Source organism: Chenopodium album, chromosome 10 (assembly GCF_948465745.1).
Source record: "Chenopodium album chromosome 10, dcCheAlbu1.1, whole genome shotgun sequence".
In the NCBI taxonomy this organism is placed as follows: domain Eukaryota; kingdom Viridiplantae; phylum Streptophyta; class Magnoliopsida; order Caryophyllales; family Amaranthaceae; genus Chenopodium; species Chenopodium album.
The window spans coordinates 60,565,177-60,637,265 of NC_137843.1; the positions used below are offsets into that span (position 1 = coordinate 60,565,177).

At 33.3% G+C, this 72,089-nt stretch overlaps 3 protein-coding genes and 3 pseudogenes across 4 annotated transcripts; all 6 read left to right on the forward strand.

The window, feature by feature from the left end:
* Positions 1-1,201: 1,201 nt before the first annotated feature.
* LOC145565624 (zinc finger BED domain-containing protein RICESLEEPER 2-like) lies at positions 1,202-2,729 on the forward strand (annotated as a pseudogene).
* A 10,803-nt stretch (positions 2,730-13,532) lies between these two features.
* LOC145562799 (oxalate--CoA ligase-like) lies at positions 13,533-17,790 on the forward strand. The gene is made up of 4 exons (XM_081623199.1): positions 13,533-13,786; positions 14,413-15,463; positions 16,507-16,610; positions 17,283-17,790. The coding sequence occupies exons 1-4, from the start codon at positions 13,586-13,588 to the stop codon at positions 17,499-17,501; spliced, it is 1,575 nt and encodes a 524-aa protein (XP_081479325.1). The 5' UTR covers positions 13,533-13,585; the 3' UTR covers positions 17,502-17,790.
* A 1,785-nt stretch (positions 17,791-19,575) lies between these two features.
* LOC145565627 (uncharacterized) lies at positions 19,576-32,093 on the forward strand. The gene is made up of 9 exons (XM_081625566.1): positions 19,576-20,031; positions 20,342-20,483; positions 21,776-21,867; positions 21,964-22,054; positions 22,745-22,945; positions 23,049-23,117; positions 29,723-29,826; positions 31,067-31,326; positions 31,637-32,093. Exons 1-9 carry the CDS (start codon positions 19,720-19,722, stop codon positions 31,785-31,787), a joined length of 1,422 nt encoding a protein of 473 aa, XP_081481692.1. The 5' UTR covers positions 19,576-19,719; the 3' UTR covers positions 31,788-32,093.
* A 4,595-nt stretch (positions 32,094-36,688) lies between these two features.
* Positions 36,689-38,825, forward strand: LOC145564425 (O-methyltransferase 13-like; annotated as a pseudogene). The gene is made up of 4 exons (XR_014094825.1): positions 36,689-37,163; positions 37,376-37,689; positions 37,827-37,891; positions 38,355-38,825. The product of XR_014094825.1 is annotated as an O-methyltransferase 13-like (transcript).
* A 16,558-nt stretch (positions 38,826-55,383) lies between these two features.
* On the forward strand, positions 55,384-58,570 carry LOC145565628 (O-methyltransferase 13-like; annotated as a pseudogene).
* Positions 58,571-63,447: 4,877 nt separating this feature from the next.
* On the forward strand, positions 63,448-65,609 carry LOC145565629 (uncharacterized). The gene is made up of 4 exons (XM_081625567.1): positions 63,448-63,595; positions 63,644-64,631; positions 64,688-65,170; positions 65,222-65,609. Exons 1-4 carry the CDS (start codon positions 63,448-63,450, stop codon positions 65,607-65,609), a joined length of 2,007 nt encoding a protein of 668 aa, XP_081481693.1.
* Positions 65,610-72,089: the final 6,480 nt, after the last annotated feature.

A 72,089-nucleotide genomic window follows, 5' to 3' on the forward strand; every position in this document is an offset into this window, starting at 1 on the left:
TCGATTGATCGAAGAGATTTTTCTCTCACCTCTTTGAAAATTCAGGTCAACTTCATACTTCTGAGTTTATACGAAGTACTAATTATTTGCATCAATTTATTATATGATTATGTTTTGATCACTGAAATACTGCTAAAGCAATAATTTTGTTACATTTCGGTTTATTACACCGTATTTTATTTTTTCTTTGTCATTTTTAGTTGAATTCTGACAAATGTCCTAAATTTCTTTGTTGATTGCTTGTTTATGTACTTGATCTGGATTACATTTACACGTATTGTTCGATTAAAAGTTAAAATCTTTTTTATGATTTGTACTCCGTAGTAGTTGTCACTTAGAAACCCTTCTAGAGAAGTGTTAGATCATTTAAATGTTGCTTCTTAAGACTAAATTATTGATTACCTTAGTTGATACTCTGTTAATTAGGGTTTAGTAAAAAAAAAAAAAAAAAATTATAAGGTGCATCGGTATTTTCTGCTTGTTGAGGATTTAGGGCATTTTGTTTTTTAGGATGGATTTTTGTATATAAGGGCTCTTAACCTCTTAGGTTGTGTTCCCCTCAAAAAAAAAAAAAAAAAGCCTCTTAGGTTGTGTATCCTTTACTTGTTTTTTCCTTGTCTGATAATTGCACTTGTCAAGTTAACAAAACTCATTTTAGTCGTGAATTGAAATTGGGTGACCCTTAATTTTTTCCAAACCGGATTTTTTTTTTCCCATGATTTTTTGCCCATATTTGAACGTATGTTGGACATACGTGAAATTATGGTGAACGAAATACATACTTGTGCCTTGTACGTTTTTCAGCACATCCTTGTGCATTTTTTGTGGTAGCATGGTATTATAATTCATCACACTCTTGCGCATTTTGTGTGGTAGCATGGTATTTTAATTTTCATTAGTTTTGTGACTTTGTGTTAAACAATGTCCTAGAAATGCTCTAAGCTACATGATTTGTTCCCTTTGTTAAATTTAGGTTAATGATTTCTAGCGTGTTATGGAACTTTTAGTTGTCTTAGTCTAGCTTCCACAATTTTGTTCATTATACAAGGGTGCGTGGTTTTACTGTTTTAGTCAACTGAATAGTGAATACACGATGAACTAAAATGTTTTATTCGGTTGATCTTGGAAGTTGTAACATTGTTTAATAAAGAATAGCTTAATGAATTGTGTTAATTTCTTTGTTTTATTTTCTTAGGAAATAATGGAAAGACATAAGGTTAACGAATCTGTTGAACAACGAGAAAAATATGCTCAACAGTCCCTTGCAAAGCTGGTATGCTGTCATAAAGTGGCACCTCACTCATTCTGTGATGGATCTCTTACACAATTTGTCCAATCCCTCAATCCAGCGTTTATAGGTTTCAAGTTTGAGACTCTTGAGCGTAACTGCTTGAAATTATATGAGGATGATAATTTATAGGTGAAGGGTGTTTTCTCGAAACTTGGTGGACAGATTAGTCTTTCGGTGGATGTACATGTTCATGAGAAACGATGTGATCATTATCTTTGCTTAAGTGCTCATTTCATTAATGATGATTGGAAATTACGAAATTGGGTGATTAGGTACTGTCCTGTTTATGATGGGACGAGCATGGGCTGGCCATCTGAAGTCATTTTAAAGTCTCTAAAAGAGTATGATATTGATAGCAAAATACTTTTTAACTGTTGGAGGTACTTATGGCTCTGACATGGCTGATATCGTGAAGGAAAATGTTGAAAAGTCGATGAAAGTACCAATGAATGACCAATTGTTTCATGTGAAGTGCAGCTGTGATATAGTAAGTCGGATGGCTCAGGTTGGATTTGAGGAGATCGATACAATCATCGACAAGGTTCAATTGTTGAGTTGGTCTAAATCAGAGCCTGTATGGTATCTCACAACTTCTAAGCTTTCAGACGCCTTAGAGTTGGAGGCAATGGGAGAGTTTTCTTCAGTAGAAGAAAATGGTTTCTATGAAGTGCCATCAAAGGAGGAATGGGAAAAAGTGAGAAGCGTGTGCAACATTGCAGAGAGAATATATGGAATCGTTGAAGGATTATTTGAATATAAGAGGCCAACACCTAATCTGTTTCTACCACATTTTTAGGAGATTCGGGCTTATCTTACTAAAGAGTCAGAAAGTTCAGATGCATTTGTGAGACTTGTGGCGCAGAAAATGCTTGAGATCTTCAATAAGTACTGGGATGATATGTGTTTAGTGCTTTGTCCTGCTGACTCGAGGACAGCTACTTGTTTAGAGAACATTCGCGCAGTGTATGATGGCTATGTGGTGGAATGTGATCAAAAGGAGTATCCATTAAGTGATTGTTCTGATTCTGAAGATGAGGAAGAGGAAATTGAGGAAGGGTCTGAAACACAGGCCAAGAAAAAACGTCGTGACATTCTGGAAAATCTGAGTTTGCTGAAGGAGTACTGTCAGTCAATGCAATCTGTTCATGGTAAGGCGCAAAAGAGTGATTTTGATCTGTATCTAGAGGAGCCTATCTTGCCATGGGTGGGGAATTTCAGCATGCTGCACTGGTGGAAAGATAACGGCTGTAAGTATCCTCAGCTATCAAGGATGGCTCGCGACTTCCTGGCTATTCCTATGTCTGTTGCTACTTCTTATGACGCGTACTATACTGAGCAAAGGGGAGTTGAAAGGACATTGTTATCTTTGAAACCTAAACTGGTGAATGCCTTAAAGTGCACTAGGAGTTGGAAACTCAGTGCTAAAAAGGAAAATTAAGAAGGTACTAGTCCTAAATGAACTTCTGCTTCTGTTTTTGTGGTCTGAAATGATAATGTTTTGTTCTTTATTTTACTTTCATTTCTGTCTCAATTGATTATCCTCTTGAATTATTCGTGTTGTTTGCTTGTTGCAGCTGCTGCTAGTACAACCACCACGAATAATTTGTCATGGCCAAACTATGGGAGTATGCATTGGAGTTCTGATTTTGGAAGTATAAGTACACTCTTTTGCTTGTTAAGTGACTAAACTTCATTTAGCTCGTGTTTTGGAGTTGTTCTTTTAAAAAAGTCACTTGCCATGAATCACTGTGATCAACTTTACCATGACAAATACTGTATTGGTGTTAATTAACTTAATTTCTGGATTACAACTCTAGTTTTATACATTCGATCACTTCATAGTTCAGGGTAATGTTTGCCCGTTTATGTTCAAGCTTACTGTTAGAATTTGCTCAAATTGTTTGCTGTTTTTTAGAGCAGAAATCAGGATGACTTGTTAAAAGGCCTTGGTTATGGTAAGTTGCTAATTATAAAACATACATACCTGAAGAGTGAAGAGTACATATTATCATATTGAGATTATGGTGGGCTTATTAGTTTAATACATATGGGCCTGTTTATATAAAATTTGAGCTGTCCAAGTATCTAATTTGGTTGCTATGACTTTTATTATACGAAGTATATCGTATAACCCATGTTTGATCGCATTAGTACATATTGAATATTTTCTTGGGCCGACTCTTGATCATAAATTCATAAACACTCAAATTCAAGATATGTATCTGTCAAAAAAAAAAAAAAAAAAAAAAAAAAAAAAAAAAAAAAAAAATTCAAGATATGTAGTCATAACATTTGTTTCAATTTTATTAAATTGAAAAGTTTAAGTTTAAATATGCTCCGTAACTTTATGTGATTGTAAACTAATTGTTTGTGTTTTACAAATATAATTTTATGTTTTAATTTTACTTTTTGAGTGAAAAAGGTGATACACAAGATTTCAGGTTTAATTTGCTCTAATTTCCTTTGGGTTCTCTTTCTCTAGTCTCTAGCCTGTTATGAATTTACCTTTACCAATTTTCATTTTGTTAGATTTTTAGTGAAAGATAAGAGGAATTTAAGAAAAGTTAAAATATTTCATAGCTAATTATATGTATCTACCAAATAATCAATTCTTCATGAAACGGTCAAAAATATAAAAATGAAAAATTTAGATGGATGTAGTTAAGCTATTGTGATTTTGTGAATATGATACTTAAAGCTTGTATAAAATCTAGTACTACAAATTGATTACTCTTATTTTCCGGACATCTAGCTAGGTGCAAGAAAACCTATGTTGGAGACTGCAATAAGCAATAATAAGAAATCAAAAGACAAATTAAATACGTTAGATGTTAATTGCTGTAGTCTAAAATGTGGAGAAATAATCAAGTAAAATGGTGAATATAGTCAATTGATTAGCCTCTTTTTATGACATGTTTAGTTGATTTGTCGTTACGTCTTTACACCAAATATTTTTCGCAAGAATTAGCAAGTTTATTGGAATAGTAGTATTATTACTTCGTAGTTCTGAAAACTAGGTGTCATTGTTCTTTGGTCTAAGGCTCTAAGCAACCAAACAACTAAACAAGGCCGTGTTGTAAGGAAAAATCTAATGTCCACATTTTTGTATTTATTTAAGCATTTCGTATTGAATTCTTACAAGATGTGATGTTCAATTTCATACTTCGTACATTGGTTAGCTACAATTAGATAGAAATTGATAGGCTCAAAGAGTATGTCTTATTAAGCACTAAGGAAAAATCTAATGTCAACAAGGCTTGTCATTTTCGTAAACTAAGTAAAGATATAAGATTGTTTCATATTTTATATTTTTTTTATGTAAGAAGGTATAAATGTGAAAGCAGTATTACGGTATTCATTATTGTCAAATAACAATATAACTTTCATAATTAAGTTTTAAATTTCAAAGTACATCCATTATCATCTTATAACATGAAACCGTCTCGTATATGATCAAATTCAAGGATAGGATGGATACATTTAACGTGTCCAACTCTAAGCATGAATTAATGAGGGTAGTGGTAGGGGTAATGGAGAGTTGAGGCAGTAACTACTAAAGAGCGGCCAAAATTGACTATGAACTCAGTGCGCTTGTAAGGAAACAACTTCCCTTCACAAAATCGTGCCACTTAGAAAGAAACCATGCAAGTTGCCTTACAACTTTACTTTTGTGGACAAGATCATCACATGTTTCACTCATACAACAAAAGATAACACAAAGTGTATATGCAATATTACTCTTAAGTTCTAAGATTTATTTTATTTTGTTCATTTGAGCAATATAATACTCTCTTCATCTTTTATACGGATTCACAATTTTTTTTTACAGTAAGTATTACAATGCAAATTAGTTTGTTGATCTAATTCTACTAGTCAATTAAGGTTTGTACATACATACTGAGTACTAATTATAAAAGTTTAGTTGACCTAGTCGTGTATGCGTATACTAAATTAGTTTCACCCATATAATACAACAATATACAGTATCCTTTTGGGCTTTTAACCAAGCATGCTTGGTAAAGGTGGTGGGGAACTCACTTCATGAATTTGAGGTCACAAATTCAAACCCCATCATCTACATGTGCTTGGGAGTTGAGGATTCCCTTACCCTCCTCTCTCTACTCTCAAGCGTTCACCTATGTAGCTTTTACAGTAAGTGAAATTGACCAATTGATGGAGTAATATGTTTTTCAATTAGTTTATTATAGACTAAAAGTGGGATAAGATAGTCAATTCAAAAAGTCAATATACATATACTTCCATAAACATTCACAAGTGAAAATCTAATGGTTTACAATAATATTAATTTAAAAGAAGAAAAAAGATTTATTGGTCATTTTGTCTCCAATATTTAAGCTAATGACAAGCGTGATGTTGATGAATTTCAGCCATTGTACCGGAGTACTAGTTGCTTTCCTCTTTCATTATCATTATTTCTGTTTAAAATTCAAGGGGTGGGTAGCCGGCAATTTGACTGATCATATTTTCACCGTTACTTTCTGGCAATTGTGCGATACAGTACTATTTTTCTCCTAATTCCGCGTTAAACATTCCTTCATTTTCTCCGTTGTTACATTTTCTCCGTTGTTACATTTTCTTTCATAAATACATGTTGCAATTGTGACAACGACCACATTGGAGACTTGGAGTGCATTTTTGGTCTCCTTTTCTCTATTAAATTATTGTATTTTTTACAAAGAATTAAAACCAATGCAATCTTTTTTTTTTTTTTTTATTCCCTATTAATTTGTAGCTTGTACTGAAGTTATCACAAAAATGAAAATCATCACTTATCCAATACGACTTAATTGTCATAACATCATCAATAATAATAAATTAAGTGTTAGATTTCACGGGGTTCATAGATGGTAACTCCATTCTTTTAGTATGATAGAGATAAGGTCAAGTCTTGTATGGCATATTGGCATTATTGCACATTCAATTTGCACCATATTAGATGTGACAACGTTTCACTAATTAGATGGATAAGGTACGGTTAACCTATGATGGACCATTGTTAAAAGTTGGACCTTTTAAAAGAAATATACTCTGTGTAAGCATACACATATAAAATATAGATGAAGTGACTAAAGTTACCTATAATAAGGATGATAACTGAGTTTAAATCGATGCCAATCAAATCCAACTCAATTCAAAGAATAAAAAAAATCATAGTACATGCATGAGTATGAATATATAAGAACAACCTCCATTCCTTTCATTATTTTTATTTTTATTTTTTCTTGAAGAACATTCCTTTCATTAATTAATTGAAAGGAAATGCGTGAAAATTTTAAATTTTCTGATTTTTCTTTTTTTTGAATCCTTTTTTTTATTTTATGTAGTAATATACGACCTCCGATTTTTGTAAATTAGTTGCAACTTTGGGGTATTATTTGAGAAATATAAAAAATTCCAAAGTTGCAACTAAAAAAAATCGGAGGTAGTATGATCATCGTATACTAAGCTAATTCTTTATTAGTCGCATTATATGATCCATGAAGGAGAAAAATGCGGTGAGGCTATAACTTAGCTAATTGGTAGGGTTTTGTTGGAAACCAATTCAATTAAATTACTATTGTGATTAAGTGTTTAATTATAATTATCGTTTTTAGTTTACACATTTCTGTTAGCTCTCTAAAACAATTTAACCTAAGATAACAATTTCCCTTGCCTCCCTCAAACAACAAAGAAGGGGGGGTGGGGGAGAAGGAGGAGGAACCACTTGAGTTTTAGTGATATATTTTCATGGTTAAACACTAAAACCAAACAAATAAATGGAAATAAAAGTAAGAGTTAAATGAATTTTTTTTTCTCCTCCTTGTTTGTTTCTTTTTCATTCCGATTTTTTCTAATATTCTTATACCAAACGTCCTCTAAGAAGTAGTAATAAGTACAATCTTATAGACATATACGTACCTAAATGAATCAAACCTTAGGGGAATTCCACTCCTTAATATTTATAATCCATTAAACTAGTTGATCATTAATAACACTTTGTTATGTCTACTATTTACATTTTTTTTTTTGAAACCATGTCTACTATTTACATCACGTACATGCATGTCATGAATCGATTGCCCTAAAAGATTATTGGTGAATAAAAACTCTTCAATACGTATACCTAAACGAAATTAAACCCTAGATGAATAATTGAATACCACTATTTAATATTTTTAACTTCTTAAATAAACTAATTGATGATCATATGCAAAACTTGGTTATACCTGCTAATTTCATCACGTACATGCATGTCATGAATAGAGTGCTCTAAAAGTTTAGTGAACGAAACTCAATCTCAAATTTACACCCTCCGTCCCTGAATATTTGAGACGTTAGACTTTTTCACTACTCACATATTAGTTTTGATCACAATTTTTTACTGATAAAATATGCTTTTAGATACGTATTAATATAAAATTTTAAAGTATAATTTTTAAAATAATTTTCATTAATATTTACTTATAAGAAAAGTCAAACTACTGTTTTGACATATGTGTAATGTTATTTGTATCCGATTTTCTGAGATGGATGGAGTATAACACTATCTATATAATTGATGAAACTACTTGATAGAAAGGAGTAAAAATGAGAATAGTATAGTAAAGATATTTTCCAACCAACACTTTATGAAGCTAATCAATACCTAAATAATTAATAATATTGTGATCGACATGTCATAGATTTTGGGCCATAAAGCCATTTGCCCTTTTTATTTCAACCATACTTGAAGTGAATAATTATCATTTCGATCTAATCTTAGACATAGAGACCTTGGATTAAATCTAAGCCACGTTTCCATGATTCTCCCAAGCACGTACACATCTTACATCTATTGCATTAAATTAAAATCAGAAAATACCAAAATAAAATATAAAAAAGAAAATAAAGGAAATAAGACTATGGTGGAAGATGTTATGTGGTAATGTAATTTTCAAGGCCAGCGACACTCGTGAGTTCCCCTACACACACCCAATCTCTTCAAATCAATGGCCTCCACGTGGCATACCTCCCCCAATTCTCCCCTCCCCCTTGCAAAACCTATTAAAATTGTTACTTTGGCTTCATCCCCATTATTTTTGTTTTTGTTTTATGTATATTACGTGCTCAATAAAATTATTAAAATGTAATTTTGCGAATAATAGATTCAAATAATGGAAAATAAAATAATATGAAATACGAGTTTATTTACTTTACTCTTTGTCCCTTTTTTTTCATTATATTTTATTAAAAGTTAAATATGAAAAACAAATAAAAATGGAGTGAGTGACTGATAAGTGATAGGTGAGAATTTGTTTATTTCTATACCAACATGGTGAATCAACGCCTAACATAAATCATATGCTAATATGAAATTGCTACCTTTTTTAATTTTGTAGCTTTACTTTTGCTTTTTTTTTTAAAAAAAAAAAAATATTATTTAATTGGGTAATCCTTATCCATATTTAATATTTCAAATTAAATTTCAAACGTGCTAATATGCAAGATAAACATGAATATGTTCTTGGAAAATTGGAGAGGTTCTAAACTTTTAATATATGGAAAAACTTTTTAACTCTTTTATGTAATGAAATTGTCTTTTAAAAATAAAGGATATTACAATTTATTTATTTTTTAACAATAAAAGTAAATAAGTAGTCAAGATATTGTTCTCTCAAAGCTAGTATTTATGATTATTATTTATAAAAGTTTTTTTTAGGGATTATTATTATATTAGTCCTTTTAAAAATGTTTTAAAATAAGAGCCTGTTCATTTCATCTTAATTTCAGTTCAGTTCAGTTCAGTTTAACTCTAATCAGTTCAGTTCAGTTCAGTTTAACTCAGCTCCAATCAGTTCAGTTCAGCTCCTAATTTCCTTCTCTCATAAAATATTCATTGCAGCTCTATTTAGTTCAGTTCATTTCAACTCCAATTAATTCAATTCAGCTCAGCTCAGCTCAATTCAGTAAATGTAATAGGCCTTAAATGTCTTCTAATCAATATTATTAAAGGAAAGTTGGATGAGTGTGAGGCCTCCAATATATAAATACTCTTCTCTTATAGAGTTATACTGTCATGTCATACCCACTAAAAAGGAAACCAATAAGGTAATTACATCTTCAATCGCCATCCAATCAAACAAAAATGGGATGGTGAAATCTCACTTATTAATACGGAGTAGTAAATCACAGTGCCACATCATACACATTAAAATGTAATTATATCTTCAATCGATCTATCGCATCTAATTGCACTAAAAAGGGATGATTAAATCTCATTAATACGAATATAAATGGAAGAATTAATCTCTTTCTATCTAGATTAATACACATTTAATTAAAGTTATTAAGTTTTTCATTATCTTATTTAATTTTATAAGGGTTAATTCCGCATGTCTAAATTATACGCACTTCATCTTATTCAATGTCACATTACTTCTCAAAATCAAAATTTAATATACATGTATATAGTCAAATTACTACTCTGTAACAAGTCTAACAAGATAGAGGAAAAGAGATCTACAGACACAATAATTAATATGTTTAGCAATTTACTTCACAAGGTAATTACTACATCTTCAATCACAATCCGATCAAGGTACAAAATTAAAAGGGATTATTATGTCTTGGTATAAATCATAGATTCATAGTCCCACGTCATACACACTAGAAAGGTAACCAAGATAACTGTATTTTCAAATTACATAAAGCATAGTTGGATGAATGTGAGTGCTTCAAACCTAAACACTCTTCTCTCATATTGCCCAGTCACACCCACAAAAAAGAAAACCAAGGTAATTACATTTTTAATCACCATCTAACTAAAAAGGGGTAATGGAATCTCATTTATTGATAATAAATCATAGGACCATGTCATACACACTCGAATGGTAACCAAGATAATTATATATTTGATCGTCATCCAATCAAACTAAAAACGGATGATTAAGTCTCATTTTTTGACATAAATGGAAAAAATAATCTCCCTCTATCCAGACTAATACACATTTAAGTTATCATTATCTTAGTTTTATAGGGGCTAATCACCACCTCTAAGTTATATACTTACATCATCTTACTTAATGCCACATCATCTTTCTCCGTCAAAATTTAGTATACATATGTATTATGTATAGTCAGATTTTAAAATGAAGAAAACTATTGACACAATGAATAGCATGCTTGAAAATGTACCCCATGCAAGAATGAAAACATCAACCGCTATAAATGTATAAGAAAAACACATACTACATATTGAATATAGCAAATAAGAAAAACTTGAGTATCATTATCAAAGAGAATAAAATTATGTTGTAAAAAGGTAGGCCCTGTTCACTTTACCTTAAAAAAAATAATACTAAGTAAAAATAATATCACTTCAATAAAAATAAGTTCAGTTCAGTAAAAATAATTTCAGTTTAGTAAAATTCAGTTATCTTAAAGAAGAATTTTAATAGAAAATCAGTAAAAATAATTTTAGTTCAACAAAAATAATTTCAGTTCAGTAAAATTAATTTAAGTTCAGTAAAAATAACTTAAGTTCAGCAAATATAATTTTGTTTCAATAAAAATAATTTTAATTCAGCAAAAATAAGATGAAGTGAACGGGGCCGTAATAATAAAATTAAAATATTATAATTTAAGACAAAATCAACAAGTTAAACTTACGAAAATAGATTCTAATTCATTTTATATTTAAAGATATGTACTTTTTTTTTTTTTTGAATAATTTAAAGACATGTACATTACAATAAGGTTAAGTGCAATTTTAAAAACCTACTTAGTATTTTTAATTTTGACCATGTTCATAGTAAAAAAAAACAAAAAGAAAGTCTAGAATAGTTAAATCTTCTGATTCGCATCAAACTTGTAATTGTATCTGTATCTCAAATCTCTTTCAAGTTTCAACTAAAACACCTTATAAGACTTTGAGTTTAAGCAACTTATTTCCCTTAATTTTGTCGGGGATTTATTAGTCGTGGGCCCAATTAGTAAGACTAAATAAAAACTTCTAAACCATATTCCTATATTTCATTTACTTGCGTGCTTCCTCAAATCCAAACTTTTTCCCATCAGGGCCCAAAAAAGGAAAGAAGAATCAACCTTTACGTTATTCGTGACCTCAAATAAAGCCATTTTTTTTAATTTCTTGCTCTTAAATGTGGCTATAACAACATTTTGATTTTGTTACTCCATTAGTTTCTTAACTGCATGCCTATTTTTAACATTTATTACTCATATATTAAGGAGAAATGGGCACGTAATTAAATGACAGAGGGACTATTAATTAAAAGTATGGAGTATTAATTACTAATTCAAAAAATATTAGTGAGTAATAATTTATACTTTTTTTTTTCTTTTTTGTCTCTGAGTAAATGTAAAAAATAAAATAATTGAAATGAGGTAAATAGGTGAGTAAATATAAGAAAAAGTAATACATTATGTGGAGGAGTAGTAAAATAGTAAGAGGAGTTTTCTAGGATTAAAGTAAAACGATTTAAAATAAAAATTGACTCAATTTTTATTAAACAGATGAGTACTTAAAATAAAAATAACTCCATCCTTTATATATTATATATGTTTCTGATTATCAATAAACATAGATTATAGACTTATAATATAATACTTCTATTTTTTTTTTTTTATGATTTGCAACAATTTTTTATTTATTTGTTTATTTATTTATGTTTCCCAAATGCGGAGTAATACACTTTATGGCAATTAATAAAACAGAGGTAGTAATATTACTAAAAAAAAAAAATTTACATAGTAATAAATAATGCATTGAAGTGATTCTAGATGATGCGTTGAAGTGATTCTAGTAAATACTCATATAATAACATAAATTTAAATAAGACATTTACTATTGTCGTTTCATAGTATGTGCAACATTTATTAAAAGTGGATGATACATATTATGTGTAGGGGTGAAAGTTGGGTTTGCGGTTTGGACTATAGCCAAAACCGAATCCAATCCGAATTAATTTGGTTTCAGAAATCTCAATCTGAATCCAAACCGAATTAAGATTCGATCCAATCCAAACCAAACCAAATTAATTCGGTTTTTCAAATTAGAATCCAATCCAAACCATAATTTGTTCCCTTCCTTTGCTACATTCAAATTCGAAACCCGAACTTCACTCAAAAAATTCCTAAAATCACACTCAACATTTTCTTGTTAACTACATTCTTTGTGAGAGAGTAAGATATTGACAAAGGAGAATTGAGAATTAGGGTTTTTCTTTTTTAGTTTATATATGAAAGGGGAAAGTGGTTGGATACTTTGAAAAAGAAAATTGGGCTTAAAGTAATGGGTCAAAGGTTTGTAATTCGGTTTTCGGTTTTTTTAAACCCCAAATCGAATCCAATCCGTAATCCATATTTTTTAATTTTTCCAAACCGATCAAATCCGAATTCAAAAAAAAAATCCAAACCGAATTACTAATTCGGTTTGGTTCGATTTTAATCCGAATTACTTTCACCTTTAATTATGTGCAACAAATGTTTTATTTTCTTTTCAAACTATTATATGAGAGCTGGCAATCCCTGACCCGACCCGATAACATAACCTGAACCCGACCTGAAGTTACTAAGAGAAACTCGAACCCAACCCAAATCGAACCCGAACAACCTGAATTCGACCTGATTTGATCCAATTTTCATATTTCGTAGTAATATTAAGTTTTGCACTATTTCTGATAGTTTCTAAACATAACCCAAAATCGACCCGAATTATGAGTAGAACTCGACCTGTTGACCCGAATTGCCACTCCTCATGTCTCTTTATTTTTCTCGTCATCACATGCATATTTAACTGTCTCCCTCCATTTAACACACATATACAAATTTTTCTTAGGAATCCATGTCAAATTATTTACTCCATACTACACATAATACTCCTTTTAATTTTTTAAGGTTAAAAATGAGATTGTGTGGAGTTTTAGTGAATAAACCGATAAAGATATATAATTTAATTATAAGAAATTTTTAAAAAATAAAACTGTAGCTTATTAAAAAAAAGGAAAAAAAATATAGTAACTCTAGTTTTTTCTTTTTTCTTTTTTTTTTTTTTTTTTGAAAAAAAAAAAGTATGAGACAGAGGAGTAGTAGTATTTTAGAACGTAGCAAATCGAGGCCTCGAGGAAGTAAGCAAATTGTCTTTAACTCTTCTTGTGATGTTGTGACCCCCACACGCACCATCGACCGCCTATATATTCGCTGCATTCTAACCAACTTTTCTCGTATCTTTTCCAATACCATCATCACCCCACCCCAATTCACCATTTTTTTTTTCTCTGTTATCAAATTCCTAAAATGGAAAGTCTAACTCTCACCGGACTTCTTAAGGACGTCGCCGGAAAATTTCCAAACCGGAGAGCAATTTCCGTTTCCGGCAAGTTTGATATCACCCATTCTCGCTTACACCAATTGGTCGAACATGCCGCCTCCCGCCTCCTTGCCGCCGGCGTTGTTCCCGGCGATGTTGTCGCCCTCACCTTTCCTAACACCATTGAGGTATACCATTTTTATTGATTTATTATTCCTTAATTTTTTTATTGGTTGTTAAAAAAATCAGGGTTCTAGTTTCCTTGATTCTCTGTAATTCAATGGTTTTGCCTTTTATCTAATTTTCTTAAAATCAAATGATTTTTATCTTTATTTTTATAAATAAACATACAATATGTGTAATTTAAATTCTTTCGTAATACGGTATTACCAATCCACTTTATGTAACATTAACATAATTTGTTTTACCTTTTATAAGTTTTGCTTTTATAAATTTTCGGGAGTTTTTTTTTTTCTCTTTTCTTGGTAATATTCGCAGTTTAAACGAATTGATTTTCATAAGTAACATTCATTCCGTTCTTTAATATTTGTCCTTAATGTACATTTCCGAAGAATAATACTCAATAATAATACGAAGAGCTCCGTATTTTGAGACTACACATCGAGACAAATAGTAAGATTTTACAGGCGTATGTTTGATTTTATCCATTTTTAATAGGAATAAAGTTAGTAGGGAATAAAGTGAGTATAAAGCAAATTTATAAGAAATTGGAGAACAATTTTCTATGAAAAATGACATTTTTTTTTTTAAAAAAAATATTAACTAATTTAAAATTATGTTAATGAATGGACAGTTTGTGATTATGTTCTTGGCGGTGATACGAGTTCGAGCGACGGCAGCACCATTAAACGCAGCCTACACAACAGACGAGTTCGAGTTCTACCTTTCGGACTCAGAGTCAAAACTACTCCTTACTTCCCCAGAAGGCAACACCGCAGCCGAAAGCGCTGCTGCGAAGCTGAGTATTCCTCATGCTACTGCATCTCTCACCTCATCTGACTCGGAACTTTCTCTTTCATTCACTCACCCTGAATCAAACCCCGACTACTCGGTGTCCTCACTTGTGAACGACCCTTCCGATGTCTCGCTCTTCCTCCACACCTCCGGGACTACCAGCCGTCCCAAGGGGGTGCCACTGAGTCAGCTTAACCTGTTCTCAACTGTTCGGAACATTAAAACTGTCTATAAGATTACTGAGTCTGATTCGACTGTGATTGTTTTGCCGTTGTTTCATGTTCATGGATTGATGGCTGGACTGCTGACCTCACTCGGTGCTGGCGCTGCAGTGACTCTCCCTTCCTCGGGAAGATTCTCTGCATCGTCGTTTTGGGGTGACATGAAGACATACAACGCTACTTGGTATACCGCTGTTCCAACGATTCACCAGATCATCCTTGATCGCCACATGAGTAAGCCCGAGACTGATTACCCGAAGCTCCGGTTTATTCGGAGCTGCAGCGCTTCATTGGCCCCGACAATTCTTAACCGGCTTGAGGAGTCATTCGGTGCGCCTGTTTTGGAAGCGTATGCAATGACTGAGGCAACCCATTTAATGTGTTCTAACCCGTTGCCTGAGGATGGGCCTCATAAGGCGAGCTCGGTTGGGCGACCCGTGGGTCAAGAGATGGCGATTTTGGATGAAAATGGTCAGGTTCAAGGGCCTAGGTCTAAAGGAGAGGTTTGTATTCGGGGCCCGAATGTTACAAAAGGGTATAAGAATAACCCGGAAGCGAATAAGGCGGCTTTTCAATTCGGGTGGTTTCATACCGGTGATGTTGGGTTTTTTGATGAAGATGGGTATTTGCATTTGGTGGGTCGGATCAAGGAGCTCATTAACCGTGGAGGTATACATCATTTATCTCTTATTTTACCTTCTACTTGTTTAAAAGCATTAATCTATTAACTGTGGTTTTTAATTAACAAGGGTGAATTTTATAATTATTATTGAAATTTTGTTTTACGGTTTGTTATAAGAACACACTTTTGAGGAATAGATCAACAAAGTTTCTTATCAAATTAGTTCAAAGTGTAACAAAATAAGAATTGTCTAGGGTGTTTGTTTGTGTTAAAATTACTAAGCATGTGTTAAATTACTATGTTTGTCAAGCGTGTTACGCGAGGATACTTAATTAGCGCAGTTGTCAAGTCGTTCCAAAGTTAAGTAATGTATAAACCTTGTCAACTAAATAATTATAGGTATATTGATATAAATATATTTTTTAATGTGCTATGTACATAAGTGGTTACGGCTATAATTAGACTATGACTCCATCGCTTTACATGTCTTAGACCCTTGGCTCGTAAGAAAATCCAAGTGTTTATATTAATGGAATGTGACCAAGCAGGAAAGTTGTTAGGATATGGGTTTCCTAATCCACTACCTACCTGTGACGATTTTATTTAGATGTGTGTCTGGTAGCTCCAATCTCTACATCTGTGTCATTCGCCTTTGTTTTTAAATAAAAGATCACATTTTGAAGGGAGTCGTACATGGATTTAAAAAAATCTAGTTAGAGTACTCTGTAGTATGCAGCATGGTCTAGAAAGCTTATCAAAAGAGGTCTATTTTTTAAGGATGTTGAGAGAGTGTAAAATCGAATCATCTTATACTTGCCTATTTAAAATAACCGCACTCGAGTAGGTGAAACCGTGATAGAACGTAGCTTTTTATGGTTGGTAAACTAAGTTTTCTTTAAACTAATTTTCTTGGTCAGCCAAGATAGTCACTGTCTTTTTGTTAGTCAATGGAGCTGCTTTTTCTTCACCTTCGTTGGTTTGTAAATAATGCACCACTTGGTATTCCACATGTGTGATTGTACACATTCAAGTTGAGTTAAAAGTTAAAATGTCTAATATGTGGAGTTGTTTTCTACCCAATTTCTTTCAGGGGAAAAGATATCACCAATTGAGGTGGATGCAGTGCTGTTGTCCAATCCTGACCTTGCGCAAGCTGTTGCTTTCGGGGTCCCCGATGACAAGTATGGAGAGGAGGTATGAACTAATTTCCATCTTTTCTTGAAAGCAATGAATTTGCTAATAGAATTACAGTTCTAGACAAAGGACCATACATATGACTTGTGGATGTGGTAAGCTTATTTACTTGGATGTTATGGATATTACTTTTGTACACTTAAAGACGGATACACGTGTAGTTGAGTCATTACATGCCTCATGATGTGGTTGAGAGGTGAAAGGCATGAGGTGCTGTGTTTGATTCTTCTAGGATCATGTGTGGTTCAGTTGGATTTCCAGAATCGAAATTGGTTGATCATTGCCTTCTACTACCATTCATGTACCTGATAATGACGTATGCTTTGAGGGATTTGATACTTTTGTTAGTATGCTCTGTTAATGATGTTTTAAGTGGATAAATAATCACGGTATGCTTTTTTCATGGATAATGAACCACTTGACTAAAAAGGCGCTGCAAAAAGCTATGGAGGAAAGAAATTTAGCTGTCTAATTACTTGTATATTTAGCATTATACTAGTGAAAATCCATGGTTTTATATGAATATCCTTTCTTTGTTATTCGTCGTTGAAGATCATTGAGAAACTGGAGTTTGTTTGCTTGATTTTACCTGATTATGTTTGTGTTGTGCTGGTTCTTGCTGTTACTTGTGAGGATTGGATGGTTGTTGATTTATTTCTGCTACATGGACAGATAAATTGCGCAGTTATTCCAAGAGACGGAGTGGAGATTGATGAGGAAGAGGTTGCAAAATTCTGCAAGAAAAACCTGGCATCATTCAAGGTCCCTAAGAAGGTTTTCATCACTGACTTTTTACCGAAAACTGCAACTGGGAAAATCCAGAGAAGAATTGTGGCTGAGCACTTCCTAGCTCAGATTTCGACTGCTAAAGTTCCCAAGTTTGGGGCTTAGTGAACGAAGATGCAATGCCTTGTTTTCTAGGTGCCCTGAATTTGACGATGTTCAATGTTGTGGACCGTTTTGAGTTTTAGCTGATCAGTGCTGTCCATTGGAATGAACATTGTAATGTTATCCCTTATCCTTGTATAGGTTATGGCTTATGGATATGGGGTACTAACTATCAAGTGATATATATGTATCAGAGATAAAACTAAGTCATATTAGGATCGAAGTCGAACCATCATAAGATAATATGTGAAGGCTTGGTTGATTAATAGACTTATTTTGTATTTATATTTCATTTGTTTATGCCAGAAGCAGATCTTTTGTTCTTTAACAAAAAATGTCTTATACTTTGTATAATTTTTGTAATAAATCTATGATTAAAACTTCTATATTCAAAAATAATTGTCACATCGTGCTGTTTTAGCTTACTAGTTATAATAGTTGGGTTGATTTTGTAAGATCTGGCGAATTCAACATGTCCATGTCAGTCACAAGACTCACAGCTACACAAAAACATAGAATAAGAGAATGGACTAGTGAATCGTGTGTAGTATAGAGAGATGAAAAATGAAGGGGACCTTTATAATAGGATTTGGATGGGAGCACAGAAAAAGATATGCAAACATATTAAAGTGAGTTTTGGCCACACAATTTTGTGTGCTTTGCAATGCAAACAATCGTTAGCCGTGTAGTTAATTGGGTATTTGGGTGTGGTTCATTGGTTTGAGTTTCATTTTCACGGGTGATTTGGAATTAGGGACACATATTTTACTTTTCATGGCAAATTGGCAGCTCATAGTTATTGTCCCACAAGAAGTAATGTACAAGAATTTCTGAAGTTTTTTTTTTAATTTCTATTTTCCGCATAACTTGTTTTTTTATGTATTTTGTTCAAATTTGGCATGCATTGTACGGAGGATTGGTGAAGTTGCTGTTTTCTGTGGTGTATAAACTACAAAAACACATTTAAAATATTAACATTGGAAATATATTTTAAAAATTAAAATAATCCTAAAAAATACTAGTGAACGTAGTGATGAGATATTGGGAGCTCCATTTAAAATAGTACTCCGTATTAACATCAGAAACATATTTATTTGAGGCCTTGAGGGTAAAAGAAAAGCCATAAGCCAATGACAATATCTACATTAGAGGAATGGCGTATTATTATCAACTAGTGGTGCAACCTATTAGGCTTTGTTTCGAGTGTTCTTTGATTTATTTATTTATTTATTTTTTAATTTTTTTTTAATATTTGACGTTTTTAAAGACTTGTTAATTTAGTGTTTTTTTTTTTAAAAAAAATAATTTTAATAGTGAGTAAGTTAGAATACAATGATAACAATAACTTCGTTTGGATTTTGTTTGGTTTTTATCCTACTTTATTCTCTACTTACATGTATTTATATATAAATGTGGATTACAAAACATGATTTATTTCTAGCAAGGACAATAATCCATATGAAATGATGATGTAGCGTGATGCTAGTGGAAGAAGAGGTACACATGACACATAAACAATTTTAAGAACGCTTTTTAATTTTTCACTTTCGATTCCTAGATGAAGTTTGTTGGGAACTTGGGACGAAACTCCAAATCTCAATGTCAAAATTTTCAATTTTTTTCACACAATTTATTGATTTCAATTCAATTAGGGTTTCGTCAAAAAAATAAATTTCAATTAGGATTATTATTGAATATAGACCAATTTCAATCAGGCCAGTAGGTTGAGAGTTCAATCCACAGTGCATTCACGTAGTGTAGCAATTCAATCTAGGTTTTGCACTTATTAAAATCGGTTCGAACTTGATGAACCGAGAGATTGTTATATACCTCCGGGCCTCCGGGTGTACAATATTTTATTCTCATTTTGATGATTGTTTTACCTTTAATCATCAAATAAAGTGTAAAAACTAATTTCGAGTTAATTGGGTGCACGGTACACACGGATATACGAAAAACATTCTACAATGAACCAGGTTGACGGGTACGCTAAAGTAATTGGGCTTGAATCCTCTTTTCAACCCCAATTATCTCACTCCAAATCTCCAATATCATGAACATATTTTCTTATTAGCAGCCCACCCAAAGTGCCTCCTTTCTCAAATCTCCCACTTTCTCTCTCCTCCCATTTTCCAACCCCTGCAAAACCCCCTAAAAATTCACTCTTCTTCTTCAATCAACAACAGCAGCAATCAATTCTGAGTTGAATGATAAGTTAAAAATGGTGAGTAAAAGACAGAAAGAAGCTCGAAAGAAGTTTAAACAAGAAAACCCAGGTTTATTCCCAACACCTGAACCTACTCCCCCTAAAGACCCCAACAAAAAGAAGAAGAAGAACAAGAACAAAAAACCCAAATTTAAGCGCGATAAATCTGACCCCAAAACCCTAGATGATAAACCCCGTAAATCCTCTTTTACTAGAAAACCCTTGAGAGTTCCTGGGTTAAAGCCTGGTGATTGTTGTTTTATTTGCAAGGATTTGCATCATATTGCTAAAAATTGCCCTGAAAAAGCTCAATGGGAACGGAATAAGGTATTTTTCTATCATTTTCTGGGGATTTGTAATTATAATTTTGATGAAATTTGATTTTCTTAGTGACATGGAATGGAATATGCTATTGGGTATTTTGGTAGGTTATAAATTTTTGCATTTGATTGAAATTTGGTTGCAATTAAGATTTTGTATTGGCATAAGGGTAATAGGTGATTTTTAAGTAACATTATGAAGTAATCATTAATTCTCGAGGAAAGAATGCAAGTTTAATCTGTTAGAATGTGAAGATTGTTTATTAAATTTCTGTTATTGATATTGGTTTTTGGTGTATGTTTATACTGTTTTGTAGATATGTTTGTGTTGTCGACAACGCGGTCATAGTCTGAAGAATTGCCCCAACAAGAGTGAAGAAGTTGTTGAACAAAAGTTATGTTACAATTGTGGTGAAACTGGGCATTCCTTGTCAATGTGCCCCCGGCCACTGCAAGATGGTATGCTCATTTGTGCCATTTGATTCCCCCTGTTATGTTTGTCTTGAATTGATTGTTTTATTGGTATGAAATGTTGTTAAAATAACTTTGATTTATGCTAGTTGGATTGAAATCATTTATTGATATGGAAAATTGTTTGAAATTTGATTATAATATATTGGTACACATTTTGGGCATTCATTTGGCATATATTATAGTTTTAAACAGAACTTCCTTAGGTGTACCCTGGTAAACTGTGTTTTGGCGAATGGAGAATGTCTCTTAAGCTGTTTGACACTTAAAACTCTTTTGTTTTAATCTATATTCAATATCATAGATGAGACTTGGTCTTTTGTAGTTATATGATCTGAGAGAGCTATTCATTCCCTGCTAGAAATGCAAAATTAGAGTCAATATTCTGTCTTTTTCTTTCGTACTTTTGGAACATCTATTCTCATCGTCCTGTGTTTGTAAGTAGACCCATTATCGAACCATAGTCTGCATGGTTGATATTGGGGGTTGATGTGCACCCTATTCAGCAAAGCTCAGCTCCCTATCTAATATTGTTAAAGATCAGGTATAGTGTGAATTTATCAAGCAGATCAACCTGGTCTAGAATGATATCAGATGTCACTCTTTTCTAAAACGATTTTTACAAACTGCCAATAAATGCTGGGCCTAAGAACCTTCATATTGCTTCAAGCCATTGCTTTCCCTGGTTTTTGTTCTTTGTTTCCTCATTCCAAAGTACCTGAGTTTTACATGCATGATTCTTTCTATGCCTTTACATCATTTCCTTCTTTTGATTCTGTCTGGTTTGTGGTTTCTCCCCACACGTCAACTCATTACTAGTTACCAACAAATCACCTAGGCAGAAAATGCTTCATCATGATTGCTGGCTCCTGTCACATAACTTGGTATTTTCTTACTTTTCATGTACACCCTCCACTGCAAATGGTTTGCATAGATTGGCAAAATGTAGTATTAATGAATATAGATGTACTTTTGCCCATATCTTTAATGGTTTATAAATTAAACAAAGTATACTGAGTCTTTTAATGGTTTGTAAAATCTTCAGTACTCGTGTTGAATCTTACACCTGATATCAGGTGGAACTTGAGATTTTGGAATTTGGTCAAAAGCTTTCTCTTATTTATGTTATTTAAACGTATTTGCTTGTAATAGTCCACATCACCTTCCATGAACTGAAGGTCATCTAGACTTATAATATAGTGATGTTATTACATACATGTCTTCGGTTTATCTTCAGATTAACTCTATTAATTTTATTCCCTTTCTTGGGTTTTATGTAGGTGGAACAAAGTTTGCCTTATGCTTTATTTGCAATGAACGTGGACATTTGAGTAAGAACTGTCCTAAAAATACACACGGGATATATGTGAAGGTAAAACTAGCTTTTGTACATTATTGCAAACCAACATATTTTGCATTATATATTCCTGGATTTTTCTTACAAGTGTAATGTTTAATTGATGGGCAGGGTGGGTGCTGTAAAATATGTGGTGGTGTAACTCATTTAGCTAGAGATTGCCCAGACAAAGGAAGTGCTCAAGCTGCTGGAAATAAAAGAGGTAATGATCATATTTTTCTACATATAAATTGCTTATGCAGGAGACTCAAGTTATGAACATCCAATTGAACACATATCCTGGATCTCGTAATTGAAAGGGATGATTTGACCTAATAAAGTTTGAGAATATATTTGTATATGTGTGTTTTTCTCTTTTTATACTCCGTAGGTCACTTTTGATTTGGCATCATTTCAAAAGAATTTAGCTTAGATACCATACTCTAATATTTAAAAAATTTCATCACCACCATACAATTCCAAATTTACAAAGAAGGATTTATTTTTTGGATATAGAAGTATTTTGTATTTCTTACAAGGGTATCAATGTATTGTTTGTATAATGAAGGGGTAGTAAATGAAACACAGCTTGTGAAATACTGAAATTCATAGAGGTAATATGAGAAATTCCAAAGTTTGACTTACCCAATCATAAAGGACTATCAATGTAGAATGAATTAAAACAGAAATGTAGCCATTTTCTGATGGAGAGTGTTGTGCTTCTTGATCATCTGTATTACCATGATGGTGATTCTAAATGCATGTCCATTTCAACTAGTTGAATATTATGAGATATCAGTGTTAGTCATGAATTCATGATGCTATGGAATAAAAAAAAAAAAAAATCATTTGTGCTGCTGTTTGCAACATCCCACAGCATCTGATGTTTGCTTATGTTATGTTTCATCATCAGTATCTATACTAGAGCAGTCACAATCACGAGTTACAAAGCTCTATGGTGGGGATGATCTTGAGGATGACTTCATGTTGGAAGAAGACAAAAAAGTCAAGAATGACTTCAAGAACACTGAAGGTGATCTTGCATCTGAGGAAAATCATAATCATGCAAAGGTAAAGAAGAAACAAGGGCCAAAAGTGGTGAATTTTGTAGGTTGACATTGTTGATCAGAAGTTGAGGTAATTCATTATTTTGTAAGCAAAAGGCAGATACTAGTAAAATTTGATATAAAAGTTTTCTTGTTTTTGTATCATGCTAGATATCCCTTTCTCTTACTCTTTCTTGGAAAATTTTGTTTCGGTGTTGAGCATTTTTGCATATTTGGCCTGTAAGGCTGTATGAGTTTTTTAATTTCTAAGGTTGTTTCTTCACGGTCTGTTCTTGTCTCTCTCTCTTTTTTTTTTCCTCTTCAATTAGGATTACAATTAATGTGGTATCCATAACTTGGTCTAGTGGCTAGAGTTTAACTTGCAAATCTTGATGTCCCAAGTTAGAGTATTTTCCCTAATGTGTATCGGGACTCAGGAGCCTTGATTATGTTCGTAGTAGTGTGGAAAAGACCGATATTCATAACTAGAGCTGTCAAAAGTTGACCCGACCCGAAATACTAACTCAAACCCGATTATTAACCGACCCATCTGAACCCGAAAAAATGGTGACCCAAACCTGACCTGAAACCAACCCTAGACCCGAGTTGACCCGCGTATGTGAGACCCTAACCCGAACATGAATAGACCTGGAGATGACCCAACCCGAATGTAAACCGTAAATTATTGACCTGAACCGAACCCGACTTGAACCGAAATTGAACCAAACCCGTTTTAACCCGACTTGTTATTAACCTAACCCGAATTTAACCTGACCCGAATTTAACCCAACCTGTTACAAACCCGACCCGAAATCAACCCGACATGTTATTGACCTGACCCTAATTCAACCCGACTTGTTATTGACCCGACCTGAATTTTACCAGACCAATTGCCATAACCCGACCCAAAAATTCAACCCGATCTGTCACTAACCCAACTCGAAATCAACACGACTTGTTATTGACCCGACCTAAATTCAACCCAAATTGTTCCTGACCCGATTTCAAATCACCTTAAATGTAATTTAGATCACCTTATTATTGTTGATCAAAGCATTTTGTCTAAGGAGACCAAGTCGGTCCAAGCCAACAATAAAAAGGAGCATCATTCTCAAATTTAAGAGTTATATGACTCTGAAATATATCCCTTAAATCTCAATGCTTTTCGACACTTGGCCCCGAAACATTTGAAATTTCTCAAAAAGCGTGGATATTAGCCTTTAATTTTGGAATTTTTTGAATTTTTTTCGCCTGTAAATAAAAATTGCCGAAATGTTTACCATGGTCCTTTATAGGTTAATACCCTCAAGGATTTCATATGGGTGGGTGGAACCATCCAATTTACCTTTAAACGACCAATTTATCAGTTTACAACTTGCATCGATATCATTAATTCAAGCCTACCACGAACATTTATTACAACAAATAATGATTATATATGGTTCCAAACGACATTATATAACCCCGAGATGTATTCCCAAGAATTTCAAGACTTTTCGACACTGGACCCCGAAACCTCCAAAATTTCTCAAAAAACGTGGATTTTTAATTTTGGAATTTTTTTGACATTTATTTGGCTAGGAAATAAAAATTGTCGAAATATTTACCATGGTCTCTAATACCCCGTGGGAGTCCAATTGGGTGGGTGGAACCATCCAATTTGCCTTTAAACGACCAATATACTGGTTTACAACTTTATGGATTATATTAACTCAGCATACCACAAACATTTATGACAACATATAATTATCATATATGGTTCCAAACGACATTATATGATCCCGAGATGTATTCTCTAAAATCTAAAGGCTTTCCGACACCGGGCCTCGAAACCTTCAAAGTTTCTAAAAAAGCGTGGATAATAGCCTTCAATTTTGGAATTTTTTTTTTCGCCCGAAAATAAAAATTGCCGAAATGTTTACCATGGTCCCTAATACCCCTCCGGGAGTCCAATTGGGTGAGTGAAACCGTCTTACTTGCCTTTAAACGGCCAACTTACCGGTTCACAACTTCCACTGATTTAATTAACTCAAGCCTACTACGAACATATATGACAACATATAACGATCAAATATGGTTCAAAACAACATAATATGACCCCAAGATATATCCCATAAAATCTCAAAACTTTTCGACACCGAGTATCGAAACATCCCAAGTTTCTCTAAAAGCGTGGATTTCAATTTTGGAATTTTTGACTTTTTTTCGTCCGAAAATAATAACTACTGAAATGTTTACCATGCTCTCTTATACTTTGTGGGAGTCTAATTGGGTGGGTGGAACCATCCAATTTTCCTTTAACATCCAATTTACTACTTTACAAATTGTTTCAATTTCATTAACTCAAGCCTACCACGAACAATTATGACAACAAATAATGATCTTATATGGTTCCAAACGACATTATATGACCCCGAGATATATCCCCTAGAATTTCAAGACTTTTCGACACCGGGCCCCGAAATCTTCAAAATTTCTCAAAAAGTGTGGATATTAGCCTTCAATTTAGGAATTTTTTAGACTTTTTTTGTCCGAAAATAGCAATTACCGAAACGTTTAACATGGTCTCTTATACCCTCTGGGAATTCAATTGGGTGGGTGGAACCATCCAATTTGCCTTTAAACGGTCAATTTACCGAATTAAAACTTGCATCGATTTCATTAACTCAAGCCTACTACGAACATTTATGACAACATATAATAATCATATATGGTTCCAAACGGCATTATATGACCCCCGAGATGTATCCCCTAAAATCTCAAGCCTTTTCATCATCGGGTCCTGAAACTTTAAAAATTTGTCAAAAAGCATGGATATTAGCCTTTAATTTTTGAATTTTTTTACTTTTATTCGCCTGGAAATAAAAATTGCCGAAATTTTTACCATGGTCCCTAATACCCTCCGGAAGTCCAATTGGGTGGGTGGAATCATCCAATTTGCATTTCAACGACCAATTTACCGGTTTACAACTTGCACTGATTTCATTCACTAAGACCTACCACGAACATTTATGACAACATATAAAGATCATTTATGGTTCCAAACGACAGTTTATATATGACACCGAGATGTATCTTTAAAATCTTATTTATTTTCGACACCAGGACCCGAAACCTTCAAAATTTCTAAAAAAAGCATGGATATTACCCTTCAATTTTGGAATTAAAATTGCCGAAATGTTTACCATGGTCCCTAATACCCCCTGGGAGTCTAATTAGGTGGTTGGAACTTGGAAGCAACAATTTTCCTTTAAACAACCAATTTACCGGTTTAAAACTTGTACCGATTTCATTAATTGTAGCCTACCACGAACAATTATGACAACAAATAATGATCATATATGGGTCCAAACGATATTATATGACCACAAGATATATATTCCCTAGAATTTCTACACTTTTAGGCTCCGGCCCTAAAGACTCCAAAATTTCTTTGAAAGCGTGTATATTAGCCTTCAATTTTTGAATTTTTTGACTTTTTTTTTCGCACGGAAATAAAAATTAACGAAACGTTTACCATGGTCCCTAATACCTTATGAGAGTCCAATTGGGTGGGTGGAACCATCTAATTTGCCTTTAAACGACCAATTTACCGGTTTACAACTTGCACCGATTTCATTAACTCAAGCATACCACCAACATTTATGACAACAAATAATGATCATATATTGTTCCAAACGGAATTATATGACCCCAAGATATATCTCCAAGAATTTCAAGACTTTTCGACACCGGCCTCCGAAACCTCCATAATTTCTCAAAAAGTGTGGATATTAGCCTTCAAATTTGGAATTTTTTTGACTTTTTTTCTCCCGGAAATAAAAATTGCCGATTTTTTTTAGCATGGTCCCTAATACCCTCCGGGAATCCAATTGGGTGGATGGAACCATCTCACTTGCCTTTAAACGGCCAATTTACCAGTATACAACTTGCACCGATTCCATTAAATGTTGCCTACCACGAACATTTAGGACAACATATAATGATTATATATGATTCTGAACGGCATTATATGACCCCGAGATGTATCCCTTAAATTTTTTAGACTGTTCGACACCAGGCCTCGAAATCTCTAAAATTTCTCAAAAAGCGTGGATATTAGCCTTCATTCCTTCAATTTTGGAATTTTTTGACTTATTTTCGTCCGGAAATAAAAAATTTCCGAAATGTTTACCATGGTCACTAATACCCTGCGGGAGTCCAATTGGGTGGGCGGAACCATTCAATTTGTCTTTAAACGGCCAATTTACTGATTTAAGACTTGCTCCGATTTCATTAACTCAAGCCTACCACGAACATTTATGACTACATATAATGATCATATATGGTTCCAAACGTCATTATATGACCCCGAGATGTATTCCCTAAAATCTTAAGGATTTTCGACACCGGGCACCGAAACCTCCAAAATTTCTCAAAAAGCGTGGATATTAGCCTTCAATTTTGGAATTTTTTGACTTTGTTTTGCCCGAAAATAAAATTTGTTAAAATGTTTACCATGGTCCTTAATAACCTACGGGAGTCCAAATGGGTGTGTGGAACCATCTAATTTGCTATTAAACGACCAAATTATTGGTTTACAACTTGCACCGATCTACCGATTTACAACGGCCAATTTAAATTAACTTGAACTCGACTTGAACCGAAATTGACCCTAACCCGATTTAACCCGTCATAACCCGAATTTAACCCGACTTGTTACTAACCTGACCTGAATTCAGCCCTACCCGTTCCTAACCCGACTTGAATTTAACCCAACCTGTTACAAACCCGACCTGAAATCAATCCGACTTGTTATTGACTTGAACCAAATTCAACCCGACTTGTTATTGACCCGAACCAAATTTAACTAGACCAATTACTTACCTGACCCAAAAATTCAACCCGATCTGTTACCAACCCGATCTGTTACTAACCCGACTCGAAATTAACACGACTTGTTATTGACCCAACCTAAATTCTACCCAAATTGTTCCTAACCTGATTTCAAATCACCTTAAATGCAATTTAGACCACCTTATTATTGTTGATCAAAGCATTTTGTCTAGGAGACCAAGTCGGTCTAGGGCAGCAAAAGAAAGGAGCATCATTCTCAAATTTAAGAGTTAAATATAGTATATATTTGTTGTATGGTTAAAGGAGATAATTATCTTCCCAAATTATAAACTATAGTTTCCTAGTATATTGCCCTATATATTATAGTCAAAGGAAATAATTAGCTTGTTAAAAATGATAATTATCTATTTATAGTTAGTTGAACTTGAATATGACCTGACTTGGAAATGACCCGACCAAATTGTAACCTGCAAATTATTGACTTGAACATAACCCCACTTGACTTCGAGAATGACCCGACTTGGAAATGACCTAATCTGATTATATCCCGTAAGTTATTGACTTGAACCCGAGAATGACCCGACTTGAAAATGACCCAACCTGATTATAACACGAAATTATTGACTTAAACCGAACCCGACTCAAACCCGAGAATGACCCAACCTGAATCTAACCCGCAAATTATTAACTTAAACGAACCCGACTCGAACCTGAGAAATACCCTAACCCGTTTTATTCTGTGAAAACCCGAATTAAACCCGACCTATTGTTCACCCAACCTGTTATTAACCCAACCTGCACGATAAGAAGTATGACCCGACTCAAGCATGACCCAACCAAAACCCGACCCGCATAGGGTATGGAATTAATCCAAATTGACCCGACCCGAGTTGTCTCGACCCAAATCCGACCCTCTATTCATAACAAAGCATTAGACCACAATTGAGTTATTAACATTTGGAAGAAATTTTGTCTGTTGAAAACGTGGTTGAAACTTTTAATTTTCGAATTAGAATCGTACGTATATGTATCATGTATGTCAACTTAATTAACAAATCAAGTATGTTCTTCTGGATTTAGTCCAGCCCATATCAAGTATTGCTAACCATTTTTGATATTATTGTCAGCTTTAACATTAAGGAAGAAAGTGGAGACCAATACATTTGGGTTTATACAATAAGAGTAATCTGTTGATATATTAACTTATTTGGGAATCATTAGAATCTTTCTAATTTTTTGAAGAGAATGCTTTGTGTTTGATTAATTATCTGGAGCTAAATCCCTGTTTCTCTTGTTAAAGTAAAGGAATTATATTTATTGTAATAATTTATACATTTTTGTACTTAATTTTCTTCTTAGCATTATAATCAATTAATCATCAAATCCAATCTAATATAAAATTGTTTTAGCTAAAGAACTTTTTTTTTTCTTTTCTTTTCGAGTTACAAAAGGAATACAAGTTTCAAATGGGGTAAAATGATTTGAACTTAAGACTTATGGTATAAAAATAATATCAATGTAAAAAACAATTAAAGTTTAAATTTGCAAATTATATCAATGCAAGTTATAGTTAAAGTTGCAAAAAACAATTAAATTTTAAATTAGTGAACGAGTACAAAATAAATCTAACTTTTATTTTAAAACTCCATAATTGTAAAAATAAAAAGTGGATTAGTAGGACAAAAATGTCAAAAATATTAAAATAAAAATAGTCAAAAGATGGTAGGACGTGACTTGTTAGCTAGCTTAGACGTGGCAACAAGAACAGTTCGTCGTAGACATGATCAGCCCTTCATTTGCTTATTTTTGGGTTGCACTTTGGTTTTCATTAGCTGGTTATTTTTGTACGTGATTTATTTCATTAATTTATTTCTTTCAATTTAATTTTATTAATATATATTTATTAATTTCTCTTCATTGTCCGCACTTTTCTGCCTCCCTCAAAAACTCACCCATTCATGGTTGCCCTTTAATCAAGGATCTCTCCTCTTTCTCTATCTAAAATCCGCATTCTCTCTACCTTTCTCTCTCTTCCCTTTTCATCTTCATTTCTCTTAACTCTACCTTTGTTTCTTTCTCTCCGATTGTGTGCCAATCAAACTGCAACAAAATGGTACGTTTCTTGATTACTTTTCTTGTTTTAATTACATTTGTGCATATATAATGATATTTATTTGATCATCCATAACAAGAGTTATTGTTATTATAAATCAAGATTCGCCAAAATATGGATACTTAGGGGACATGTTTAAATGCACATACTAATAAGACTTAACCATCCATTTGCATGTTTATGTATGTCCACAAGTTGTAGAATATTCTCTACATACCTAAGTTTGATTCTTTATGATCATTGCCATGCATGATACAACATGATCATATATATGTTTGAATTAAGAAAAACACACACAATCTTAAGATATTATTGTATGTTGTTGGAACTTAGTGTTGATCAAATGTTGCCTACAAACTTTTTTTTTTCATCAACTATTTTCTAGGATAGAATTTTGATCAATGTAGAAGAATCATAAGATTTCGCGATTGACAAATGTCATGTAGCACCATAATCTTGAATTGTTCTTTCCTACGGCTGACAGGGAAAATTTGTTTATGTAATTGACTAGATCAATTCCAATTTATATGCATCTAAAGTCAAATCATGATGATAAAATGAAAAGGAAAAAAAGGAAAAAAAAAAAAAAACAGTTTTGTTACCAGTCAATTAAAACATTTCCTTTTGATTCAATGAAATCACTTAATCTTTGTAAGTTACCTTACAACCAAAATAATCAGGAGTTAACGACCATTTGTCACGTTCTTGCTACTATGTACTCCCTTTGCCCAAAACAAAATATAGTTTGCATTAGCCTATGTTAGTCACATAAATCATACAGTAAATGATTTCATTAAATGGACGTACAATTAGGATTGGAATAAGAGATAAAAATAATAATTAGAAGTTGGCATTCTTTTGGTCAATCAAAATTAGCTTAAATTGATGGTTGAGGCCAGGATTATGTTTTATACTCTATCAACCAAAATGAACAACATTGCTCTAGGTTAAATTTTTCATAGGTTTGGTAATAAACGTCTATCGATATTGCATAGGTAACTCTCAATGTTGCTATAGGTTGTGTGAATCACGTCAAAAAGTGTTACTATAAATTTTCTGTATAAATATTTGTTACATATTCTACATTTGTAACGTGAATATATGATGAGGAAATTTGAGTTACATGATAATCAACAATAGCACTTGTTACATGTAACGTTATTCTATGTTGTTGTACTATATGTTAACCATATATATGGTGTTGTGATGAAATGGGAAATTTTCGGGGTCGAAAATATAGGCGAACGCTGCGTCTGGTATGGCTGTGGATGATGAATGTAAGCTCAAGTTTCATGAGCTAAAAGCAAAGAGAACATACCGCTTTATTACCTTTAAGATTGAAGGCCAACAAGTGGTGGTGGATAAGTTTGGGAGCCCTGAGGAGAGCTATGACGATTTTACTAACTCTTTACCTGCTGATGAATGTCGTTATGCCGTTTTCGACTTCGATTTCACTACTGATGAGAACTGCCAGAAGAGCAAGATTTTCTTCATTGCCTGGTACGTATGCCCTTCATTTTCATGTTCTTGCATGAACAACTATAAATAAAAGTGCTAATCATAATATAATTTACATATAGTTTCAAGTAAAGTGAAAATCAAATGAAGAGAACACACAAGACTATAGTATGCCCGCAATATATCACATATGTACAATACAATACTAAAATGTTGTACATATTGTTGTCATATATTGATTGACATCATCAGTTGATCATACAAGAGTATAAAGTTTATGATATCAATAGATGCATCATTTTGACTTTTTACATAAATAATATCGAGTAAAATGCATGTAATATAAATGTAGGTCTCCAGACACATCAAGGGTGAGAATGAAGATGGTGTATGCAAGCTCAAAGGACAGGTTCAAGAGAGAGCTTGACGGAATTCAAGTTGAACTACAGGCTACAGATCCAAGTGAGATGAGCTTCGACATCATTAAATCACGAGCATTATGAACAACGTAACAACTTTTAATGTGTTTCGATGGAAATTACTCACTTAATCGTCGGTTTTATACAGCAATTCTACTTTGTTGCTGTTTATTTGTGATCAACATTTGTTGCTTCAAAAGTCATTTATTCTAGGGAAAAAGAAAGGGATCCAAAATGGTTTTTGATTATTTTTCAGAATCGAAATTCTAAGTGTAGTGCAGAGATGTAACATTGTGCACTCTTTAATCATTTTCAGTACTATGGTCGGTTGTTTTTTGTGTGCTACTATTATTTGTTATTATTGCCAACCAATTACTTTGTTCTTGTTCACGAACATATTTTTTTAAACACTTCATGATATAATTGATAATACGTATTTGTAATATCTGGATATCAACTAGCTTAATTACATAAATTAAACTTTAATTTATATAGGTGACCAATTATGTGTTGCATCATTAATCCTTATTGATTCTCTCTCAAAAATGGCATTCATAATGGGTTGGCAACTTGACCATATCATAAGAAGTGGGCCGCCACTAATATATTGGGCTACACAATTGGGTAGGCTAAAGTCTTTATGGAGGAAAATCCTTCGATAGTTTTTATTTGAGGACAAATCCTTCAATAGTTAGATGTGTAACGTAATTAACTAAGTTGAGAGAATATTTCAGAGATAGAATATGTCTATATATAAGGAAAACATAGTAGCATTAATGTTGTATCTAGACCTGGTTATTGGGCGGGTCAGGTCAGGGTCGGTTGCGGGTCGGGTCAAAGAGGGTCACATTTTATAGGGTCAATATAGGGTCGGCCGGTCGGGTTAATGCGGGTCGTAGGTCATTAGCGGGTCGATAATGGGCGGGCCTACAAAATATCAATTAAAATAAATATTGGACAAAGCCATTATCATATACATATGAATACAAATTTATCTATATAATTATTTTTGCATTATGTATTTTCTTTATCAATTAAATTGGAAAAACATGTTGGCCCTATATTGACCCTGCCCAATAAGGGTTCTATCCATTAAAAGTCCTGTCCATTAAAAGCCCTATAAGCTTGGCCCTGACCCTATTATCATTGGGTTACCCTACCCAATAACCACCTCTAGTTGTATCTTGTGTAATTGTGTATGCAAGACACTACTATTACTTTCACTAATTTGGAGTTCTCTCAAATAAACAATTGAGTTAAGAAAAGACTTTAGTTGTATTATAATGTATAAGGTACAACCTGTTATATACGAGTAGTGAAAAGGTTAGGAGTATAATTTATTAGCAAAGGTTTTTTTTTATTGTTATAGTTTGATTGACATGCTTGATGATACACAACTTTAATCATTAATACTGTTAATTTTGTATTAGTATGAACTTAAAAATATTAGTGTAATGAAAATTTACTTTTTGACTAATTCACAACACACGACAAATTTTGTTTATTATAAGTACAAATCAAGTTGAAAAAGTCAAATACTCAAATTGTTGCAATTAGAGGAAAAAAAAAAGGGAGTTTATAATGTATACGTAGTGTAGTGATCAAAATCTTGATTTTTTCTATAAGTTAGTAAGATTACTGATCTTAATGGTTATCTATCTTACTTATTAAAAATATATATATATGGATCGTAGTTCAAATAATCCATTTAAATATTTAATCACTAATCAAAACTTCTTTACGTGGACTGAATGAAGGTGGTAGCCGTGGTACTCGTGCACAATTTGCAAATTGCAATCCTGCAAGTTGTCTGAGAATCCCAAACACAAGATTTGAAGCATTAAAATTGTGTATCAGATCATCAGCTCGCCTCACACATTTTAAGGAGACATTAAAGTTCATCTTATCAGTGATTGTACTGCAACTGAGTATTGATTTTTCTATTTATAAATAGAAAATTCAAAATAATTGCGCAAAAGCTAGTCTTCTTGATGAGTGACAACTTTTATCATACAACTGGTATACCATTTTTCATATGATTGATCATTTTGACCTTTAATTTTGGCAGCATATGATGCAGTTTATGTGTAATATTGTAATAATAATCTAATTACTACAGACTAAGACGTATATTGTTATTAACATAATAATCAATTGATTTAACATATGATTTACAACGACACTTAATCTAAGATTCACGTTTTGGTGGAATTGAGCTTTTAATAATATAGGACACAATAAGTCTTACTCCATAGTAACTCTATTAACATATAAATTGCACGATTTGCGGCCAGCCGGCCAAAACAAATATACGAAATAGTACAATAAGATATTAACATTAATCCCATTAAAGTAAGATTATTTCAACGGAACAGAACAGACCCTTAGTCATGAGATTAGAAACTTATTATGTAATCCACCATATTAAGATTATTTTAAATATAAATGTTAAATTAGTGAGAGTAAGACGAACATCATTGATCAAGAGTCAAGACATTCTAGATTACTCCTAGCGGAAAGCATGATTTATTTGTTTTTTTAAAAAAGTTTTAGTGGGAAACATTGAAATAAAAACAAATAATAAACAAATGATGCTAAATAACAAATCCACAGTTAATATTTTGATATGTAGAGTTGATACGGAGTAAGATAAATGACTATTTCTTCAAAAAAAAAAAAAAAAAAGATAAATGACTAAACATTCCAATAGATCTAAAAAGAGTTGGTAAATTACCCAATATATAGTTGAATCTCAATTATTTAATTAATAATGATGATAATTTAGAAATTGTCTGATTAGGTAGATATAAAAACTGTAAACAAAGTACAGGTCTGTTTTCATACGTTGAAATTCAGTTCAGATCAATTCATTTTAGTTCAGTTCAGTTCAGCTCCTAATTTCTTTCTCTTATAAAATATTCAGTTCAGTTCAGTTCAGCTGAATTTAGTCAATGAGAACAGTCCCTACGTGAATACGATAGAGGAAAGAGTTGTTTGCAAGCAATGCAGGTATTATTCTTACTATTACTAGTAGAGCTTAAATTTCTAAAGTAGTCTTTATTCCTAAAGTGTGATTATAAGTTACAACTCTTATAAGACAGATATTTTTCGGTGTTATATTATGCTTAAATTACTACGTTTAGTAACTAGTACTGTCACGATACTTAACACGATAGTAATGACAAGTTTAAATTACTACGTTTAGTAACTAGTATTACAATCAATAAAACTATGGAAAATATAAAAGTAGAAAACGAAGGAAAAGATGGTAAATTGTACTTGTAAGATAGTAAAAATGCTTATAGTGTTTACAATATGAAATGACAAATGAGAGTTCAATTCTAGCAAATGATTAACAAATAAAAAATTGTTCATAAAAGATACAAGTAATATCCAGTATAATCAAAGACAATATCCTATAAAGTAATTGTATCAAAGATACTAAAGCGACACAATCTTTTTTGAAGAACAATTTATTCTCAAGATTGTTTAATTTTTTATGAATCTAATTGACTTTTTTTTGTTAGTTTTAAGCTCATGTCGAAAAAAAAAAAAAAACATCTTTTGGCCAAACTTATGTTGCACATGTAAATTAAAGGAGCATGTGATTGCTAACTACGGAGTAAATAACTATGCTCGGTGTCATTCTTTACTCCCAGCCTCCCAGGGCATCGCCTCTTTACTGTACCTGGTTTGTCATTTGGCTAGCATTCTTATAAAACTTTACTTTTGACTGAACTGAACTGTATATTTTATGAGAGAAGAAAATTAAGAAAACTGAATTGAAGTGAAAATAATCTGAAAAGAACAAGCCTTAAGTTAGATTTTACCTTTAAAAAAGATTTAGCATTTGGTCAACCTTGGTGGGTTTAATTTCTTTAATAATTACCACATTAAAAATAGAATTAGAATAAATTTTTTTTAGAGTACATAGTGTACTAATGTACTCCCTCCGTTTTTAAATACTTGCTTCATTTCTCTGGGACACGTATGTCAATGCTAATCTTTGATCACTAATATCTTTAATTACCAATAAGTATAAATTCTAACAATTGAAAATTAATAATCTATTCATTGTGATGATTCCAACAAGTATCCACGAGAATATATTTTTTTCTTATGTATAAAGACAAACTTTTAAATAAAACGGATGTTCACTAATTACTGAACATCCGTTATAAAGTGACAATAAAATGTGCAAAAGTTACACTAAAACGCACAAAAGTTACCCTGACATATATAAGAGTTATTTATGCTTCATTGGTAAATTTGACAAAAGTGACACTAAATTTGACAAAAGTGACACTAAATCTGACAAAAGTGTACCCGATGTACAGTAAATTACTGAAAACCGGATGTATACAAAAGTTACACATGTATAAATCATAAACATTAGTCAAAGTAGAACAAATAAATAGTGCAAAAAATAGAAATAGAGCAAAACGGAAAAAATCGGCAAGAAAAAACACAAGAACTTAGGCTGGAAACGGCTTCTCATTTAAAAATGGAGGGAGTATCATTATAGGTAAGCTAAAAAGGCGTTAATAGTTTGTCAAAAATAAACTTAAATAGTTTTACCATTAATTATCACGTAGTACTCCGTATGAACTTGTAATCATTAATCTTGAAGGACGGTTTAGACTCCTATTTTATTAGAGGTGATGAATAAAAATTGATATAATATATGCATTATTAGAAACTATCAAACTACGTAGTGCTTTACCAATATATATATATATATATATATATATATATATATATATCGTTTAATTAAAAAAAACTACTATTAACGTGACCATGTGAATCACGAGTTTTTGGACCACCAACAATGACGATAAGGTGGCATTTTATGGTGTCATATTTAATACGATTACTTGTGTAGAGTAGGTACTATATAGCTACCATTCTCATTACCTTGTTTCATTTCTTCTCATCCTAGGTGTTTGAAGCCATAAAATAAAATATATTACAAAGTATTTTTTTAAAAAAACACTCGCTTCTTTAAACACATTTTCTATTTGTTCAAACAAAATGAGTTCAATCATTGGTAGTAATGAAGCACAAATCCATCCAACAACCGAGGAGGAGGCCTCTTGTATGGCTATGTGCTTGGCTACGTGGTCCGTTCCGTCCATGGTATTCAAAACCGTGCTAGAGATGCACGTCCTCGACATCATCTACAACACCGGCCCTAAGGCTCAGCTCTCCGCGGAGGAGATTGTGGCTCAATTATCCACCACTAACCCTAATGCCGCGGTTGCCCTAGACCGTATGCTACGCCTTTTGGCTAGCTTTACTATACTCACTTGCACTCAAAAGGTTGGTCCTAATGGACAACCTAAGAGGCTATATGGGCTTGGCCCAGTTTGTCAATTTTTGGCTAAGAATGATGATGAAGTTTCTTATGCTGCTTTTGCTAATCTTATGCATGATAAGATTATAGATTATCATGGACACTTGGTAAGTTTGACTCGTGTTTCCTTCTATTTCCTTTTCTTTCTATTCATTTAAAAAGACTCATACGATATCTATTTGATATATATAGAGAGAGTTCACATCAGAAGCCATATATAACACATAACCTAGTTTATTATATTCTTAGTACAATTATTTTCGTGGTTGATAATCAAATTTTGCAACAATATCTTCTAACTTACCTCAAAATATTGCAGGAAACATTTAAAAGACGCGGTATTGATTGGTGGAAACCCTTTTGAGAAGCAATATGGTATGGGCATATTCGATTATCTAGGAACAGATTCGCGATTTTACAAGGTTTTTTATGATGGAATGGACCATCATTCTACCATTGTTATGAAGAAATTTCTTGATATTTACAAAGGATTTGAGGGTATATCATCAATTGTTGATGTTGGTGGTGCAACTGGTCTTACTCTTAAAATGATCCTTTCTAAATATCCTTCAATAATTAAGGCTATTAATTTTGACCTACCTCATATTATTAGAGATGCGCCATCAGTTCCTGGTATGAAATATTCTTATTATCTATTATATTAATAGTTTTAATTATTTATTTGATTTGTTGTACTATATAGATCTTTATTGTAGTTCGTACGTTTATTATTGATTATTATTGGATGATTTTTATATATGCACTTGCAGGTGTTGAACATGTTGGAGGGGACATGTATGACAGTGTTCCTAAGGCTGATGCTATATTTATGAAGGTACATTTAATAAATAATTTATTATTAATTTTTGGGTGAAGATTATTTAATTTATTGAACTTTGTTCATCCGGAGTATCCAAATGAAAAATTAGAGTATGTTCATATTTACTGAACTAAGCTGAACTAAGCTGAATTGAACTGAACTGATTGGAGCTGAATTGAACTGAGCTGAAATGAATATTTTATGAGAGAGGGAAATTAAGAGCTGAACTAAACTGATTGGAGCTGAACTGAACTGAAATGAAGTACATGTGAACAAGCCCTTAATAATTTATTTGTTTTTATTTTTGTTATTCTAGTTGCAACATTTTTTATAAACAACTTGACTATATATGATGACTTATACTCCTACTAACGAATAAATATAATTATGTGAGATCTTATTAGAGTTGGTTATTCACTTGCTCTTCAATCATATTTAATTTGTTGGGATTGTAATAAATTTTCATAATTATTTTCAGTGGACTTTTCAATCAGGAACCGATGAACAATGTGTGAAACTATTGAAAAATTGCCATGAAGCATTACCAGAAGAAGGCAAAGTAATAATTTGCGAGAACGTTGTACCCGAAACGCCGAAAACTAGCTACCAAGCTCATACAGCCTTCATTTGGGACGCAATCATGTTAACATTTCCAGATGGTAAAGCAAGAACCAAACAAGAGTACGAGGCCTTAGGCAAAGAGGCTGGATTTGAAGCTTTTCAATTGGTGTGTTTCGCTTGTGATACTTGGGTCATGGAATATCAAAAGAAAACTGCCAATTAATCGAGTTATTAAATTAATGATCGATATGATGATGAATGAACTTGAAGAGATTTCGTTTGTAATAATCTAGCTATTGTGTAGCTAGAGGATGTTCGTTGGTCCATCTTTTATCATTTGAATGTTTTTACACTTTGAGAATTTTATTTTATTGTTGTTCAGCCCTTTGTCTTGCAAATTTCATTATGAGTTGTAATAATACATTTGGTTGTTCTGTGTGCAATTATAGATAATACTGGTTTTTGAGCCCTTATTCGATCATGATCATGATTTATGAACATAATCATTATTATAAGTATTACCTCCATTACATAATGTGAACTTCTGAACTTTTTATAATACATATCTTACAAATAATTCTTCAAAGTAACACATAATATATAATAGAGAGTAGTATATTATACGGAGTATTAGTTATTGGCCTAAGTAATGCCTAGGTCATTGCAGGTGAAATGGGATTAGTTGTGAATAAAAAAAAAAATGATATAATGATGTTAGCATATTGTGAAACTTTGAAGTTCGTGAGGGTTGCCTTTTGTTTTATTGATGTTTTATTTATTATGGGAAAAGGGTCATTGTCCCGCATTGATGAGAAAAATAAGCTTTTACTCGTTATATACTCCCTCCGTGTTTTTTTAAGTGATACATATTGACCGCATATAGTTTTAGGCAATTTAATTGACTTAAATAAAATAAGAGGTAAGTAGGGTAGTGGAGTATTAAAGAATTGTTAAAAAAATATAGTGGGGTTAATAGTTGATTGAAAAGTAATGAATGTGAGATGAAAGATATAATAAAATAGTAGTAGTGGGTTTGGGTGGGGACCATGAGAGGAAAGAGATATAATATTTTAATGTATTGTTTTGCCAAAAAAGGAAATGTATCACTTAAAAAAACACGGCCAGAAATGGAAAATGTATCACTTAAAAAAACACGGAGGGAGTATGTGAAGTTGTGAACTCCCACTAATGGTTAGTGATAGTAGGCATCTCTAATATGTTCTTCATGATTGATTATTTGAAGGGGTTTCTTGTTTAGAGAACCATGACCTCCTAGAATCGGGAGGAAAGCTCTATCCACTTGAGCTATTTTCTTACCCTCTCTTAAAAAGATGGAATGTGCTCTATTTATACCTGATTTTATCTGAAAATTTTAAGGTACAACAGCCTGTACCTTGCTTGCTACAGACAAAAAACGCGGAAAGAACATAAAGCTGTTTTATAAAGAACATACTGCTGCTTTTTAAAGAACATATAGCAGTTTTGTAAAGAACATCCAATTTTATGTTTTTTTTTATATACGTAAAGAACATTTGTAATATTAATAAAAAAACATGAAGATATTATGTAATAAACATTATTTATATATATCTACCATAATTTTATAACAAAATTTAATGAACCTCACAATAAGCAATGAACATTATATCACAAATAAAAGTTCATTACACTGACAATCAAAGAACATGGACATATGTTCTTGTCACTCTTTTTTGGTACAAATATGTTCCTTTTACTATAGGTTTATGTTATAATAGTATGTTCTTTTCCCTACAGTTATATGTTCTTTACATTTGTATAATATGTTCTTTTTGCGAAACGGTGGTACGATGCAAGGTACCCACTCCTGTAGGAACCACACATTGGATTTTATCTAAACTTATTAAAACAAAATAAGGTGAACAGATGTAGTATATCGATTAAAATCTTGATTTTTCTCCTCGCGAGTAAGATTTCTTAATGATCATTTATCTTACTTTTTTTTTAAAAAAAAAAAAAAGAAAAAGGAAAAAAAAAATATTCAACTAATCCAATTAATCACTAATCAAGTCCTCAAAAAACAAACAAAAAAAATCACTAATGAAAACTGAAATTTCTTTCGCTGGACTGAAGGTGGTAGCCGTGGTACTCGAGGACGAGTGATAAATATCTGCGCGCAAATTGGAATCCTGCAACACTTGTCTGAAAATCCCAAACACAAGATTTATTTGAAGCATTAAAAATGTGTATCATCATCAGCTCGCCAGCTTCGCTTCACACATTTTAATTAAGGAGACATTAAGTTCCACCAATCACCACATGTCCATACCAGTTGTACTGCAGGCATAACCTACATTTTGATTTTTCTAAATACTACCTATGTTACAGGTTATGTGCAACAATTTGACATAAAGTAGAGAGGAAAAATGTCTAATCGTTGCACATAACCTGTAACGGAGGTAGTATATTTTTTTAAAAAATTATAAAACAGATTAACATTGAATTTCACAAATTATTTCAAGATAATTGCGTAAAAGCTAGTTTTCCTGAGTGACAACTTTTATCATAGCATAAGTAGGTAATATATATTACCTTCGATTTTTTTTAGTTGCAAGTATTATTTGTGAGATATAAAATATTCCCAAGTTGCAAGCAACTAAAAAAAATCAAAGGTAGTATATTATTGATCATGGACGACTTAGACTCTTATTTCATTATAGGTGATGAAATAAACATCGACATACATCCATTAGGAAACTACTCCGCAAATATAATACTTCCTTTGTTTTTTTAGTTAACATCTTTCTATTATCACGCTTGCCAACGCATGTTTTAAACGATTAATATTTCTAATTATTAACATTGTAAAATTATAAAAAGTGGATATTAATAAAATATACATTGAAATGATTCAAACAAGATCCCACATAAATATGTTTTATTGTATCAATAAACCACAAAATCGAATTAAAGCGTGTTGTATGAATAGTGTAAAAGTCAAACGGAATCAACTAAAAAAACAAAGGAAGTATATATTTTTAATTATAAGTATAACTAAGTACCTGATATATATCGTTTAATGAATTAACCAGCTTAGTCAATTAACTACTAATGGTAAAGCAAGAACCAAACAAGAGTGTGAGGCCTTAGGCAAGCAAGAGTACGAGGCCTTAGGCATAGAGGCTGGATTTGAAGTCTTTCGTTTGGTTTGTTTCGCTTGTGATACTTGGGTCATGGAATATCAAAAGAAGAGTGCAAATTAATCGAGTTAAATTATTGATATGATGAATTGACTTGAAGTAATTTCGTTTGTAATAATCTAGCTATTGTGTAGCTAGAGGATGTCGATCGATATTTGATAGAGTATAAATCATATTTTTGCGCCTCAACTATCAGCTTAACCTTTTGGTTGAGATGGTACTCTAACATTGTATGAATGTTTTCACTTTGAGAATTTTATATTATTGTTGTTCCGTTATTATTGTAGACTTGATGTTTTCCCATATCCGTTTTATACTCATACTCGTTCTTCTGGAATTGGCCAATCACACGTCCACATTCATTAGACAAACAATTTTATGAAAGAAAAATTAAAAAGAATAATCTCAACTTTCGCCTATCTACTCAAAATAATCCCACCTTTTTGAATTTCAGAAATAATCCTACCTTGTAATTCCATTTTCCCAAAATGAATCTTTTTACCTTCAACATGTTTTACAGGTTAAATTTTTTTAATCTTTTTTTTCCACCTCACCCCCTTCATTTAACCACCTTGACCACCCACCACCCCTGAGCTGACCACCTTCCCACTATCACCACCAAACTGACCGCCTGAGATGCAACCCCAACCCCACCCCGCCACCTGAGCCACGCCGACCCAAATCCCACAAGTCTCCTCAACAGCAAGCTCCAAGGTTTGAATCGGAAACCTCGTTCCCACCCATCACCATTGATTTCGTTTCGATCAAGCTCCAAGGTCAAGCTATGAGGTTTCGTCTTTGTTGTTCTGGCGGTCAAGCTCCAAGGTCAACCTCGTTCCCACCCCTCACCCCACCTCTGAACTAAAATAGCCCACTCAAATTGTTATTACCCATGTGAATAAAGAAGATGATGGAGATAGTTGTTGGAGTAGACTCGGGCGAGTAAAGAAACTCGCTGGGAGTAGAGCTGTCAATTCGGGTAAACGGGTCGGGTTTGGGTCGAGTAAGAGTAGGTCGGGCCAACTCGGGTCGGGTTAATTCAGATTAATTCCATAAGCTATGCGGGTCGGGCTTGGGTTGGGTCATACTTGAGTCGGGTCACGTCGAGTCATACTTCTTATCGGGTTTAGGTCGGGTTAATAACAGGCCAGGTTACATTCGGGTGAACAATAGTTCGCGTTTATTTCGGATTTTCACGGGTTAAAAGCGGGTCAGGGTAATTCTCGAGTTCGAGTCGAGTTCGGTTCAAGTCAATAATTTGCGGGTTAAAATCAGGTCGGGTCATTCTCGGGTTTGAGTCGGGTTCGGTTTAAGTCAATAATTTGAGGATTATAATCAGCTTGGTTCATTTTCAAGTCGAGTCATTCTCGGGTTCAAGTCAGGTTCGGTTTAAGTCAATAATTTGCGGGTTATAATCAGGTTGGGTCATTTTCAAGTTGGGTCATTCTCGGATTCAAGTCAGGTTATGTTCAAGTCAATAATTTGCAGGTTACAATTAGGTCGGGTCATTTCCAAGTCAGGTCATATTCGGGTTCAACTTACTATAAATAGGTAATTATCATTTTTATCAATCTAATTATTTCCTTTGACTATAATATATATGGCAATATACTAGAGAACTATAGTCTATAATTTAGGAAGATATTTATCTCCTTTGACCATACAACAAATATATATTATATTTAACTCTTAAATTTGAGGATGATGATCCTTTCTTTTGCTGGCCTGGACGGACTTGGTCTCCTAAGACAAAATGCTTTGATCAATCATAATAAGGTGGTCTAAATTTCATTTAAGGTGATTTTAAATTGGGTCAGAAACAATTTGGGTTGAATTTAAGTCGGGTCAATAATAAGTCGTGTTAATTTCGAGTCAGGTTAGTAACAAGTCGGATTGACTTTTTGGGTTGAGTAAGTAATAAGTATGGTAAAAATTTGGGTCGGGTCAATAACAAGTCGGGTTGAATTTGGGTCTGTCAATAACAAGTCGGGTTGATTTCGAGTCAGATTTGTAACAGGTTGGGTTAAATTCTGGTCGAGTTAGAAACGGGTCAGGTTAAATTCAAGTCAGGTTCGTAATAAGTCAGGTTAAATTGGGATTTTACAGGTTAAAATGGGTATGCGTCAATTTCGGTTCAAGTCGGGTTCGGTGCAAGTTAATTAAATTGGCCGATGTAAACAGGTAAATCGATGCAAGTTGTAAACCGGTAAATTGGCTGTTTTAAAGCAAATATAATGGTTCAACACAACCAATTGGACTCCCGAAGGATATTAGGGAACATGGTAAACATTTCGGCAATTTGTATTTTCGGGCAAAAAAAAGTCAAAAAATTCCAAAATTGAAGGCTAATATTCACGCTTTTTGAGAAATTTGGAGGTTTTAGGGACCAGTGTCGAAAAGTCTTGAAATTCTATGGGATACATCTCGGGGTCATATAATGCCATTTGGAACCATATATGATCATTTTTTGTTGTCATAAATGTTCGTGGTAGGCTTGAATTAATAAAATCGATGCAAGTTGTAAGCCGGTAATTTGGTCGTTTAAAGGCAAATTGGATGGTTCCACCCACCCAATTGGACTCCCGGAGGGTTATAGGGACCATGGTAAAAATTTCGACAATTTTTATTTCTGGGCGAAAAAAATAAAAAAAAATTCAAAATTGAAGGCTATCCACTCTTTTTGAGAAATTTTGGAGGTTTCGGGGCCCGGTGTAGAAAAGTATTAATATTTTGGGGGATACATATCGGGGTCATATAATGCCGTTTGGAACCATATATGATCATTATATGTTATCATAAATGTTTGTAGTAGGATTGAGTTAATGAAATCTGTGCAAGTTGTAAACCGGTAATTAAATTTGCCATTTAAAGGAAAATTGGATGGTTCCACCAACCCAATATGACACCCGGAGGGTATTAGGGACCATGAAAAACATTTCAGTAATTTTTATTTCCGGGCGAAAAAAGTCAAAAAATTCCAAAATTGAAGACTAATATCCACGTTTTTTGAGAAATTTTGGAGGTTTCGAGGCCTGGTGTCGAAAAGTCTTAAAATATTTGGAGATACATTTTGGGTTCATATAATGCTGTTTGGAATCATATATGATCATTATTTGTTGTCATAAATGTTAGTGGCAAGTTTGATTTAATTAATGAAATCAGTGCAAGTTCGTTGTAAACCGGTAAATTGGTCGTTTAAAGGCAAATTGGATGGTTCCACCCACCCAATGGGACTCCCGGACGATATTAGGGACCATGGTAAACATTTCGGTAATTTTTATTTCCGGACAAAAAAAAAGTCAAAACTTTAAAAATTGAAGGTTAATATATATCCACGTTTTTTAGAAATTCTGGAGGATTCGGAGCCCGGTGTCGAAAAGTATTGAAATTCTAGAGGATACATCTCGAGTTCATAAAATGTCGTATGGAACCATATATGATCATTATTTGTTGTCATAAATGTTCATGGTAGGCTTGAGTTAATGAAATCGGTGCAAGTTATAAACTGGTAAATAGGCCGTTTAAAGGCAAATTGGATGGTTCCACACACCCAATTGGACTTCCGAAGGGTATTGGGGACCATGGTAAACATTTTGGAAATTATTATTTTCGGGCAAAAAAAAAGTTTGACAATCCCAATATTAAAGGCTAATTATCCACTTTTTTGAGAAATTTAGAAGGTTTCGGGGTCGGGTGTCGAACAGAAATGAGATTTTTGTAGATCCATCTCGGGGTCATATAATGGCGTTTGAAACCATAAATGACCATTGTATGTTGTCATACATGTTTGTGGTAGGCTTGAATTAATGAAATCGGTGCAAGTTGTAATTCGATAAATTGGTCATTTAAAGGCAAATTGGATGGTTCACCCACCTATTTGGACACCCGGAGGGTATTAGGGACCATGGTAAACATTTCGGTAATTTTTATTTTCGGGCGAAAAAAGTCAAAAAAATCCAAAATTGAAGGCTAATATCCACGCTTTTTGAGAAATTTTGGAGGTTTCGGGGCCCGGTGTCAAAAGGGCTTGAGATTTTACGGGATACATCTCGAAGTCATATAATGGCGTTTGAAACCATAAATGACCATTGTATGTTGTCATAAATGTTTGTGGTAGACTTGAATTAATGAAATCGGTGCAAGTTGTAATTTGATAAATTGGTCGTTTAAATGCAAATTGAATGGTTCACCCACCTATTTGGACACCCAGAGGGTATTAGGGACTATGGTAAACATTTCGGTAATTTTTATTTTCAGGCGAAAAAAAGTCCAAAAATCCAAAATTGAAGGCTAATATCCACGCTTTTTGAGAAATTTTGGAGGTTTTAGGGACCAGTGTCGAAAAGTCTTGAAATTCTATGGGATACATCTCGGGGTCATATAATGCTGCTTGGAACCATATATGATCATTTTAAGTTGTCATAAATGTTCGTGGTAGGCTTGAATTAATGAAATCGGTGCAAGTTGTAATTCGGTAAATTGGTCGTTTAAAGTCAAATTGGACGGTTCCAACCAATCATTTGGACTCTAAGAGGGTATTATGGACCATGGTAAACATTTCGGCAATTTTTATTTCCTAACAAAAAAAAGTCAAAAAATTCCAAAATTAAAGGCTAATATCCACACTTTTTGAGAAGTTTTGGAGGTTTCGGGGCCTGGTGTCGAAAAGTCCTTAAATTCTAGGGGCTGTATCTCGAGGTCATATAATGTCGTTTGGAACCATATATAATCATTATTTGTTGTCATAAATGTTCGTGGTAGGCTTGAGTTAATGAAATCGGTGCAAGTTGTAAACCGGTAAATTGGTTGTTTAAAGGCAAATTGGATGTTCCACCCACCCAATTGGAATCCCTGAGGGTATTTGGGACCATGGTAAAAATTTCGGCAATTTTTATATCCGGGCGAAAAAGTCAAAAAATTCCAAAATTGAAGGCTAATATCCACGCTTTTTGAGAAATTTTGGAGGTTTTAGGGACCAGTGTCGAAAAGTCTTGAAATTCTATGGGATACATCTCGGGGTCATATAATGCTGCTTGGAACCATATATGATCATTTTAAGTTGTCATAAATGTTCGTGGTAGGCTTGAATTAATGAAATCGGTGCAAGTTGTAATTCGGTAAATTGGTCGTTTAAAGTCAAATTGGACGGTTCCAACCAATCATTTGGACTCTAAGAGGGTATTATGGACCATGGTAAACATTTTGGCAATTTTTATTTCCGAACTAAAAAAAGTCTAAAAATTCCAAAATTAAAGGCTAATATCCACACTTTTTGAGAAGTTTTGGAGGTTTCGGGGCCTGGTGTCGAAAAGTCCTTAAATTCTAGGGGATGTATCTCGTGGTCATATAATGTCGTTTGGAACCATATATAATCATTATTTGTTGTCATAAATGTTCGTGGTAGGCTTGAGTTAATGAAATCGGTGCAAGTTGTAAACCGGTAAATTGGTTGTTTAAAGGCAAATTGGATGTTCCACCCACCCAATTGGACTCCCTGAGGGTATTTGGGACCATGGTAAAAATTTCGGCAATTTTTATATCCGGGCGAAAAAGTCAAAAAATTCCAAAATTGAAGGCTAATATCCACGCTTTTTGAGAAATTTTGGAGGTTTTAGGGACCAGTGTCGAAAAGTCTTGAAATTCTATGGGATACATCTCGGGGTCATATAATGCTGCTTAGAACCATATATGATCATTTTAAGTTGTCATAAATGTTCGTGGTAGGCTTGAATTAATGAAATCGATGCAAATTGTAATTCGGTAAATTGGTCGTTTAAAGTCAAATTGGACGGTTCCAACCAATCATTTGGAATCTAAGAGGGTATTTGATAGGTCCTAATTTGTACATATTTTAGGTGCTTATCTACACTCAATTGTTTATGGATTTAGAAGTCTAAGTTGTATTTTTACATTATTTGCTTAGGTTATGCTCTACTACTCTCCGTTTGTGTGTTTTGATGAATTTCAGGTGATTTAGATGCAAATGGATTATGGTTAGCTAATCTTGAGTATAATAATAATAAAGTATGAAGCTACGTTGCTCTAGGATCTCATATCATGTCTTCGAGATGAAATAAGGATAGAAAGAAGCAAGGACGTTGATGAAAGACTTGGCAAATATGAGTCCCGTCCACTATTTTGATCATAACTTTTGATCTACAAATGATATTGGAGTGATTCAAATTTCATTGGAAAGTAGATTTTAAGAACTTTCCAACGATATATTACACGCCTCAAACAAAGATCTGGAGCTCAAGTTATGACCGTTTTAAGAAGAGCTACGCGTGCAGCAGCGAGATACACGAACGTGCCCTATGCTTACACGCCCGTGTGTGGACAATTCTTGGACGATTTAGCCCGAATTAGTTTCCTAATTCTATCCTAATTCCTAGCTTTATTATAAATACTCCTTGGCTTTATTATCCCATAACCCCCCATTAGTTTAGAACCCTAGTTTTCTCTCTAGTTTTATTTTATTAATTCAAGTATTATATTTTCTTCATCTCTTTCATTTATTTTATTTCTTTTATTATGTCAGAGTAGATTATTATTCTAGGGTTAGGTTTAACCCTAGCCATGATTGATACTTGATTTATTCTTTGAAATTCTCAATTAATTGTTATATTGTTCATGCTTAATTAATTGTGCTTATGCCAATACTAGATTAGAGATAATTGGTATTGTGATTATTCCTTTGTTTTAATCGCAATGAAAGTTGGGTTTTAACGGAATCGAATAGATTAATTAAGGGTTTGAAGTTCATCATGAAAATAGTTGAATGGATGATTAGGAAGTTAGAGTAATGTGCTTAATGTCTCTAATTTGCATGATTCCATGAAAATAGGCTTGATTGTGATTAGAGAAGCCATTGATAACTCGAAAGAGACCTTTGGTATTATATCTAGAGATTACTTTTCCTTGTGAACATATAATTAATTGGTTGGGGTAAGAATTTGTCTTGCATTGATTATGCTAGTGGTGATACTTAATTCTAGATGTTTTTATTATTTGATTTTCTTGTTTTAGTAGTATAATATTTTGATATTTTCAACCCTATTTTGATTGACTCGACTAATTTTAATTCATAGTAACCAATATTGATACTACCTTCTCTGTGGGATCGACCCTGACTTACCCTACTACATAATTAGGAGGTTTAGTTAGGTATTATTTTTGTTAGGTGTGCGACCGCCTATCAAATTTTGGCGCCGTTGCCGGGGAGGGTGACGGATTGATTTGGTTTGCTTAGAATTAATTAGTTTGTGTTTGTAATTAATTTTTATTTCTTTTTGTTTTTTTTGTCCCTTGTTCGTATTATCATTTGATCATGGATTGGAATCAATACAATGGTGAATATTCTTATAATTATCATCAAGATTATAACGGCTATAATGCTTGGGATTATCATGTTTCTGATTTTGATGCTTCTTATCAAAATTCTCAAAACTTTTGTAGGAACCCCTATGATTTTGCCCATGATAATCAAGCTTATGAGAATTATTATGACCCTTCTCCTCAATATGAGTATCAATGTGATAACTCATATTCTCCATTTGATTCTCAATTTTCTTATGAGCCTCAAGCATCTAAATCTAGATTAGAGCTTCTTGTTGAAGAAAGTGCTAAAATATACAAGGACATTGAAATTCAAACAACCGAGTCAAGATTAAAGTCTATTTTTGCAAATTTCATTTACGAGGTTAATTCTAGTTTGGAGCAACTAACTGACCAATCAAAGAATTTACAAGCCCAATTGAATTCTATTCAACAATCTCTTGATTGTCAGTTGATGTATGATGATGATGGCTTAAGGTATGATGAGAATGAAATCCATGTAGAGGAGAGTAATGATGAAAATTGTGAGAATTTGAAGGAAGTTAGGGATGAAATTTGTGAATTTGATAACGAGGATTATAAGGTTGAGAGAGTAGAGATTAGTGCGCCTTTATCCAAGACGGTGTCTGTTGAGCCTCGTATTCCTTTCTCTAGAAAGCTTGGTCTTTACCCTTGTTCTCCCCCTTTACATCTCCCTTCTTTTGTCTTTTCACCTCCATTAATCCATGATAATTTTGTGAACAAGGATTCTCATATGGATGTAATTAATGTAAATATTTCTTTTGTTTTTCCAAGTGAGTCTAATAAGGTAGTAATTAATTTTCCTTTGTCTTTTGAGTCTTGTTTTTCTTTTTGTATTTTTAGTGGAGTCTTTAGTATTCTATACATTCTTTCTCTAATGTTTTTCTATCTAATATTTTCTGAGATGTTTGCAGGAACATATGATAAGCTTCTCAGAGCACTAACTTGTTCTGCATTGGTCTATAATTTTTACTAGAATTTTAGAACTTAAGGTTTTCTTAATTTTGTTTTTTTTTCCCCTTGTTTGACGTTTGTGTAGCAAGTAGTTTAGTACTCCATAGTACTTTGGGGTTTTATTTTTCTTGTTTTTTTATTAAGTTAGGTAGTTTTGTTTTGTTTCTTTCTTTGTTTTTTTTATTATAGCTTTGTTTTTTATTAAGTTAGGTACTTTCCCCCTCTAACTATTTGCTTCTGTATGTGTTTCTATGTGATTGCAGGTGGTTGAAGTTGCCATCCACGATCATCTACTCACCAAGAAAGCATCACAAGCAACATAGACAGAATGGTCCGCAAGCAGGTTGCGGCAAATTCATCTTCTACGCAGCCTAGTTGCGGCAGCATTCTTCTTGTGCATCAAAATCAGTTTAGCCTGCAACCTGGTCGCGGCCAACGATGCTACACCGCAGCCACATTGCGGCATAAGGTTCGTAAAGTAATAAAAAAAAAGGGGAAGAACCAAAGCACAGAAAAACTTACAGACGACTCAAGGACTCCTCGTCACTTGGAAATAGCTCGATCATGACAGCTCGAAAGAAGATCACATTGTTCGTATTACTGCTTCAACCGTCCCTTTTGCACAGATTCTTATTCGATCATTCTCAAATTACCAAAATACGAACCTAGGATTCGTAAACTCCGTTCCATTGAAAGCATAGGACGAAACTTGACGAGAATCGAAGAGAGTGGTTAATTTGGTTTTGGATCCTTTTTATTGGTTGCAAATTAAGGTTAATGTTTGTGGGTATTAATTTATTGCTACATTGGCAGATTTTCGAGAAGCAGGGCCTGGATATGATTATATAGATTTTGGGCCAATTGAGATACTTTTATGTGACACTATTCCCGTGTTCCATTGATTCTTGAAGACCCTTTTGATGAAGCAGTTTGGTTTGACGACTGGTGAATGATGACTCTTCTAGTATTGGTGTTGCAATCATAAGGGTTGTTACACCCTCCCTTCCATACTCTGTTGAGACTCTGTGAGTATCTTAGCTTCCCTCTTTAATTAATCATACTCTACTATTATTGCATTGTGGACACTGCAAATTTTAAGTGTGGGGGAGAGTTTTATTATTCTTTGGACATTTTAGGCTTTGTCATCTTAGTGTCATCTTGAACCTTTATTCCAAAATGTGAAACAAGTGATTTTCGGAAAAAAAAAAAAACATTTTCTATTTTCTTTTCATGAATTGATTGGCATTAGCTTGAGTAATTCGATAAGTAGCGTAAATCCTTTTGATAACAATTGTTTGTGGTTAGATGGTATCGCTTTCCTCTTGTGCGATAAGTACCTATTGGAGGGCCACGAACCTCGTAAGACTCAAATCAAATACCCTCATTCTTGATCGCCCCAATTGAGACTTGCATTTTAGCTTCCTGAGATCGATTGCCGAATTGTTTGGGAAATATGATTGAGGCATATTTTTGTTATTTAGAGCTTTCAGAGTCATCTTTAGGAATTTTTCTTTATATGTTACATCCTTCTCTTGATAGCCCCTTTGAGCCTTATTTCTTTCTTGACTACCCTTGTGTTACAACATTATGGTTTCGTAATGCATTGTTTGGATAAGAAGAGTATTTTGTTAAGGCATGTTGATTTGTATGATGAGCTAGTTGAAGGAAGGTGGTATAAAAAAAATAAAAAAAAATAAAAAAATAAAAAGAAAAAGAGAAAAAAAAGGAAAATATTCAAAAAAATATTTTTTAAAAAAAACAAGTATTGAAAAAATGATGGGAAATAAAGAGGGGTGAATGTTAATGTTGAATCAATGGAGTTGATAAGGAAGAGTAATGCATTCATTGTTGGCGGTGTGATGTTTGATGTCATTAATTTCATTGTTGATGTTTCTTTACTCCTTGCATATTACATTCAAGGATGTTAAATATGAGTTTTATTGGATTGATTTTAACCACCACATTCCCAAATTTACATCTCTCTCACCCTATCACCCAAGCTTACCCTTTTAAAGTCCTCTTGATTTTCCTTGCAATTTGGTCCTTCTACTGGTGGAGGGCAAGATTTTGTGCAAGTCTTGACGAAGGTCATCAAATCGAAGTGAGGTATGAGCTAATATGGTTGAGCATCCTTAGGGAAGGTTCAAGCTTGAGGAAAGGAAGCGGCAAGATTGGTTGGTTATTGAAGGGTGCTACAATTTATCGTTTCATCCATGTCATTGATCTGTGATACATAAATTGAATTTTGATTTAAAATGATTTTGGTTTTTAATTAAGTCACTTGGTTAAACAAATTGGTTTGGAAGTTCTTGAGTCGGCTTTGTAGGTATGCCTTCTGAAAACCTTCACGAGACCATACTCGTCCACTAGGGTAGCCTAGGGGTTTAAAGGGCTTGTTGCACATGCTAAGTGCAATCGTGATTCCTACGATAGTGAGTATTAGGATTTATTGCTTTCTAGGTTAGTTTTGTTTTTCTTTTGTTTACTCGAGGGCGAGTAAAGGTTAAGTGTGGGGGAATTTGATAGGTCCTAATTTGTACATATTTTAGGTGCTTATCTACACTCAATTGTTTATGGATTTAGAAGTCTAAGTTGTATTTTTACATTATTTGCTTAGGTTATGCTCTACTACTCTCCGTTTGTGTGTTTTGATGAATTTCAGGTGATTTAGATGCAAATGGATTATGGTTAGCTAATCTTGAGTATAATAATAATAAAGTATGAAGCTACGTTGCTCTAGGATCTCATATCATGTCTTCGAGATGAAATAAGGATAGAAAGAAGCAAGGACGTTGATGAAAGACTTGGCAAATATGAGTCCCGTCCACTATTTTGATCATAACTTTTGATCTACAAATGATATTGGAGTGATTCAAATTTCATTGGAAAGTAGACTTTAAGAACTTTCCAACGATATATTACACGCCTCAAACAAAGATCTGGAGCTCAAGTTATGACCGTTTTAAGAAGAGCTACGCGTGCAGCAGCGAGATACACGAACGTGCCCTATGCTTACACGCCCGTGTGTGGACAATTCTTGGACGATTTAGCCCGAATTAGTTTCCTAATTCTATCCTAATTCCTAGCTTTATTATAAATACTCCTTGGCTTTATTATCCCATAACCCCCCATTAGTTTAGAACCCTAGTTTTCTCTCTAGTTTTATTTTATTAATTCAAGTATTATATTTTCTTCATCTCTTTCATTTATTTTATTTCTTTTATTATGTCAGAGTAGATTATTATTCTAGGGTTAGGTTTAACCCTAGCCATGATTGATACTTGATTTATTCTTTGAAATTCTCAATTAATTGTTATATTGTTCATGCTTAATTAATTGTGCTTATGCCAATACTAGATTAGAGATAATTGGTATTGTGATTATTCCTTTGTTTTAATCGCAATGAAAGTTGGGTTTTAACGGAATCGAATAGATTAATTAAGGGTTTGAAGTTCATCATGAAAATAGTTGAATGGATGATTAGGAAGTTAGAGTAATGTGCTTAATGTCTCTAATTTGCATGATTCCATGAAAATAGGCTTGATTGTGATTAGAGAAGCCATTGATAACTCGAAAGAGACCTTTGGTATTATATCTAGAGATTACTTTTCCTTGTGAACATATAATTAATTGGTTGGGGTAAGAATTTGTCTTGCATTGATTATGCTAGTGGTGATACTTAATTCTAGATGTTTTTATTATTTAATTCTAGGGACCATGGTAAACATTTTGGCAATTTTTATTTCCAAACTAAAAAAAGTCAAAAAAATTCCAAAATTAAAGGCTATATCCACACTTTTTGAGAAGTTTTGGAGGTTTCGGGGCCTGGTGTCGAAAAGTCCTGAAATTTTAGGGGATGTATCTCGAGGTCATATAATGTCGTTTGGAACCATATATGATCATTATTTGTTGTCATAAATATTTGTGGTAGGCTTGAGTTAATGAAATCGGTGCAAGTTGTAAACCGGTAAATTGGTTGTTTAAAGGCAAATTGGATGTTCCACCCACCCAATTAGACTCCCGGAGGGTATTTGGGACCATGGTAAATATTTTGGCAATTTTAATACCCGGGAGAAAAAAAAGTCATAAAATTCCATAATTAAAGGCTAATATCCACGCTTTTTGAGAAATTTTGGAGGTTTTAGAGACCAGTGTCAAAAAGTCTTGAAATTCTATGGGATACATATTGGGGTCATATAATGCTGTTTGGAACCATATATGTCATTATTTGTTGTCATAAATGTTCGTGGTAGGCTCGAATGAGTGAAATCGGTGCAAGTTGTAAGTCGGTAAATTGGTCGTTTAAAGGCAAATTGGATGGTTCCACCCAGCCAATTGGACTCCCGGAGGGTATTATGGATCATGGTAAACATTTCGGCAATTTTTTATTTCCGAATGAAAAAAGTCAAAAAATTTCTAAAATTGAAGGCTAATATCCACGCTTTTTGAGAAAATTTTGATGTTTCGGTTTGGGAGTTGAGGGAACTGAGTCGACTCAACTCAGGGATCTCGCCAATGAGTTGATTGGTCAATTGGGTGGGTGATTCGAGTATAGGACTAGAGAAACAATTTTGTGGTGATTGGTGAATTGGGTGGGAGGGAATCAAGGAGGGCGGATGGCCAACTGGGTTTGATCGACCTGGCGGACAGCTGGTTATTGACTGGTCGGCGACGGCTCGTCCAGTGAGGGAGAGGGGGCTTTTGCAGGGGAAAGAAGAAGAGGGTATTTTAAAGAAAAAATGTTAAATTCTTTAATTTTTTTTAAAACCCAATTAAAAGGTGATACATGTCAAATTACCTTTTAAAACTGGTTACCAGTTCAAACAACCGGTCATTAAATGAAAAGGTTCATTTTGGGAAGATGGGGTTACAAGGTGGGATTATTTCTAGAATTCGAATAGGTGAGATTATTTTGAGCAGATGGGCGAAAGATGGGATTATTGTATTTAATTTTTTCCTTTTATGAAAGAGGAGGTCCTAGTAAAACCAAAAGAATAGAATTATTTTCTATATTTGAGAAAAAAAAAATTATAGAGTACTAAATAATACGTTATACACTTATACATAGTACAGTTCATAAGTCTATAACAATATGAGTGTCACAATCTTCTTCCTAAGCAAGCAGATAAAGTACTAACGATTGCTATTTCATCATTAAAAAATCATTTGTATTAGACTGCCTTAAATTAAGTGCAAAGTCTATTACAAATGTTTTTATATTGATGAAGTACAAATTATTAGCCAAAAGCATCTTTCATTTACTTAAATATTCTGTACTTAGCATCAAAACTAATTTTTATATCATATTTAGATGTTGATTGTCACTTGATTATTTGAATTTATTGGATTTCTTTGATTTTATTGGGAAAAAAATTACAAAGGGTGGACCCTTGCACCAAATTGACATGGAAAATATAACATATTTGTTTTAGTTAGCGAGGACAAAACAAGTGAGTGACTGAGTACCTTATAAATCATGAGATTGTAAATTCAGAAATCAAATTAATCTCACTTGTCCTTTAAAATCCAACTAATCCCTTAATTATTTCATTCTAGTAAGTTCAAAAGAAAAAGAAAAAACAAAAGCTGAATTATGGGCAATAATGTTACACAAAAAGGCCCAACTACTGAAGAGGAGGCCCTTTCTATGGCAATGTGCTTGGCTACTAGCCATGTACCATCTATGGTGTTCAAAGCAGTCCTTGAGCTAAACATTATTGACATAATCAATAATGCAGGCCGTGATGCCCAACTTTCGTCGTTAGAGATCGCCTCCCAATTAACCACCACTAATCCAGATGCCGTGGTGGTCTTAGACCGCTTGCTACGCATCTTGGCTAACTTTACTATTGTCACCTTCTCTAACCGTGTTGGGCCTAATGGTCAGGTTGAAAGGGTCTATGGACTTGGGCCTGTTTGCCAATTTTTGGTTAAGAATGGTGGTGGGGGTTCATATACTGCCTTTGCCACTCTCATGTATGATAAGGTTATAATGGATTAATGGATTCTTGGTAAGTGAAACTTTCATATGTTTTGAGTTACACACATGTTTTTTTACTACTTTGTACAATTTATTTCTGTTAAGTAGTGGACTAGTGGGCATAGTGGCTACAATAGTAATTTTATATGGTGGTGATTTTTAATAATGTTTAAAATAATGTTTAATTTTGAATCATACTAGTTTGACCTTAATGATTCAAACCAAATACACCTCAAATTCTTCATATTTATATGCATAAATTCAATTCAAATTTGTGAGTTGTGACTTTTGTAACGGTCTTATTGGATCCGTGTATACTTTATTGGCAAGTCACAAATAATGCTTAATCTATCACATGTACCGTTAATTTTTATGTACAATTTTGGGGTATTATTTGTGAGATATAAATATTTCAAAGTTACACGTAAAAATTAACGGAGGTAGTATATATATAAGGTTTCTCTTGATAGATTCATACTATGGTTGATTATTGCAGGAAACATTTGAAAGATGCGGTACTTGACGGTTGAGTTCCTTTCAATTTGGCTCATGGTATGGGCGTATTTGATTATCTTGGTACAAATTCAAGATTTTACAATGTTTTTTATGATGGAATGGACTATCACTCTATCATGGTATCCAAGAAAATCTTAGATAATTATAAAGGATTTGAAGGTATTTCATCTCTCGTTGATGTTGGTGGTGCAACTGGAGTTACACTCAATATGATTATCTCTAAATACCCCTCAATTAAGGGTATTAATTTTGATCTGCCTCATATCATTAAAGATGCACTGCCTTTTCCTGGTAAGAATAGGTCAATTATTTAAATAATCTTTTCATTTCATTGATTTAAAGATCTTCATTATGAAGTACTAATTTTTTAACAAAAGTTTTTTTATTTTTTATTTTTTATTTTGTATAAATTACTCATAATTTTATGTAATTAGTCATATATATGAACAATACAAAAGTCAATATTTTACAATTAATAAAGAGCCCTTACCCTTCCCTAAACTCCTAAAGTCTTGTTCGTCCGCTCCACTTGATTTATCACTAATTGATCAGGATTACGTCATCATTATTGGTTAAAAGTTGATCGAGTTAACATAACATTATAAAATGGATTATAATATAACGAACATGAATGCTTGTGAAATCGTTGATGAATTAATATTTACAAAGATAGTTAATACTGTTTAATATGTAGTAATATAGGGGAGACTTGTATTAAAATTCACTTGAAAAAAATTAGCTAAAATGACTTACGAAGTTAATGTTATAGTGAAGTGAAGGGAGTACGAGTCTTGAAAATTCTTTCCTCAAAATAAAACAAACACTCCTATTTATACCAAAAGGAGTATTCAACAACTAATAAATAGTTCAATAGTATAATACTTCGTATATGATTATACTCCGTAATATGTTATTATCTCTATATTAATGCAGGTATTAAGCATGTTGGAGGAGACATGTACATCAATGTACCAAAGGGTGACGCCATATTCATGAAGGTGCCCTTTAATTACTTTGAGAGGTCTTTTTAATTCTTTTGTCTTTCTTCAACAACGCTAAGGTTGAGTGGTTGACCATATAAAGAATAAAGATAACAAACTAATCATAAAAATATATAGACTAATATAAAAAAAAATTAGTCATTAGTCAAAGTTAGTCAATGGTATATGATACTACTCCCTGGCCTGAGTGTTTAGATAACTAGATTTGCATCAATAACTTTAAACTATTAACGTGTACGTTATAGATGAGTTCAAGAGAGCATGTCATGCGGCGATTTCCACTATTTAATACGAAGTATATCAATAAGGTTTATACTGTACAAGATTTGTACATAGAATTTCAAGTTCAATACCAAAGATCTTAGCATTTTACTATGTCATATCTTTATGTTATTTTATAAATAAAATAATCAAAATGAAGTGGACGATAAATAAAATACAATTAATAAAATGTCAAGTCGTGTTTTTTGCATAACTGTTGATTCTAGGTAATAAATCGGGCCTTACCGCCTTAGCCTGGGTCAAGGTAGTAGCTAGTACTTATTTAGTAACTCAAATCGTATAGTTTTACTATATACTTTGTATTTGGCATATTTAAATACTACCTCCGTTACATATTATTTGCAACGATTTGACATAAATAATATGTAACGGAGGTAGTATTTAATTTAATGCCTTAATGTGGTAATAACATAATAAAGCTTTTATTTTTATTTTCCTCCAGTGGACTTTTCATACAGCAGGAAATAATGAACAACGTATTAAATTGTTGAAGAATTGCCATGAAGCTTTGCCAGAAGATGGAAAAGTAATCATATGTGAGCATGTTGTATCAGACGAACCTGGTGAAACCAGTTATCAAGCTCATACAAGCTTTATTTTCGACGCGATATTGTTAACCATTCCAGGGGGTAGAGCAAGAACCAAACATGAGTACGAGTCCTTGGGTAAAGAAGCTGGATTTGAAGCTTTTCGTTTTGTTTGTTTCGCTTGTGATACTTGGGTCATGGAATTTCTGAAAAAAAAAACCATTAAATTAATAATGACTTTATATAAATTAAGTTGGCAATTAAATGAACTACGAAATTGCAGACATGCTTTTCTTTTATTCATAAAAAAGAAACATTGTATGATAATAAAATTTTAATTTATTACTTTCTCGATGTCTCGATATTAACAACTTCAGAAGGTTTTGTGTGGGTCTGTTTCACGTGAGTCCAGTTTATAACACACCCATTCATCACAAACTGCAACCCCTGCAACCACACACAACCCCGGCGCCGGCGACCTTCCCCATCCCTCGGCACCGGTGACCCTCCCTCTCACCACATCACCGCCGTCGCCTCCATCTCCGCCGTAGCTCAGATACAATTCGACTACAACGACGACAACTTCAACCCAAATCCTCCGTCTCCCACACCTGCGCTCGATTCTTTTGGTTTTAAACCATTCAGAGGTATACATTGGGTCTTCATTGTTTGCCGATTTTTATGCTTCTTCATGTTCCTCGTATTTTGGGATAATTTGTTTTGTAGATTTGTATAAAATTTCTTTGTTTTGTAATTTGTGAAAATATGGTCTAATATCTGATACTTTTAACCCAATATCTGATTATAATAATCTAATTTCTGAAACTTTTAATCTAATATCTGCTAATTATAATCTAACTTCTGACAATTGCAATCTAATATGTGATAACTATAATCTAATATCTGACTATTATAATCTAATTTCTGACAATTAAAACCTAATATCTGACACTTATAATCTAATATCTGATCTAATTTTTTATACTTTTAATCTAATATCTGATATTTATAGCTTAATATCTGATCATTATTATCTAAATTCTGACAATTACAAATTTTATTTTTTTTCTGTATGTATGACCGGACTCACGTGAGTCCATTCTATACAATACTTTTCCTTACACCTTTAATCACGTACGATTGTTTTTCACAAACTGGTCACACTCTAGACTATACTATAGAAGTTTCATATTTAGGGACTAATATTATCAAGAGCAAATGCATTTATTGTGCACTATCTTATTTGATTTGTTCAAATAAGTATGAGCAATTGAGCATCATGAGTTTTTTTGTTTCTAGTTCAAATATAGGCAAAATTGATTTAGCCGTATATAGCTGCATTGTACGCGCGTGAAAAACCAATGCCATACAACTACTGCCAACACTATGGATCAACCATCAATTGTGAAAATATTTTTGCAAGCGTTTGCATGTTCAATTGTTCATGCAACGGAAAAAAATTAAATTAAAATAAATCCACAAAAGAGCAGCAAATGTATAACTGTATAAGGTTATTTACAAGAGTAACGGAAGGTTAACCCCAGAGCTGAGCATACCTTTGCCCAATAGCTAGCAAAATACAACAAAGAATAAAGAAGTTACAAGTGTACAACAAGGTTCGAACCATTGTCACGAAAAAAAAAAAAAGACTGCGTTTGCAAGTTTGACCAGTTGATCTGCGGCATCTACCAATTATTAGTGAGAATAGTAACAATAATACAGAGTTTGTAACAATATATTGGCTAAATTTGTCGAGCTTTAGAATTTATCTCTCCTTAATTATTTGGGTGAAAAAATCTTTGAGCTTATGGCTAAATTATTTGAGGCATCAGATCATTGTAAATTAATTTAAGTAAAATTGAAAATATAAACAACACAAGGTCAAACTTTTGCTACAATAAAAAAATAATCTAATATATTATTATATAAATAAAGTAGGCATTTTTGGAGAGCATTGGGAGCGTCACATAAGAAAAGGTATATTTTTAACCAATTAAAAATTAGATTTTTATTTTATTTTAGAATTAAAAAAATTACTCGCCACCTAAACAAAAGTGACGAATGAAATTTAAAATTTTTGCCACGTAGGTAAAAACGACGAATAGTAATTTATTAGGATTTTTATTTTTTAAGAACACTAAATTTTATCCTTTTTATTTGTTACAAAACTAAAACTAATCTTTAGATATTAGGATTTATATTATTTAAAAAACTTAAAATTATATTTTGATATTTAAAAAATATAAATTATCATTCGATGTTAATGGTTTTATGTAAATATCTGATGATATAATCCACCAAAAAAATATTTATATACAAAATGTATGTAGAAATTCGTGCATCGCACGCCACATAAGCAAAAGTAATATTTTGACCAATGAAAAATTAGATTTATATATTAATTTAGAATTTTAATTTTCAGTCTCCATTTAAGATATTAACAAATGAAATTTGAGAATTGAAACAAAAAATAATAATTCAAGATTTAAATTATGAAAAAAAAAACAAAAATTATCTTTTACATTAGGATTTATATTATTTTAACGAATAATTAGAAATTAAAAAATATATTTTGATTTAATGATTTTATCTAACTATCCGATGAATGAGATAATATTTATTTCAATTTATAAATTCAAGTTCTATAATTTAGAACTTAACCAAATATTTTACCTTAAATTAATGTTAAAATAATAGAATAGAAAATAAAAACAAAAAATATTAAGAAATTACAAAAAAAATATACAAAATGAAATATTTAAAAACCGTGCATCGCACGGGCTTACATCTAGTAATATTAAAGGGAGTACTACCTAAATTATTGTTTTCTGTGTCTCTTTCTACGACACCAAAAACAAATTAATAAATTGGCTGCTATTAAAAAAAATTAAATTAGCTAACCTATACTAAAATATATAACATGTAAAACATGATTAAAGTTGATAATATTAATATTATCAAAAGATAATTAATGTAGGGCAAATTTGTTTAAATTTAAATGGAATTTACTAAAATGACTTGTGATTTACGAAGTTTTTGTTATACTTTGTAGCAAACGGTTATAGTATTGAAATTATGATGATAGTGCTAACACCAAAAAGAGGATAAGGGAAGCAATTGATCACTACCCTTACTCTTATGATGGTGATTCGATCCGGTTTAGTGAGTCGGATTATGAATGAGTTGAGCGGAAAAGGCTCAAAAGATTGCAAAGTTGGTCGGAAAAAGGGGGATTTGCTATTTGGATACAAGATGAGAACGGAGTTAGTCGGTTTGCTTCCAAGGCTAATTCAGACCCGGACATGGCTCGTGAGTTCGGGGTTGAGATAGATGATGATATTGGAAAGAAGGGGAAAAACAAAAGTTATCAAAGCATGTCATCTTCGTCATCGGCATCTTCCTTCAAAAGGCAAAAGAGTGAAGAAGTAACTGCGGCTTATCGTGAAATTAGAGATGATATGGATGTTGATTTGCAAATGATGTTGCTTGATTCGGTAAGAATCTCTTCTGGGGGTGGAGTGGCTTTTCCAAGCCAACCCCCTAAAGAGATATGAAGATTGTGGCGTGGAATTGTAGGGGTCTCAATGATCCACACTCCCTTACAATTCCCTACATAGTGTGGCTCTTTAGGTCTAAACTACCTATGTTTATGTTTTTCTCAGAAACAAAAATGGATTATGTTAGTGCGGCTAGTAAGTTAGATCTTTTGCACCCTACTTCAAATTTTGGTTAGAACTCGGAAGGAAGTAGTGGGGGACTTCTAGTTTTATGTTGGTCTAGTAATGTAGTTGAATGTTTGTACTCTTCAAAAAATTTCATCCTTTGTAAGATCAATGAATCTAATGGAAATTCTAAGTATGTAATGTTTCTTTATGGTGAGCCTCAAGTAGAAAATAGAAGAATCATCTGGGAACAACTTCAATGGTTTTTGGAAGAGTTCAAAGATGTGTTGATAATAGGGGACTTCAATCAAGTGGAAAGTGGGAATGATAAATTGGGAGGGTCTTCTACAATTAAGGGAATTGATGCTTTCCTTGATTGGAGATTTAATAGCAATGCGACGGAGGTTCCGTTCTCCGGTCCAAGGTTTACTTGGAGCAACAAAAGGGAAGGGAATGAGCTTATCCTTGAAAGGCTTGATAGAGCCTATATTACGGAAGATTGGTTCCATCACTCCCCGGATGGGAAAATTGTGCATGAACCAATTATCTACTCCGATCATGCGGCCATCACCTATTACTCTTTTATGGATGCTACTACTTCAAACAGGCCTTACCAAATTGAAAGTTGGTGTCTCAATTTTCCGGAAATTAGAGGATTGGTTGAAACAACTTGGAAGATCGATTTTCAGGGCTCGTATATGTTCCAACTGTCAAGGAAATTAAATATGGTAAGAACAAAACTTCAATATTGGTGCTTAGAAAACAAAAAGAGTTGGGGTATAAATTGGAGGAAAACGACAAAAGAATTGAGAAGCAAGGGTTTGAATGTTGGCTCGGTTCAAGAAGGGGATGGTTATATTCACTTGATAAACCATCGTATTTTGGAGGACCGTTTAAGCTTTGATTTTTGGAAGCAAAGAATGAAATCAAATTGGGTCAGGTATGGGGATTGTCCAACCACTCTAATGTATAGAAGAGTGAAACAACGACAATTGAGCAATGAGATTCTAACCTTAAAGGATGATAATAGTAATTGGGTGGAAGGGCAACAAGAGGTGGAGGATGTGGTTCTATCTTCCATCAAAAATACCTACAACCCGGTTATCCCAGATAGGCATGGGGAAGATATTGATCTTTTACTAAGACAAATGGATATCCCCTCTATATCTTTGGAAGATAGGCAGTGGTTGGACAAACCCTTTACTGACCAAGAAATCAAGAATGCTATGTTCAATATGCATAAATCAAAATCTCCGGGGCCGGATGGGTTCGTGGATGACTTCTTTCACATTTACTGGAAGGAGGTAGGACAATTGGTAATGGATAGTGTGCACCAATTTTTGAAATCTGGTAACATGTTGAAAGAATGGAATTAATCTCTCCTGGTTCTTTTCCCAAAGGTCAAAGTTCCAGAAGTGGCTAATTAATTCAGACCGATTAGTTTATGCAACACAGTCTACAAGTGTATCTCAAAATGCCTTGTCAATTAGATCAAGGTAATCCTTCCAAAACTGATTTCTGAAAACCAGCATGCGTTTATTCCAGGTAGGTACATGGAGGACAGTGTCCTTTTCAGTCATGAGCTTATGCACTTAATAAACTCGAGGAAAGGTTCGAACTACACTGCAGTTAAGATTGATATGTCAAAGGCATACGATAGAGTAGACTGCACTTTCCTCCTTAAGGTTTTACAGGCTTATGGTTTCTCTAGCCACTGGAGAAGAATGGTTTCATAATGTATCTCGACAGTAAGCTTCAAGGCAGTCATCAATAGGAAAACTTCAGGTCACTTCTCTCCTAATTGTGGGCTGAGGCAAGGGGACCCTTTATCACCATATCTGTTTATCTTCTGTATGGATATCCTCTCGAGAATGCTATCTTTAGCAGAGGACATAAATCAAATTAAGGGCTTAAAGGTTTCAAGAAGGTCCCCTTCGATTTCGCATTTGTTTTTTGCGGATGATGCCATGCTTTTCTTTAAAGCAACAGAGGACTCTTGTAACTGCATCAGGGACATCCTTCATAGATTTGGTAAGGCTTCGGGGCAACAGTTGAATCTGCAAAAATCATTTGTCAAATTTTCACCAGACTTCGATTTTAATTCCCGGGTGTCGTTAAAAAGGATTCTGGCCATGGATGAGAATGATAATATGGGGATTCACCTAGGAACCCCAATTGACATTCAAGGGAAGAAAAGCTCATCTTTTCAATTTCTGGTAGACAAGGTCTCGGAGAAGGTGGCTTCTTGGGCAACCTTGAAGATATCTCAAGCAGCTAAGCTAATTTTAATCAATACTGTCTTGGTAAGTATTTCCGCTCATGTCATGAAATGCCTAAAATTGCCGCAAGGAATTGCAAATAAAATTGATTCCCTTATCACAAGGTTTTGGTGGTTGAATAAGGGGAATAAGGGTATGCATTGGGTGAATAGAGCAACAATTCAGCTTCCTAAGAGTATGGAAGGCCTGGGCATTAGAGGTACGTCGAACCTAAATGATGCCCTCTTGTTTAAGCAAGCTACTCGAATGCACCCTAATCCACAGGTTTTGCTCTCAAGAGTACATAAAGGGTTTCAACCTTGTGGGGTTTGTAATTTATCGAAGCCATATAAAAGGGTAGGTTGCCCTTCAATGGGAAGGGCAAGTCTGCAAAAAGCAACTAACACCTTCAAGCTAAGAAAGGGTTTGCTTGGAAAGTGGGAAATGGAGAAAGCATCAAGGCCATTGGGATGCCTTGGGTCAGTGGAGAAGTTCCTATTGCTAATTCAAATCAAACTTTGGGAGTGTCTTCTAGTTGGAAGGTGAAAGGTTTTATTGACAAGGATTTGGCTGCTTGGAAGGTGGGGAAAGTCAGGGAATGTTTTGACTGGAAGAGTGCAAGATCAATTCTGGCGATGGAGCTTCCATGTTCTATGGATGATGATTTCATGTATTGGAAATACCACCCGTCAGGTAATTTCACTGTCAAAATAGGCTACTATTTCCTTGAAAAAGAACAAGGAATCGAGCACCTTACTCTTTCTCTAGATGAGCAGAAATTCATTAAGTTTATTTGGAGGATGAATATCCAGCCTAAGTGGAAGGTGTTCATATGGAAGCTTTTTCATGATAGTATTGCAGTAAAAGGGAATCTAGCTAGAAGAGGGATACAAGTTGAGGAGACTTGTGAGTTTTGTGGGGTGGAAGGGGAGGATAACCAGCATCTTTTTAGACTATGTTCTCTAGCAAAGGAAGTATGGGAGAATGGCTCCCTGGCAATTTGCTCTGACTCTACTGGGTTTGACTCCTTGAGAAGGTGGATCTAGCACTATATCCTGCTGTTTTATAGCGAGGATGGTAAGTATGGTACCCGTAGCATTAAGTTTATTGCTACTTTATGGGGATTATGGAAGACTAGGAATGCTCGAAACTTCAATGGGGCCAATGGGGGAGAAAGTCTTGTCTCGGAATTTATCAACTTGGCAATGCATGATCATGAAAGCTTTTGCCAAAGTGAAGAGACTGGTAACGACAATAGGGACCCCACTGGAAAGGATCTTTTCATTCCCCCGGGATTCAATGCTTTGCAATTAGGAAGGAAAGGAATGGGTATGACAAGTTCATCGTGGGGGTGGATGGCTCGTGGGACAAAAAAACTACAAGAGCAAGGATCGGTTGGGCAGTCATGGGGAGTATCCAGGGGAATGAGGTTAGTGAGGGGGGCAAACATGGTGTAGCAACTTCAGCTTTACATTGTGAGGCTTGGGCTTGCTTAGAAGCAATGAAATGGGCTAAAATGAAAGGTAAGGATGGAATCCTCATCCTCTCGGACTCAATTGTGCTCATTAACAATCTTCAAGAGGAATCAAGTAAAGACGTTTCAATAAATTGGATGATAAAAGAAATTAGGGTAGTAGGGGCCAAGTTTCAAAGGTGCACAATCATAAAAGTTCAAAGGGACCAAGTGCAAAGGGCAGATGACATCGCTAGGAAATGTCGTCTTACCCTTCCAAACTATGTATAATTTTATTTGCTCTCTAATTTGCTATTGTCAAAAAAAAAAAAAAAAAAAAATCTTCCCAGACCACGAAAACTTGTCGGTGCTCGTAAATTCGTAATGTATACGAAGTATATTAATGTAACAGTACTAATTAGTCAAATAAGGAATTTGCAATAATAATTATAAAAAATGGCATGATGTTAATTAACAATTTGTATACAATGATTTTTACTTTTAGGTAACTCTGTTGGTTTTGATCTAATTGCTACAATAAAAAACTGCTGTAACACATGTCTTAACAATTCAACATGTATACTCAAAAGGCAAAAATACTACATACTCAACAATATTGGTAACTCTGTGGTTCTGATTTATTTTGAGTACTATTAATGGCTTAGTGATCTTCATTTAGCTTTATGGCATTTTATTTTACTCATCATAAATTGATTTATTTGTAACTCGTGAAGATTCTTTCTTTTTATTTAATATGTCTAAAAAAGAGGTGTATAATGCAAACATCTACTTTGCATGTAAGCTATAAGTAGAGTTTTCACATATAAAAGTTTTGTAAACATTGACTTGATTGTGGCATTAAATAATTTTTAAACATATGAGGAATAATAAATGCAAGTGGTAGCATAAATTTAATCATAATCCCTTTATTATTTAGACTATATATATGTACCAAATCGCGTAGCTAGGTATTATGTTATAGTAAATTGTCCATGGTTTAGTCAAATACTCAATATTATTTGGGGATTTTATCTTAGTGCATGCATATCTATTTGAATGAGAGGGGAAACTTATATTAAACGTTTTTTTTTCAATCACAATACTTGAATAATTTTATTTGACTGAATTTGTTATCTAGGTAATTAATAATGTTATCTCTATAAGTAATGTTAAATTAACTCATCTAATAATAATATATGTAATATAAGAAAATTTTCATCAAAGCTGAAGACATTGGATTGACAATATATATAGAGTATCAATTACATAAACAACATAAATGACAACTCCAAATTTTTTGTAGTCCCTTAACATTTATATGTATATGCTATACTTGCATGCATATTAACACTGCACGTTATTGCATGCTATATTTGCATGCATATTAACATGTTATTTCAAGCAAATATGTAAATAAGAAAGTTGAGGGTTAAGTTTCCGAGCTTATATAAGCAATGAAATTGCATTCAAGCTCATTTTTTTTTTCTTTCACTATAAGTTGTTCTCATGCATGCACCTTCATTCTACCTTTCTCCTTTTTTCTTATCACCTATATCTTCTTCCCCACTGTTTAGCGCTCTGCTTTATGTAACAATTATATAAATTAAAGTATATCATTTTCCAACATTGCACCTTTTAGTATGAATCAAATAATCAAATCACTAATATAATCTTAAGTGTTTTCTTCATTCAAGTTGGCTTTGTAGGACATAATAATATAAGTTTAAATATCATTTCACATTTACATTAAGAATATATCAACCATCTCGGTCATATTTATTACTACTATATTATTTTTAATTTTTTATTTGTTTTTATTCTTAAATAGATAAAATACATCAATGTTACGGTAGCTTAAGATGGATCGGGCACTGTAAGGACAATCTCAGAGGCCATCAAAATGGCGTCCAAAATTTTTTTTAACTCCTTATGTTCTACATATCAAGAGTGAAGAGTAAGTACTAGTGATTCACTCAATTATTTTCAAGTTATATTAATATTGTTAGCCAACTATTATTTCATGACCCGTTAAGATATCATATAATCAAATTTAAACCCTTCTTTTCTTGTAAAATTAAAGCTAATTATAATAGTCATAATTGAGAAAACTTGAGCTTAGAAATTAATTAATATTGATAAAGCATGCATTAAATAATTAAGTGTGTTTACTCTTTCTAACTTTATTTTTTATCTCTGTTTGCAGAGAAAAATTTGACGGTTAAATTGACCAGGACAAATATATGGTTCGTCGCAGAAGAAAAAACCGAACTGTGTCATCGACAACTCACTTGGTTCTACATAGGTCAATAAATAAATATATACAAGCAACATATATATATATATATATATATATATATATATATATATATATATATATATATATATATATATATATATATATATATATATATATATATGAACAATATATGTGCAATATATGTACAAATATAATATAAAATACACGATAATGAAGTATTATTTTGGATCGAAGTTCTAAATTTGTAACTAATAATTTACAATTTAATTTCTCTCTCATGAGGCAAATTTTCTGGTGAATCGTTGTTTTACAGGTGAACATAAGATTACTTGTACTTTGAAGTTTGGACTCTAGATTATTTCATTCACTCCAATTCTGGGATAGCTTGTAGTTGACATTCATTGACTGATATACCCGTAATTTATCCATGTGACGACTACGTTCTTGAGTTGTAATTGCATTACTCTTTCAGTGACTTTCAAGCCTAAAAAGTACAATTTTGAAAGACACTAATTGCATCTCCAAATATGTAGTCAACTGTAGTCCCATATATGTGACATGTAGAATTGACGACCGACCTTGTTGTACCTCTAGGGTATCTTGATACCTCTTTATTTCACAATGATAGATGATTGTTTGATCAACACCCACAAGAAGGGTTATACCTTGGTAGCTGACTAGACCGACATCAGCTTCACATGTATGTTAGGATACATAAAAGTTATAATTAAGGTAATTAATAAAATTACAAGGGCTAAGGCCTAAGGTATAAGATTAAAGTTACAAGTTAAGTGAAATTCATTTAAATAACAAGGTTTTTATTTTTATTTATTTTTATTTTTTATTTATTTGATAACCATTTAAATTACAAGTTATGGTAGGTAACAATATTAAAAGGGCTAAGGGTTAAGGTGCAACTTTGAAGTACACTTAGTTAAGTAAAATTCATTTCAATTTGTAACTAACTATGAAACATGTCAAAATTAATGGCCTAATTAATAAGTGTAAAATTCTTTTTTTTTTTTTTTTTTTTTTACTTTTTTAAAAAAAAAAAAACACTAAATTCTTTTTCTCTTTCTTTTTTTAAAAGTACATTTAATTCTTGTTCTTTATTGCCTTAATTAAGAAAAAAAATAACTTAAGCCATTAACAGTCCTTCAATATTTTAGTTAAGCATACAACATAGTAGTACATAGTAGTACATCACTACAGCATACTAGAGTACCTAATGACCTAAATGTATTGTTCTTTAACTATTTCATATTCTTTTGGTTAAATAGATAGTAACGTACAACATACTAATCAATGACCTAAATGTATAACGCTTCATTATCTTGGTTGTATGCAAATTTTGTAGTACAAAATACTATCAAACTTCCATACATTGCGCACACACACAACTATATATGCTAAAGTTATTGGATGAAATAGTATGAAAGTGAATACATTGTAACATTTCATCTAAAATGAAATGTTTAAAAGTACAATGTTGAAACTCATAATTGCCATTTTTAATCTCCTCGTACGCATAGTTTAAATGTTACATATAGAAATTAAAGAAACACAATTTAATGACATTAATATTCTCTTTTTCTTAAAAAACAAAAAAAATTCTTCATTTTGTACGTATGATACTCCGTGTTCACATAATTTTTTACTTGGAAAGGTTTGAAAAAGTTGTGTTGTTATAAAAGCTGTCAAAAACTGATCTGATCCGAGAACTCAACCTGGATCGGTAATGATCTGAACCCAACCTGTACTCGGACAATGGAGTGAAACTAGTGACCTGTAAACTGACCTAAACCTGACCATATGTTAACCGACAACCGATTTGATCCAATACTTTTTGACCTGAACCCGAACCTGCTCCCAACCTGAGAGTAACCGCGCGTCAACCGATTTAATCCAACCCAACAACAATCTGAACCCGAACTAGTACCCCACCAAATTAGAACCTGTATGTACCCGAGTCATGGAAGGTTTAATAAAATTTATATGCCTTTTGTTCAACTTATATACTGGTACAAATCTGTAAACCCACAATCCGATTCAGCTTGTATACCTTTTGTTCTCTATTACTCATATATAGATTTAATAAAATCTTGATAAAGCTGATCAAATTATGGAAGGCGTAATTATATAGGTTCAACTTGAGCACATCGATATTTATTGGAATTGAACTTGAACTAAAACTCAACTCAACACTAACTCGAACCCGAATGTCCCATCTATTAGCCCACTCAAACCTGACTCACACACAACCCGAACTTGAAATTGAATCCGATCTGAATTTTGATCGAATTGAACCCGACATATATCTGAAAAGGTGAATGACCCAGAATAAACTCAATTGAAATTAATTTGACCCGAACTTGAACCTGATATGAGGCTATATTGACCCGACATATAACCAGATCCTTATTTAACTCGAGACATGATTTGACCCAACCCAAATCCGCCTTGAATACCCGAATCGACAACTCTACTATAATACACGAAATTGGAGCGATTTAGGAGGTGTCGGGAACTGGTGTTGGAATTTCACGGAACACTACAGGATGAATCCTGGGATCATATAATATTGTGTGGACCCATATATGACCATTATCCAGCGACGTAAAGGCCCAGGGCCCCAAAACCTCAAAATTTCCTTAAAAAGCGTGGATTATAGCCTTCAATTTTGTAATTTTTATTTTGACCTTTTTTTTGCCCAGAAATAAAAATGGCTGAGATGTTCACCAGGGTCACTAATACCCTCCAAGAGTCCAATTGGGTCGGTGGAACCATCCAATATTCCATTAAACGGTCATTTTACCCGTTCACAACTTGAAGTGATTTCGTAAACTCAAGCCTACCACGGACGTTTATGACAACATATAATGATCATATGTGGTTTCAAGCGGAATTAAATGACCTCGAGATGTATCCCTTAGGGTCTAAAGGCTTTTTGCTACCAGGCCCCGAAACCTCAAAATTTTCTTAAAAAGCGTGGATTATAGTCTTCAATTTTGTAATTTTTTGACATTTTTTCGCCCGAAAATAAAAATTGCGGAAATGTTTACCATGGTCCCTAATATCCTTCAGGAGTCAAATTGGGTCGGTGGAATCATCCAATAAGCGCTTAAACGGTCATTTTACCCGTTCATAACTTGAAGTGATTTCGTAAACTCAACCCTACCACGGACATTTATGACAACATATAATGATCATATATGATTTCAAACGGCATTATATGACTTTGAGATTTATCTCTTACGGTCTCAAGACTTTTCACCACCGGGCCCAAAAACCTCACAATTTCCTTAAAAAGCGTGGATTATAGCCTTCAGTTTTGTAATTTTTTTGACCTTTTTTTGCAAAGAAATAAAAATTGCCAAGATGTTTACCATGGTCCCTAATATCCTTCGGAATTGAAATTGGGTCGTCGAAACCATCCAATATACCCTTAAACGGTAATTTTACTAGTTCACAAGTTGTAGTGATTTCGTAAACTCAAGCCTACCACGGACGTTTATGACAACATAAAATGATCATATATGGTTTCAAACGACATTATATGACCTCGAGATTTATCCCTTAGAGTCTCAAGGCTTTCGGTCACCGTGCCCCGAAACCTCAAAATTTCCTCAAAAAGGGTGGATTATAGCCTTTAATTTTGTAATTTTTTGACCTTTTTTTCGCCAGAAAATAAAAATTGCCGAGATATTTACCATGGTCCCTTATACCCTCCAAGAGTACAATTGGATCGGTGGAACTATCCAATATGCCCTTAAACGGTCATTTTACCGGTTCACAACTTGCAATGATTTCGTAAACTCTAGCCTACCACAGACGTTTATGACAACATATAATAATCATATGTGGTTTAAAAAGGATTATATGACCCCAAGATGTATCCCTTATGGTCTCAAGACTTTTCGCCACCAGGCCCCAAAACCTTCAATTTTGTAATTTTTTGACATTTTTTAGCCCGGAAATAAAAATTGCTGAGATGTTTACCAAGGTCCCTAATATCCTTTGGGAGTCAAATTTGGTCGGTAGAACCATCCAATAAGCCCTTAAACGGTCATTTTACCCGTTCACAACTTGAAGTGATTTCGTAAACTCAAGCCTACCACAGACGTTTATAACAACATATAATGATCATATGTGGTTTACAAGGGAATTAAATGACCTCGAGATGTATCCCTTAGGGTCTCAAGGCTTTTCGCCACCGTGCCACGAAAC

What these genes read in the sequence shown, in the direction of transcription:
- LOC145562799 (XM_081623199.1), top strand. Translation starts at nt 13,586, where the DNA reads ATGGAAAGTCTAACTCTCACCGGACTTCTTAAGGACGTCGCCGGAAAA. An exon ending in CCTTTCCTAACACCATTGAG is followed by an intron (nt 13,787 to 14,412) that starts GTATACCATTTT and finishes ATGAATGGACAG; the next exon opens with TTTGTGATTATGTTCTTGGC. An exon ending in ATGACAAGTATGGAGAGGAG is followed by an intron (nt 16,611 to 17,282) that starts GTATGAACTAAT and finishes CTACATGGACAG; the next exon opens with ATAAATTGCGCAGTTATTCC.
- LOC145565627 (XM_081625566.1), top strand. Translation starts at nt 19,720, where the DNA reads ATGGTGAGTAAAAGACAGAAAGAAGCTCGAAAGAAGTTTAAACAAGAA. An exon ending in AGCTGCTGGAAATAAAAGAG is followed by an intron (nt 22,055 to 22,744) that starts GTAATGATCATA and finishes TTTCATCATCAG; the next exon opens with TATCTATACTAGAGCAGTCA. An exon ending in AATCAAACTGCAACAAAATG is followed by an intron (nt 29,827 to 31,066) that starts GTACGTTTCTTG and finishes TCGAAAATATAG; the next exon opens with GCGAACGCTGCGTCTGGTAT.
- LOC145565629 (XM_081625567.1), top strand. Translation starts at nt 63,448, where the DNA reads ATGGAGGACAGTGTCCTTTTCAGTCATGAGCTTATGCACTTAATAAAC. An exon ending in AGGCCATTGGGATGCCTTGG is followed by an intron (nt 64,632 to 64,687) that starts GTCAGTGGAGAA and finishes AGTGTCTTCTAG; the next exon opens with TTGGAAGGTGAAAGGTTTTA. An exon ending in ATTTGCTCTGACTCTACTGG is followed by an intron (nt 65,171 to 65,221) that starts GTTTGACTCCTT and finishes GCTGTTTTATAG; the next exon opens with CGAGGATGGTAAGTATGGTA.